The sequence below is a fragment of the Diabrotica virgifera genome, chromosome 6, assembly GCF_917563875.1.
Source record: "Diabrotica virgifera virgifera chromosome 6, PGI_DIABVI_V3a".
Lineage (NCBI taxonomy): Eukaryota > Metazoa > Arthropoda > Insecta > Coleoptera > Chrysomelidae > Diabrotica > Diabrotica virgifera.
In genome coordinates this window covers 231,209,869-231,281,957 of record NC_065448.1, presented here as the reverse complement: position 1 = coordinate 231,281,957, position 72,089 = coordinate 231,209,869, and positions in this window count along the sequence as shown.

The window sequence follows — 72,089 nt, the reverse complement described above, 5'->3', positions numbered from 1 at the left end:
TGTAATTAATTTTTCTGTCCTCCTATACATATTTAGTTTTCTCTATATTGACGTATAGGTCCCATTTTTTGTATACTCGAAACAACCGGTTTGTCATAATATTAGATCAGCTTTATCCTGGGCAATCACCACCTGATCGTCAGCAAAATTCAGTGTGTATAGTGTAGGGCAGTCAATGAGGGTATCTGGCCCCTAATTCCATCCTACGACATCAATTTACTTGACATTTTCACAGTAAGTATGGAATAGCTCAAGAAAAAAGTCGACCCTATGTCGATGTGCGCTTTTATCTTGGGGGTGGTTCCCACCCCTTCTCGGAGGTGAAAAATGTTTTGGTTAAATAGCCACGGAAAAGGCTAGAGAACCTAATTTTAAGCAAAAACTGTTCTATGATTATTTTTTGAAAACTCAATACTTTTTGAGTTATTCTTGGTTGAAAATTGGACATTTTCATTGAAAAATGATACTTTTTCGGACGGATTTTTCCGAATACAAAAAAACAAAGGTTGGTTATAAAAAACAAAGAGATTCGTTCCTTCATAAACCTTTTAGTAAAATGCAAAGAGGGATATGGTAGGTAAGAAGAGTTTGTTTTTTTGCTGCATGCTCAAATCGGTGTATTCAACTTGAAATAACTGTCGAGATTGTCGATTTTAGGTGTATAATGATACTAATTACTTTTGTAGTGCTTGAAAATACCTTCAAAGTGAGCAATACTAATTGTCGATTACATGCAAACTAAGCGAGATATTCTGCAAAAAAGTTAATGACTAATGCATTTTAAGAAGAAATGAGAAGTATATTTAACCCCTCATCCATCAGAATTTAAATACATCGTATTCCTTCTACAATACTTTTTGTCGTAGTGTTGTTTCTATGTTCAAAAAGTTGGGCTGAATTAAAATGAATGGTTTTTGAAAAAAATAAGATTAAGTTATAGAGCGCATTTTTAAATTTTCTTAAAAATCTTCCTTTTCCTCCATGTAACTCGAAAGAGATAAGAGATACGAAAAAAAGGTACCACACAAAATGTAGGACTTTCCAAATAAAAATTTTCTTTTTATTTTTCATTACTGTATCTCATATCATTTTCAAGTTACATGGAGAAAAAGGAAGATTTTTAAGAAAATTTAAAAATGCGCTCTATAATTTAATCTTTTTTTTTCAAAAACCATTAATTTTAAACCCTTCAAACTTTTTGAACGCATAAATAACACTATAATAAAAGGTATTGTAGAAGGAAAACCATGTATTTACATTTTGGTGGATGAGGGTTAAAATTATTTCTCATTTTTTTTTTAAATACATTAGTTATCAATTTTATTTGCAGCATATCTCGCTTAGTTTTAATGTAATGGACCATTATTTTAAAGGTCTTTTCAAGAGCTACAAAAGGTATTAGTAGCATTATACACCTAAAATCGACAGTTTCCCTTTTATTTCAAGTTGAATACACCAATTTGAGAATGTATCAAAAACAAACTATTTTCACATACCATATCCCGTTTTGTATTATAACTAGAAGATTTATGAAGGCAAATGTCTCTTTGTTTTTTTATAACCTACAAAGATGTTTAATAAAGCTTTTTTAGTTAGATGCATAGTTTTTAAGGTATTCGCAAAAAATCTTTCGAAAAGGTATTATGTTTCAATGAAAATGGCCAATTTTCACCACGAATATCTCAAAAAGTATTTAGTTTAAAAAAAAATTATAGAACAGTTTTTGCTTAAAATTAGGTTCTCTATCGAATTCCGTGGTAATTTTAACCAAAAAATTTTCCACTCCTAAGAAGGGGTGGGAACCACCCCCAAGATAAAATAACACATCGGCATAGGGTAGACTTTGAATTAGAAGATAAGTAGAGGCTAGGCCCAAAATTTCATTAAAATTCATGCAGTAGGATAGAATTCGGAGATAATATCCTATTCTTGCTCCCATTGACTGGCGTACGTTTAGTTGTATCCCCATGCCAGAACATGATTTCTGCCACTTATTCAAGACCTCATTTATAGAAAAAGAAAATAACTATGCAATTATATGCTACTCAAATATATTTATTTTTATTAAGAAAATTAAACTAACATGCTCTACACAACACTTAATTTGTATAAATAGTGAAGCCGACTTCATTTATCTTGTGAAACAATCTCGTACTTACAATAGTAAGTTTGTCTGTTATACAATTAGCGAACTTCGAGAAGAAATTGACTCCCTAATAAATCCACTGCGGATAGAGTAAGTATTAAATTACGGCCCCGTTGCAGGGTAAAACGTTTTTAAGTGGTCGCCAGTTCATTCCTCTGGCGTAGCAAACAAACACCCGACCCACTAATCATCTAACAAAGTCATTTCAAACAATATCCAGTTCCCGACAACCAAAACGCTAAACGTCCGACGAGAACGTCCAATGGCAAACTATAATCCTAATCATTTTGTGGAAGGTTCGCTCTACCGGGGGTCACCAAATGTTAATCCATAAGTTGTTATATTTACTGTAACATTCTTAATTTGTATTTTAACCCATCAAGGACGGAGTTTTAAATTTTTTTTTAAATTAGAATAATTTTAAACAAATTATTAAGTAAATTATTAGCAATGCTTAAAACAACAAGAAATAATTATGTTTGTTATCTATTTTTCTCAAAATAGTATGTTGCCATATGGCAATGCTAGTCTCCTGTAGGATCAAAAAATAAGCACATGCTAGAAAACATGAATTGTTTTGAGTTAGTTAAAAAAGTGAATATTAAATTAAAATCGTGTGTGAAAATTAACGTTGCTATTTATACATACTCCAACTTTCCATTTAGTACACATTTTGCACATGACGGATTTGCAGTTTTCAGCTGCACATCTCTTTTTTTTTATCAGGGGTGTTTGTTAAGAAATGTCCTATATTGTCAAAACGCACGTCACCGGAAACTCTGCTAATGGATCTACTGGAAATACTTAAACTCTGGCGACCCCCTTGGTTTGCCAGATTCTGTATCCATGACAAATGTTTTCATTATATCTCGCTTGAGCTAAAGCTGAGTCATAGTACCCCTTTTTTCTTTTTAAATTCCAACTGTTTTGCGCTGAACAGTCAATTAGCCAAGTAAAAAAGCACCATCACTGTTTTTTTTTGCGGATTCCTATACGATATCTGGATATGTTTTTGTTCATAAGATCAGTGCCTCCCATTGCAGACTTATATTTCGCAATAAATTGAGGTCTGCCTATGTGTACGTTTTTTATCTACCTGGGAATAGCGTTTTAGTTCATTCACAGGTGAAACCCCATATGAGGTTGATGCGACGGTCACTATGGTGTTATCAGCCCACCTTTATGTTACACCTTCCACAACCCAAGTAGGTTGTGGAAAAGTTTTGCTTGTTGCTTCACTAATCAAATGACTTTTGTCAAATCAACTTTTTAATAATCTTCATCCCCAACACTTTTAAAATCTATTTCCTCAAATGGACCATCTTTGCTCCCCAGTCGCTCTTCTTCTGTGTTGTTCTTGTTAGAAAGAACAACCTCGGCCTGTGTGCGAAGTTCATCTTTTGACAAATTATCGACCACCGTCCATTACCATCTTCCTTGCCTGAGTCTTCAGCTGCCAGATCACCCTCTGTAGGCTCAATGTAGATTTCGACCACTTCTATGTCATCATCGTACGTAATTTGTAATGCCTCTTCAAGTGTTAAGCCGTTTCTAAAAAAAAAACAGTATATTATAAAAGTCGGTAATAGCGCGTCCTAGCGTTGCCGTATGGCAACACTCATATTTGGGATATAATATAACAAATAAAAACTAAAAGAATTGGTCTCACAATATTGAGTATTTTAAACACGTTATTTTGATTTTATATTTTATTAATATCAAACACGTATACGAATTTTTAGTATTATTATTTTACTTACGCAAATCTGACGTCCATCTTGAAGTAACAATTTCACAAACGCTCCCACAAACAACTGATTTGACAAATAAATTTTCGTTTTAGTGACACCCTAAATTAGACAAACAATCTAATAACGTTAACATAATAACTAGTAGCACCATCTCTGTTTTTCGGTCTCAACTTTTCATGTCAGAATTAATATTTTAAACAGTGTTTTGCGTTGCCATATGGCAACGCCAGTCTTTGATGGGTACTAATTCTTATTTCTTTAAATTATTTCGAATGTTTTAGAATTAATTTCTATTCTCTGTGTAAAAGGTATATTTATTTTAAAAATCCCAATAAAGGGCTACAATTACAAAACATGACGTTTTCGCTCTAAAGAGAGCATGATCAGTGTTCTTTGCCTAAAATAAATATAACCAGGATTAATGACGACAAAGGTAAAAATTTTTAAAGTTGTCCAAGATAAAAAACATGATTATACTTACAAGCTCTACATGCTAAACCACCAAAAATATTTTGGTCGACTTTAAAATTTTTTGCCTTTGTCTTCACTAATCATGGTTATACTTATTTTGGGCAAAGAACACTGATGATGCTCTCTTTAGAGCTAAAATGTTCTGTTTTGTAATTATAGGCCTTTATTCGGGTTTTTAAAATAAATATACCTTTTACACAGGAGATTTTTCTTCAATTTTTGTAATTAATGGTATACAGCCAGCTACACGAAATCTTTCCTTGTGGATTTTAATTTCTATCTGTCTATCGCAGCAGTAGACACTGAAAGTTTGTCGCTTGATTAAACTCCCCATTATGTCGATAGATGATTTTTTCTGACTTGATATTTTTTTTTGAGTCAGATAGTTTGTTTTTATGATAGGTATCAGTGCTTACTTGAGTATCCAATTCTTCTCGAGCTTCATCAGTTAGATGTGTAATTTGATTTTGTTCGGAGCTAGTGGCTGGTATTTGTGGAAGAAAATTTTTCTCCGTTTGGGGGTTTTGAGTATTTTATGGATGAGAGGGATTTAAGGTACAGTCCGAAGAAATGTGACCAGTTTGGTGATATTTGTAACAAGTTAGTATATCTAGTTAGTTTATATAAAAGAAAAGTTTGGTATGAAGTATAATCAAAATCAATTAGGACCGGGTCAAGTACAGTAAAATTGTCTGTAGGTGCAAAGTATACTTGTCTTCGAAAACTAAGTACATGGATCTATTGTAGGTCTTGTATTTCAGCTCTAAGGAAAAAAATCGGTGATATTGAATTAAAACCAAGATTGTTTAAAGACTGTTCGATTATGTCATGGGGTATAGATGGACATGTACATATATTATTATGCTCTGTATTTTCTCTCTCTTATGAGATTGATCAGCATCTCATTAATTCGATTAATTAATTAATTATTTTAATTCTACTCATAAAAACAAAACCAAATTTAATAAAACTTTCCAATAAAAAATATTCTCAGGACTAATCTATTTTAATGTATTACCTTTAGTTTGTGGCTTCTAGTATTTCTCGTTGCTTACTTCATCAAAGACAAAACAGGGAAAATAAACATACCCAAAATAATATAAATTGTATAACTATTATTTATTTATATACTATACCATAAATACAAGATTCAAAAAGTATGCTAAACTATATTCTGTTGTAAAAAATTTTTATCTAAAAAAAACTTTAATTCTACTATCTTCTTTTTTTTAACCAAAATTCTTTCAAATGATTCGGTAGACTGTTCTTATTTAAAAAAAAAAACAAAATTCAATTTTCACTTTTTAAATAGATTACTTATATCTTCTATGAATTTATTAATGAATAAATTATACTGTAAAACTGTTAAGTTTACAAAAAACAAATGTGGTATGTAATATTATAAAACAACTCTCTTTTCACAAATAATCTGACTAACCTTTTCTATCTTCTTTACTTCTTCTCATGGATTGTGTTGTCCTCGGTTCTCCCACAACGTGTTTCTCTGATGCTGCGAATGTCCTTCTCCTTCAAACTGTTTCACAAACAAAAACAGCACTCGCTCGAATTCTCTCCTCAATTAAATCTATGACTCGATACAAACAATATCAATCTTTATAATTCCAAGATTTCTTCTCTCAGCTCGATATCTCGTGCAAGTTGATATAAACCGGCTACTCGTTCCAGACAGAAACTGGAATCTATTCGGACCCAAGGAGAAACAACCACTCTATTCTCCCTCCATCGGTCTCCTCGCCAATCACAAGCATTCTCTATACATCATATCCATACTTTTTTCTTAAGAACAAATACTATTGTATACAAATTTTTATGTCTTTTCAATTTCCAGGAGATATTATAATTAAATTTTATTTACATTCTAAAAAACCCTATATTCTAAACTAAACAAAATTGTTTACAATCGTTTCGATTTACGAAACCATTTTAAAAACATGGTCTATTGTCCATTCTAAAGCGGCTCATTAACTTTCTAAAACTACCGTTTTCTAGTTCATTGTTTTGAAATGTATTAATCCGTTCGTAGACACTTTACCACTAAACTTTTACACTTCCACGAAACACTGCTTAAATCTAAATTATTTTATTTACCAATTTTTGGCTATATACAGCGTGATGAAAATTTACGATCTCGTGGTCTTTGACAAAAAATTAATTCTCTAATGCCCGGTTGCACCAACAGATCTTAAGCTTAAGTCGAGAATATCATAAGAATTAATATAATATAATTATAATATATTACAATAAGAATACCATAATATAATAATAGATATAATTGTTAATAAGGTAAGAATCTAAAATTATGGTGCAACGTAAGTGATACTCAAGGAGGCCCTATCTTCAAGTAGAGTTAGCTAAGCTGGAGCTTAAGATCTGTTGGTGCAACCAGGCATAAATATTTCCCATAAAAATTATTTAACAATATATAATATCGGTTCACAACGTTCTTCGACGTCTTCCAATTTTCAATCTCCATCTCGTTCTTTCATTCCATAGATCGTCTTCACGTTCTCTGCCTGTGATTTCTTTAATAGATCATCTCTAATAGATGGATATACGTTGAATAAAACTAATCTATTAGCGGGTGTAATTAGTTTACGTGCTTTGATAGTATGCAATCCAATTTTAAGGTCCCCATGTTGGTTTAAAAATTCATCTACGGTTTGTAGTCTTGAAAGGTAGATACATAATATTCTTCCGTTTGACATTCTTGACAAAAATAGTACATTTTTTTGTTGGTTGCACTATAGATGCTACTGAAATGGTATATTTTCTAGTGTTTTTATTGTATCTACTGCCGAAAAAATTATTGCTTGGTCTTCAGTTGGAAAATTTGGTAATGGTTGTTTCTTAGTGATGGCAGAATAAGTAATATTTTACTGATCGGGATTAATTGATAGACTCCTGTAGTCAGAAGTACCACCTGTCATTTTGTCAAATTTAGTCTGCTCTCTTTTTTTAAATTTAAATTGAACGTTCATTTCAATTTTATTTTAGGTAGGTTCGACTCTGTTTATTTAAAAGTACATCGTCAATCAAGTAATTAGAAAATTAGCTGGATAATGCCAAGACCTAAAACCAGTTTTTTAAATAATTGGTCAATACAAAATATATTCTTCGTATATAAAAACAATGTTTGTAATCAAAGTATTGATTATTTGGAAAGTTTATTTACGAAAGTTAACAGACCAATATAATTTAAGGCTATATTTATATTGCAGGTAATTCTTTACATTTACACTTTTTCTACTCAAAAACTATAAAAGTTTTAGGCAGAAGGGAAAGTAAAGGGTCGTAGAGGTGTAGAAAGGAAACATTTTTTGGTTAAAAAACATTCGTTTATAAATTCAGATATCAAATTCAGGACAATTATTCCGTACTGCAGAAGATCGAGAATCCTTAGCAATGGTGATCGATATCGTCGGATAATAATTCTAATATGGCACGTGAAGAAAAAGATCCATTCGAGCACATAAGAACTGAAACTGACTAGGTAGTTGATTCTAGAGACCCTTTACATTTATTTCACGTTTAATATAAGCTGAATGGCCTCTAAAACAAATTAAAGTTAACAAAAAAATAATTCCGATTAAAATTCGCAGCATACCCCACTTTAAAGGCACTTTCCGATACCGAAAAACCCTCTTTTTGGCTCTTCCCCTGTAATCTTTATTCCAATGTACTATTAGAGCCCGTTACGCTGCCAGCATTTCTCCCATTCCAGCGGTTTTGCAATAGAGACTAACACAACAGTTAAGGATCCTGCAAAGGGATAGATGGCGCAATATTTGTTCACAAAGTTTAGTCAGGATATCCGGCTGTAGATGCTCTGTGTATCAAATTTAATGCAATCTTTATGTAGAGTCTCTGCTTGACTAGAATTAGCTGGAACGAGAAGAGGAGTAATTAATGTTTTATAATCGATGCCGTGTGAACGCGAGGCGTTCATTATCTGTAATTTATAGACTGGAGAAAATATTACTCCACAGTACACCGTCCTTTTCTGAAAATAATTACAAAAGTCTTAAAAATGGTTTTAACAGTTTTGTTTGAGCGAGTCTACCACTTTCTGAAAGTTTTCAGAGTGCCGGTTGGACGCCTTTCCGCACGCACAATACCTAAACATGTAGCTTTAGCGCGGTTATGTTTTTTTATACTCTAGTTAAATCGGAGAGTGCAGGAAGAGTCTATACCGGTTTGGGAGGTCTTTTCCCCCTCATCAGTAGTCCCATATCCTCTTCTCTCCAATTCAACGAGGTACCCTGCTTTGGACCTTTCCAGATTACAAAGAAAGAAATGCCACGGATATCGTAGAGATATCTACCAAGAAACAAACTAAGTTCTTAATCCAGTAGCACAGAAAACGACAATAAGTAGCGTTCTCATACCACTAGATTGACAACAGGTGGAATTTCTCTGGTTACTACCTCCAGATGGGACGTGAATTATTTAAAATTCCCTCATCTTAATGTTCGTCTCGGCACCCGTATGGCTTATAATTTTTGAAAGTCACGGGGGTAGTAACCAGAGAACTTCCACCTGTTGTCAACAGGTGGAAGTTCTCTGGTTACTACCTCCGTGACTTGATGATGAGGGAATTTTAAATAATTTAGGTCCCATCTGGGGGTAGTAATCAGAAAACTTCCACCTGTTGTTAATCTAGTGGTATGAGAACGATATTTATTGTCGTTTTCTGTACTACTTGATTGAGAACTTCTTGGGAAAGACCCAAACAGGGTACCTGGCTGCATTGGAGAGACGAGGATATGGGACTACTGATGAGGGGAAAAAGTCGTCTGAAGTTTCCAGGGTTTTCGGCACTAAATTGATGCAAAAAGATTACAGGGGGGTTTTTGGGATCTCTGAACAAGAATACGTTATGAGAGCCGATCCCCGGTGCAGCTGGTACCCAAAAACATGGTTTAAAACATGGCTGGTTACAGAACATAACATGCCTTAGCAGAGAACAGAGCAGTGGGTAGCAGATGGTCCGGGTCGGTTCAGGTGACCGGTTCTGATGGCGTAGGTATTCGTATTCAGCTACCGTGAAAACCGCCTAGTAATCTTTTTTCATGAATTCAAGGCCCTTCGAAACTTCAAAAGATGACATGCGATGGGAGTGACCGTGGGCATAAGGTGCTCTAGAGTCATTTCTGATGACTCATTTTTGCTCAGTATCCCCAAAACCCCTCGTGTAATCTCTTTGCATCAATTTAATGCCGACATCTCTCGAAACTCCAGAAGATGACGTGACACTGGGCACCAGGTGCGTCAGGTGTCATTTCTGAGGGCGTATTCGTTTTCAAAAACCACAAAAACCGCCCAAGTAATCTTTTTGCACCAATTTCATGCCTAAAACCCTCGAAACTCCAGCAGATGACGTGCCTTAGCAGTAACACTGGGCACCAGGTGTTCCGGGGGTTGGTTCTGATAGCGTATTCGTATTCAACTCCTCAAAAAACCTCCAAGTAATTTGTTTGCATCAATTCGTGTCGATAACCCTCGAACCTCTAGATGACGTGTCTTATAGGTAATGTTGGGCACCAGGTGTTCCGGAGGTCAATTCTGCCACCAAAAAAACCCAAGAAGTAACAAAATCTAGCCTTTAAGTTCTTATTTTGATATATTTATGCCCTTTGGTATGCATTTTATGTACTATATTTATGCACAATGCAATTGAAGGGTTAGAGGGAAAAACGATAAATGTAAATTTTTGGTCATTTTGAGGTTTTTGTGCAATCTGTTAGCTTAGATAGAGTACTATCAACCTGTGAATGAACAGAAGAAAATAAAGATGATAATCGTCTTAAAATCACGTCACAAGATTGGACGCAAGTGGTAAAAACAATGAATATGTAACTTTGTTTCTCATTTTCCGAAAATAATTGCACAGACATTCATCGTTTTTCCCCCTGACCCTTCAATTATGAATTTTCACCCATTTTTCTAAAGCAGACTTTTTCCTGACATTCATCATCCTGAAGACAATGCAAACAGTTGAAAGTCTCTAAGTGCTGTATTTAAAAATCGATTTATTCTGGCGTTTTTAGTGCTAAATGCCCTGGCCCTGGATTCCGTGCACTGTAGATATCTACAGTCGCCTTCTATCGATGTCAATTGTCATGAAAATATTTGAATTTTTAGCTTTAATTGAATTATTTTCTAGTTTTGGTAGGTTATACTCTAATTGATGCTGAAGTGACACTTAGTAAAACCAGTGGCGGCCCGTGAGGTAGTGCCATAGAGCCATGGCACTGCCTTGCTAACTATGCAGAAACATATTTTTTATCTTCAAAACTTTTTAACTCATGTTAATTTTTTTGTGTGTATTTCTTTTGATCTTCATAAATTATATAAAATATTGCAACTATGGGCGTAATACAATCCCTGCCGACAGCGGAAAGCATTCGACAGGAGAATCTCCTTCGTGCCGAAGCCAGTACCGGCACGACTCAAGAGAGAAAGATTTTACGAGCATTCTATGTAAGTGACAGAGAAAGAGCTATATTGGACTATTAGTTACCTTAAAATTAGAATCTCTGTGCCAGGCACGAGGGTATGAAGCCAGGGCCCGGATTACGTACACTCGATACGCATCGTATCCGCCATGTTTTCCCATAGCGCCTTACGGGAAAACATGGCGGATACGATGCGTATCGAGTGTACGTAATCCCTATGCAGGTCTATTTATTTTGAGTTTCTTTACGTGCTGGTTTGCCGCTTTTATTATGTATAATTTTAAAAAGTTTTTGTATTTATAATTAAACTTTTAGTGCATCATGATCGTGGGTATTTTGATAATATTTTGATTATTTCTTAAGTTAAAATTTATTAATTGACAATGAAGATTGGTATCTTAAAAAAATTTTTGGTGGTTTTTCGCTAGAAAAAAAAACTACAAATGTTATAAGGTGTTGTGGAGCTTTCGAGTTAGCTTTAAGAGGTCACGACGAAAAAGAAAATTCAGAAAATAGAGGCATATTTAAGGAGCTGGTCAATTTTAGCACCGAATTAGACAACGACTTAAAGGTTCATATTATTCAAAGTACCAGTTCTTTCAAAGGTCTACCTTCTCCGGACATTTAGTTGCTTCTAATTTATTTATGTCGGAGAAGTTTTCTGCTTATAAGCATTAGTTCTCCGAATCATTTCTTAATGAAACATGGAGACAATTTTAATTTTTAAGCAAAACTCGGTTTAAAACTGAATTAGAAGTAGGTACTGTATTAGCGAGACGAATTAAGTACTACCTCTAGGGCTGTTTCGCTATCGGTTTTATTGTAGAGGGAAGGTTTAAAAAGCACATTTGAAGAAACTATTAAACTTTTAAGTATTTTAGTTACCATTCCTATATCAACATCTGAATTAGAACGCTGTTTTTCGATGTTAAAACATAGTGCTTTATGTATGCTATCTGCAGAAAAGCATTTTGTAAATTGTATTGATAATTTTAATTATAAAGTCATTGAAAACTTTCCAACCAAAAAATAGAAGCATAAATTTCATATATCGTAAACTTTAAAAGTGACATTACAAAAATGTGTGCATGTGTGTGAATAATGAAATAGTATTATTTTTATAAATTGGTAAATAGATACTCAATCGTAATAACAATTTTCAAGCACTATCAGCAGTAAATGCTGGTGGTAAGTTAAGAGGTTTTTATTATTAATTAATTTACGGAACTGTTTTGATCAATGTTGGACAATAATTGCTTGGCACCTCAGATCAATAAACTTAAGATACATAAGATTTATCTTATCATAAGATAAAAGTATCCGAGCATATTTTTTTTTTTTAGTTTTTGTTGTCAGTATACCTTTTTTGACAATATCGTGAATCCGTCACTAAAAATTTTGGCGGCTGCCCGAGTTCTGGCACTACCTTCTTAAAGTGGTACGAGCCGCCACTGAGTAAAACAAGAAAATATTTGAATTAAAACTAAAAATTCAAATATTTTCATGACAATTGCCATCGACAGAAAGCGACTGTAGATATCTACAGTGCACGGAATCTAGGCCCTGGTCTAATGCAACACTCAGAAAAGATGACTATAATTTTTAAGTCTACCTATACAGCGGATGCGCGACGTCCGCATATGGATCATCTTTGCTAGGCCGCATATTATTATACGCGTCTTTGTGTATAAAATTTAATGCAATCTTTATGTAGAGTTTCTGCTTCACTAGAATTAGCTGGAACGAGAAGAGGAGTAATTAATGTTTTATAATCGATGCTGTGTGTACGGCAGAGACGCGTTCATTATCCATAATTTATGGACTGAGAAAATATAGTTTGGGTGCTCGCCTTAAGAGGGCGCTTTCTCCGTGTCATCGGTCGGATAACAAATTAGCGAAATTGCCGAAGATTTAGGTGTAGTATTATACGTCGCAGTCTTGTTATTACCTGCCTCTTTTATAATATATACCTTCCATTAAGTAGTGAATGTCGTAGAAGAACCTATAAAGTTTATGTTCGGCGTGACTCCGCGGATTTCACGGTAATCACTTCATTTCGTAAGTTTTCTGAAAATATAGCAAACGGTAATTTTTGGTTTACGATGTTGGATGTGAATGGAAGATTTTATGCCCCTGAAACATATAGAAATATAATTTTCGTTGGAGGTTTTATTATCAAAACAAAATCTTTTTCTAAAATAGTTGAAAAATATTTTACAATACGGTTTAACACAACAGTGATTAAACAAAAAATGTTATTACAAAACTTCTTGAATTTCTCCTGGACCAAACAATAGATACTCTTCCGAGTTTTATTAAAAACCTTGTATCCATATACAAATATTTATTCAAATTTTATAATGTATTTCTTCTTCTTCTTCTTTTTCGTATTCGTCTTCTTCTTCTTCTTCTTCTTCTTCTTCTTCTTCTTCTTCTTCTTCTTCTTCTTCTTCTTCTTCTTCTTCTTCTTCTTCTTCTTCTTCTTCTTCTTCTTGTTCTTCTTCTTCTTCTTTATTTTGTATTTTTTAGATAAATTATGTAACTTAGGTGCAAAAAATAGACACATTGCTTACATTTGATTTGTTTTGGGTTATATAATTTTAGAGACATTAAAGTACGTATGCAAATTTAGATGTACGCTCGTATACGGGAAACAAATTAATATATTTAACATTGCCTTTACATACAGTCTGTTCCAACAAAAATTATACCCCCTCAGAAACTCAGAAACCAAGAACTTCTTCAAAATTAAAAAAAAAACGCGTCAATTTTTAATATAAGGGGGTCGAATTTTCCTGCAACATTCATGCCCTCAAATTTAACCCCCTACTGCCCCGCATCGACCCCAACTTTTTTTTAATAGCAAGTGTGGTCGAGTGGCACATGATTTGAAAGGTATTTTTTTAAACGACGCTCCATTTTTTTTTAATTTACGTAATAATTTTGAAGATAATTTTGGACTTAATAAATTGATTATAAATTAGTTAAATCCAAAATTATCTTTATGGTTATTCCGCAAATTAAAAAAATATAGGGTCCTGTAGAGAAAACAAATATATCGCTCACTGAGTTCTATAGTGGCGCATTTTCAGAAAATGGTGTTTTGTGATAACCACTACTTAAAAATCACGAAATTTCACTTTATAGTTGAAAGAAACGATAAAGGTAGCTTGCATAGAATCCCCTAGATAGAGTTGTACCACGTGCATATTTCCCTCCATTTCGCTCGAGCGGCAGTACTATACCGTCACATATTTAATAAGACGTTGACTTTAGGTGTGTTTGTGTTGCTTCTACGTAGAATACCGGCACATTTTCATAAAACTAATGTTATGCCAATTTTTAATTTTTATTACCTTCAATAAAAATATCTTATTTTTTAGTCTATACCGGCACATGAAAAGTTGTGCTAGTATGGAATGAATTTTTTGGCAAAAACATACTCTTTGTGTCACCAAAATATAAGGTTGTGTCGGTATAGAATTTACTTTAATTGAAATATTTTACTTTATGCCATGAAAGAACAAAGTATTGTCAGTATAGGTTTACTTTTTCTTATATTTATTTCACTCAGAATGTAACAAGAAGAAGAATGTAAGAAGTGGATACAAAACAGAATTAAAGGCCTCTGAAACTCTTATCAAATGTAGAATGTACAACAGGAAGATAGACGTTCCAGCCAGACCAGTTAAAGATCCGTGTGACATCACAAAATGTAGGCAAACATGTACCGGATATGCACAGAAGAAGAGAGACGAGCGTTTTTAAGTTATACTGGGATTTGGGAGACATTTCCAATCAGCTAAACATTATAATTGCATTGATGGGGCAGGTAAATGTAGCAAAGGGTGGTGGAAGAACCAATAACAATCCTTTTTATTTTGTTAAACAAGGTACAAAAGTAAGGGTGTGCAAAGTGTTTTTTATTTCGACTTTATGTATTAGATTGCGCTGTCCCGGCCAGACAGCAATCTTACACTTTTGGCCAAGAAACGCATAAGCGCCCAATACTCCACAAGGAGGGATGGAACGAGAGAGAGAGAGATGTATTAGATACTTTAGGTCCTTAGGGAGAAGTCTTTGTTAAGTGATGTTTCAATACTGGAAATCGAAAAGGATAATCATAGCATTTTCCTGTATAAAACTTCCTTTAATGAATTTTTTTTTTTAAAATGGTCAACTTATTCAAAGAAATACGAACCATAAATCCCAACAAAATATTCTCTTTTAAAGACATTGAAATTAATAGGGTCTATCAAAATAAAATTCCAATTTCCAAAAAAAAGTATGAAGATCTAATGTATCTTATTCGATATAATGCAATAATTAATAAAAGTCTAAGTGAATTTTACATCAAATTACATTCCACGTTTTTATTCTTGTCTCCATAAACAAAGCTTTTCTATAACTGATAATCATTTTAAAATTGTTTTTTAGTTATTAGTAAGAAAAATATTGTTGGGTTCATATAGTATATCTTCATTTCGAATAAAAATATGATTAACAAATTAAAAAATGAAAACGTTTATTTATGAACTTTTTATGCCACTACTTAAGACCGACCATCTTTGTCAAAACACTATAAAACTTGAATTCAATACTGGCATATGTATATCAAAGTTCTCGAAATTCATACAATGGAAAAAAAAGTAATATGTAACCATTCATTGACAAGTATTTGGTTTCTTCTGTCGACCTCTTATCCATAAATTTTAATTTTGAATGGTATTTTATGATATCATGAAACTTCATGGTCAATTATCTCAGAACTTCATTTTTGCGGTTGTGCCACTATAGAAATCAGTGAGCGATATTTCAAATGATGTGCCACTCGACTACACTTGCTATTTAAAAAAAAACTGCGTGGGCTGATGCGGGGCAGAGAAAGGGGGACGAATTTTGCATGAAAATTCGTCCCGCCCTCAATACAAATTGACATGTTCTTTTTTAATTCTTAAAACTCTTGGTTGCTGAGTTACTGGGTGTGGGCCAAATTTTCGTTGAAACACTGTATATTTCTTCAAACAAATTGGTATTTCAGTGTTTTTTCCAAAATTGTCTGTGAGAAGCAAAAAGATATTTTATTTAGTGTTGTTTCTATTTTAACAACCATACTAATGCAGTGATCATAGTTTTTTAAAAGGTGATATAATATTTTTAGTTAATTATCTTTCCTAAATGTCTCTTATTCCTACGAATGCTGCAAGAGCGGTGGCTTTAGTTCAAGATGGTCGTAGCCAATGATATTATGCAGATGAAATGTTAGGTGTTAGTCGATCTGCGGTTCAAAGAGGAGTTCGGCCTTTTAATGAATCCGGTCACTTCACGATAAAATCAGGATCAGGTCGTATAAGAGCAACATCTGGTCTCATCATGTTTGAGAAATTCGCATCTAACTTTAGTTGAACAGGAAATCGTCTGAGTGAAGCAAAAAATGTAACTGTAAGCAGATGAACAGTTCATCAACGACTTGTAGGGGATAATTTATTATCTAGAAGGTCAGCCCTATCTCCACTACTATCCACAGAACATCGCAGAGGTCGTCTTGCCTTTGTAAGAGAACATGCAATCTGGAATGATGCAGATTGGAGCCATATATTGTTCTCGGATGAGTTCAGATTTTATCTGAGGTGATCAGTCGGCCGAGAAAGGATTTGGAGAAGACAAGGAGAGCGATATTTTCAATTCAATATTGCGGAAAGGATAAGTTATTGGGGGGCTCCGTTATGGTTTGGCTCGTATAAAATCGAAAGCTCATACTGATTTAGTTATTGTGGATAGGGGTTCTATGACAGCTGCACGATACAAAACAAGTAAACAAGTATTTTAGTATATTGCTATATTTTGCTCCTTTCATTTGACCTAATTTTATGTTTATGGACGACAACGCGCGCCCAAAAATGCTGGAATCGTCAACCAATATATACAAGTAGATTAGGTGGGAATTTTTCGTATGAACTGGCCAGCTTGCAGTCCCGATCACAATTCCATAGAACATCTATGGGATGTGATGGGAAGACGTCTTCGAGCACAAGTACCAAACAGCTTTGCTGAACTTGGAGCGGCTCTTCCGAAAATATGGGACCAACTGGATCAATTTGATATCCAGAGGTTAATTACCTAATATTAATTTATTATCAATGTTTTTTTAAATTTCAGAAACTTAAATAAAAATAATCTTCAATTTTTGAGTTTTGGCGTATGTCTCTATAAATAAATAATTTTTGGATAATCTGTAAAAATGATTTTAATTGAACATATACTTTTACATATATAAAACTGATTTAAAAGTTAAATCCTAAAGCGTTTTCTTTATTCTTGCTCTATTTCTGACTTCGCCGAATCTTAGTTCAATTGTTTCGTGTTTTCTGGTTATAAATTGCTAGTTTCACTATGTCGTTTTGATCGATCCTTAAAGTATGGCCAATCCAGTTCCATTTCTTCCTTGGCTGTAATAGTTTCTTTTGTTCTTTACCATTGTTTTCCATTTATCTTTATCTAAAGGTTTTTAGTTTTTCATATTTTGATTGGATAATATAAGAAAACATTATGTTATTGCTATAAATATTTTTTAACAATTTACAAAGGGTTTTAAACTTAACTCATACTATTTAAACCTAACAGTTCAAGCCAAATATTCCGTTACAATATAAAATTCAAATTATGTGTAACGTTATAGTTTTCTGATCCCCTTAGGACTTTAGGAAATAAATGGATATTTCACCAAAGCAGGAGAAGTTAACTGTAACATTCCATCTAAAACATTTAGAAATTCAGCAAGTAGTAAAAAACACAATTCGAGCTAGCAATAACCATAGAAAAGCGCGAGAAGACGCATTTATTTCTTTTTTGCTGAGCAGAATGCTGAAAGTTAAAGTTTTGTCTGGGTCCCCTAAAAGAAGGATCGCTCGTCGTTGTAGCGTACAGTTGAAAAAGTGGAGCTCAAAAGCGACATTGGTGTTTTTACATTTTGCTTATAAATCTGCATTTATACTGCGTCACACTTGCTTGACATTGAAATAGGCCAGTCTTTGGTTTAATTCGAGTCAACCAGAAACGTTGGTCGTTTCTATTGTTCCTCTTTTTGCTTTACGATATATAAATAACTTTTAGAAAATATTTATACAACTTTACTAGAGTATAAGTAATAAAGAAATAGTCTAGTAAACTAAAATTACACTACATGTAAATCAAAATGTAAATTCGTACAGGTTGAAACAAATTTTATATCAAAATTTAAGTGGGTGCAAAAGATATTTTCAAGAAAGTGTCCAGATCATACAAGGGGATCATTGTTTAAATAATTAAAAAGCGGTCATTTTTGCAAAAAAAATTATTTTTTAACTGCTGAGGTCATTAAATTACTAATGAAGGTCTGTAGGATTGTTTTCTGCAAAGTTGAAGGGTAAATCTTTCACATAAGACTTACTAAATTAAATTTGACCCCCTATTTATTTAAATAATTATACATAAACTTTAAAAACAAATTTGCAAAAAATTATTTTTTTGCATTTTAAATAAGCACTATAACATATCTTGGAGAAGTTGCGCTATGTTATCAGTATTATTCAAAAAGAATTGGTCCAAAAATGTTTATTATTTTTTGAGATATTGAATTTGTTTATTAAATGTTACTCTATTTTCAATTGCAAAAACACGGTTGTTGGAAAAGAAATATTCACCTGTATTAAATCTTATTATTTTTATTTTTATGTATATTTTCGATAAATGAATTGATACATTCAAATTTCAATTAAACTTCCTCCTACAATGACATTTGAAAATTATTCAAATTTGTTTATATTTTTTTTTAATAACGCCGCGGGGATTAAATATTTTGAATTGGAAATGCCGGTTCGATAATTGGGTTCCTAGGGATTTTTCACCAATTAACAAATTTTTTTGTCTTTTTTTCCTCTTCTTATTTTTTCTTGGAATTTTATTACTACGGGCCCTTTTAGGGTTAAGTTTCATTAAGAATGTCGAATCTTTAAGTTGTAGATTCTAGACCTAAAAATATTAAGATTGGTCTAAAATCACTTAAATAAAATGTGGCTACTTACTGAGCTGCAGGGTGTTTTATTTAAAAATCATTTTAATTAAAAAATTATTTTTACCAAGTACTTTCAAACTATTTGACGTATCCTTATCATACTTGGCAGAAAGTGTGGGTACTATACAATATACTAAATTGTGATAAATACAAGTTTCTAGCTACTACCATAGGCGTACGACAGGGGATAGTTAATGCTTGACCCTTTCCAAATTCTACGTCACTGAGGGAAATACTATTTTAGCGAAATTTTTCGATTCTTCAACACTTTCTTTGTAAATAATATACTCTTTATTGGTAACGATTAAGTCATTAGTTTTCGAGATATTGGACGTTAAAAATGAAACGGCATAGTTATTTTGATTCATTCATTCATTCATATTAAACTTCCAATATATCCCAAACTGATGACTTTATCGATACCAATAAAGTTATTTACATACAAAGTATTGGAGAATCGAAAAATTTCGCTAAAATAGTAATTCACTCAGTGTCGTAGAATTTGGGAAGAATCAATCATTCACTATCCCCTGTCGTATGCCTCTGGCACTAGCTAGAAACGTTTATTAATCACAATTTAGTAGGGTGTATAATAATCACACTTTCTGCCAAGTATGATAAGGATACGTCAAATAGTTTAAAAGTACTTGGGAAAAATAATTTTTAAATTTTTAAATAAAACACCCTGTTACTCAGTAAGTAGCCACATTTTATTTAAGAGATTTTAGTTCAATCTTAATATTTTTAGGTATAGAAACTACAGCTCAGAGATTTGACATTCTTAATAAAATTTAACCCTAAAAGGGCCCGTAGTAATATAACTCCAAGAAAAAAAAGAAGAAGAAAAAAGACAAAAAATTTTGTTGATTAGTAAAAAATTCCCAGAAACCCAATTATCGAAACGGCATTTCAAAATACTTAATCCCCGGGATGTTATTAAAAAAAATAAATTATAAACAAATTTGAATAATTTTCAAATGCCATTTTAGGGGGGAGTTCAATTGAAATTTGAATTTATCAATACATTTACCAAAAATATACATAAAAATAAAAATAATGAGATCTTAACCAGGTGAATATTTCTTTGGCGACAACCGCGTTTTTGCAATTGAAAATATAGTAACGTTTAATAAACAAATTCAATATCTCAAAAAATATTGGTAATATAGTGCAACTTAGTCTGTAAAATAAGATATTTTATAGTGTTTATTTAAAACGCTAAAAATAATTTTTTGGAAATTTGTTTTTAAAGTTTTTTATACATTTATTTAAATAAGTAGGGGGTCAAATTTAATTTTGTAAGACTTATGTGAAAGATTTAGCCTTCAACTTTGCAGAAAAAAATCCCATAGACCTTTATTAATAAGTGAATTACCTCAGCAGTTAAAAAAGTATTTTTTTTGGAAAAATGACCCCTTTATAATTATTTAAACAAAAATCCCCTTGTATGATTTGGATACTTTCTTGAAAATATCTTTTGTACCCACCTAAATTTTAATATAAAATTTGTTTTAACTTGTACGAATTTACATTTTCACTTTTTTTTTATTTTATTAGGCTAAAATAGAAAATTTAGATACGAACTCAAATGTAATAATAACAAGCTGAAAATGCGAGCATTATCATAACAAAAACTTTGTTTATTTGATTATTTTAATTCATAATATGGAAAATTGCTATTATAAAAAGTTGTTTAGAATTAAAAATTATGTTTTGATGTGCAACTATATCATTCATATTTAAATATTTTGAACCATAAAGGTACGTTACTGTCGATCGAAATTCATATTTTTTATATATACCTCCTATAAAATTAATAAAATTTGATATATGAACATATATATGTTGCATTATAAATCTTAGACCATGATGATCTTTTTATGAAGAATAACTTTTCTTCGTCAAATTAAAAATAAAAGAGTTATAAATGAAAATGTTGTTGGTATCCATAATTTGAGAAAAATTTTCAAATATTTTTTTCCATTAGAAAGATGCACATGTCAGACCATAATTTTTTATTACAAACAACATTTCACATAGTCGGTTCACTAAACTCAGACACAACTGGCTAGTGATTTTAGTCAGTAATTTTGCCAATTTGCCAAAAAAAAAATAATTACTAAATAGTTAATAGTTACTAAATAATTATTAATTTTGCCAATTTTGGCAAAATTGACAAAAAACTAAAAAATTACTTACTAAAATCACTAGCCAGTTGTGTCTTATTTTAGCGAACCGACTATAATAACAATTTTCATTTCATAACAAATGGAACAGTTCATTTATCCTTAGGTACTCCAAAAGGGAGGCCGTATACACGTATAAACCTTTTGAAAGTTTTTAATAAATTATTGCTTTCAAAATATCCTCAAATTGTATTTTTGAACATATTAGGTATTTATTTTATATCATAATTAGATTCACTATAAAATGTCGTTGATATTTTATTAATACTTCATTTAAAATTTAGTTTGACATTCACGAAGTTTCAAACTCAAATGTAAATAACCTATGATTTGCTTGACAAATTCAGATTAAAAAACTAGCCTACTTACTAGCAACGATTTCAGCTAACGGTTAGTGTGGCGGCAGAAAATAAAATGATTGTGACGTCACATTTTAGATTACACGTTAGAAGACGGTTAGAGATATCGAAATGTCGTTTTCATATTTGGATTCAGAAGACAAAACTACATAATAAACCATACATAAATCTGCTCTATGTATTGCAGGAGCGGCACGCAATAACACACAGATTTTGCGAATTTATAAACGAAAAGTTTTCGTTGAAAATGAATAAGAAGAAGCTCCAACAGAAAAACAAAAATTGTACAAATGCTAGGACCAAGTATCCAGAGTACAAGGTCTTGTGCAGCATGGATCCAATTTTTCGTCATCTTTTGCAGATCATCTCACCACCTTATAGGTGGTACTTATTTATTTCGTTTTCTGTTCTTGGTCTCCACTCGGTTAACCTGCGTGTCCCTATGTTTGTGACGTAGCCAGCCCAACTCCATCTTAATTTACAAGTAGTCCAGGGCGCATCTGTTTTGAGATGGACGTTGAGACGTGACTCATATTTTTTTGTAAAAATTGCTTGAAATTAACTCATATAATAATAATTGAGTTATCCTCAAAAAGTTCCGAAACATTATTTAAATAATCAAAATGTCAAAAAATTAAGGAAAAATTCGATTTTTTCTTCGTTATTTGTTTATAACTTTTAAAGTGTTCACTTCCGAGAAAAGTTGTACTAACATAAAAGTTGCATAATTAAATTTCCTACAATACAGAAGTGGCTAAAAATTTAAAAAATTGCCACCCTTGTTGCAAGCTAGCAATAATTGCGAAAAAAATATAAGAAAACAAGAAGTATTCGTATTTTACGTTTTTTATCCATTTATGCTACACTTAAGACCTTCATGTTTTACCCAGAAAAACTCTATAATACAGTAAGAATAAAACAACACAGTAAATTTCATTAAAATCGGTTCAACAGATATTGCAAATAAATTTTGCAATCCAGCTTTCGCAAAAATAATTAATTTTTTCAAAATGTTGCAGGATTGAAAATAAAGCGGATATCAAGTTGAAATTTTTTTTACGTATAGGTATAGAAGAATACTGTACCTTCCATCTGCAATTTACAAAATTATAATCGATTTACTACCACTGCGTTAGAGCCGTTTTACATAACCGAGATTTACTTCGAAACTGACGCTGATAACTACCATGAAAAATTATCTAATAAAAATATTAGATCTAAAACACAAGATTCACTCTGAAATTTACCATGATAATTTTCAATATAATAAAAATTTAGAACCTGTTCTATATTCTAGAAAGTTTTCAGAGTAAACTGCGCGGGTTTCTGCGCAGAACGTTAAATAACGCGGTGGTGTTTACGATAACATAGCCTTTCTAATTACAACACCTGCTGATTTGTTTATTCAGTGAAGTATCTTTGCTTTGTTCGAATTAATTATTTTTGCACAAGAATTTACTTCTGTCTAAATATTACTAAAAAAATAAAGAAATGAAAGTTGTAACTTATAACCTTAAAATGTCATTTCAAATTTCTTCTTTTCTTATGTTACCTCTAACTTAGTTTTCTTTCATTATTGGACTTTTATTTATAACAAAATTATATTTAATGTCAGTCATATTACACACTACGCATGCATTTCACAACAATTATGTTAAGATTTAACTCGTAGGTGTAAAACAAGGAACAATAGAAAAATTGTATAAATTTACAACATAAATTTTCGTTATTATTCTTGAAATAATTTTTGAAGTATGTAAATCTCGGTCATGTAAAACGGCTCTTAGGATTTTTTTTTAATAAACATTAATTTTTGGTGCTACGTGCAGGACAGCGGTGTTCGATTCACACAAGTTGAATTCCACCAAAATGATTTTAATATTTCAATTCCACAAAAATAAAACTAATTTCATTATTGTTTGTGAAATATTGTTTAAACAATTGCATATGTTGTAAAATAATAAACTTTTATTCTCTAAGTTAAAAAAAAAATGAACAAAGAAAGAACAAAGAAAAAAGTGTTATTCCGAAGGACAGAGTATGGGTTTTTATTTTTCAGTAAACAAATTTATTTTTTTATATTCGAAATAAACTAAAAATTAAAATTTATCAATCATTATCAACGGTCATTGGTATGCCCAATCAGAGCAAACGTATCCGCTGTCCTGCGCGTAGCACCAAAAATAATGTTTATTTAAAAAATTCCTGACGCCGTGGTAGTGAATCGATATTAATTTTGTAAATTGCATATCAAAGGCACAGTACTGTTCTATATTAAAAAAAAAACTCAACTTGCTGTTTGCTTTATTTTCAGTCTTATGGATTAAAAATATTTATGGAGAAAATAATGGCGTGCATAAATATATCAGATGAACAAAAATGATTTAGAAGTGGAAGATCATGTAACGATGCAGTTTTTGTGATAAGGCAAATAGCAATCATTAGAATATAACAAACCAGCCTTTTCCTGTTTCATAGACCTAGAGAAAGCGTTTGATAGGATCCATTTAAAAGATGTGATACACTCACTATATGACAAAAATTTAAGACTGGATATCTTAAAAATGATAGAAAACATATATGTAAGAAATAAAATAGAAATGAAAGTCAATGGAATAATAACAGAACACATAGAAACAAACACAGGAGTCAGGCAAGGGGATTCACTAAGCCCTCCACTGTTTAACATAATGTTGGATGCAATAATAAAACAAGTGATGAAAAAAAGAGGGTACAAAATGGGCAATAGAGAGATAAAAATACTCTATTACGCTGATGACACCGTGTTAGTAGCAGAGTGCGAAGACGACCTACAAAGATTATTGCACGCGTTTAACAGTAACGCAAAAGAAATGAATATGAAAATATCAGCCCAAAAAACAAAAAGCTTAGTAGTTGCCAAAGAACCAATAAGATGCAAATTGGAATTACACAATTAAATTATACAACAAGTAATGAATTTCAAATATCTGGGAATTAATTTATCAGCCGACAACAATATCGAAGAAGAGATAAAAGACCAAATAATTAAAGCCGGTAGAACGGTCCGATGCCTTCACGACACAATTTGGAAAAACCAACACCTAAGACTAGAAACAAAGGCCCGAATGTATAAGTCAGTTATTAGGCCAGTTATGACTTACACGGCCGAAACAAGACCAGATACAAGCAAAACGCGAAGACATCTGGTAACCAACGAAATAAAGATCTTAAGAAGGATTTATGGAAAAGGACTACAGGATGGGGTAAGAAGTGAGGAAATCAGACGCATATGTGGGGTAGACAATATAAATACCTGGGTAAAGAACAGAATAGGAGAGTGGAATGAGCACATAAGCAGGATGTCTGAATCAAGGATAGTAAGAATAGCCAGGAACAAGTCAACGTTAGGCAGGAGAAGTATAGGACGCTTAAGGAAAAGATAGAACGACAACTTAGGGGCAGAATGAATGGCACCGTTGAAGAAAAACAGTCAGTACTGCCTATATAAAAGAAGAAGAAGAAGATTTCCTACCTCTAAAAAAACACACACATATATAGAAACATAAAGAGAGAGAGAGAGAGAGAGAGAGGGAGAGGGAGAGAGAGAGAAAGGAAAAAATGATGACAGAATTCAACTTTATACCTACATATTTGAAATAAATCTCATCTAATTTAAATCAAAATACTCCATCGCAGACTCGAAAAATATTTTAAACTTTAAAAAGTGCATTTATTTTTATAGTGGACATTGTCGTGCTTTATTTGCAATCCTGGGAGTAACTCTTAACATTTTTGATAAACAAGGACGACTCGAAATAAAATAAATTGTACAACGAACATTGTATCAAGTAAAAAACGAGACAACCGAGTGGGTTTATTGTTTGCTATGAAATTTTAAATCTTCAAATGAAATATAACTACATTATTTTGTCTCCTCGCTGACAACTTTCCTAACTAATTACATCAGGACGCTGGAAGATAAAAGTTTCTATTGAATCATTTTTCTGCGTTGTCTTTTTACTTTGAATAAATAATGCACGGAGTTGACGTTTTTTGATTCCGCGTGGTGCACTAAATTCGTCGGCTGTGTACATTTGCCCTATATTTTTAATTTAATAACATCACTTCTACAATTTTTTATTTGAAACTAGAAATAGACTAATTAAAATCTGTCAACTAATCAACTTTTATCACAACACGAACCTTATCTTGAACAGTAGTACAATGACTAACTTAAAATGTTAACTTTCTCAATAAAAACCGAACAAGAAGTTGGTGGAGCTATTATTACATTAGAGGTACCTTAACACGTTGACGGACAGAATGTCTACAGACGTCCAATTTCCATTGATGTAATGTGACACAACGTCTATAGAAGTTTCTTTTTCCCTATTCCACTTTGAAAAATACATATAGTGTCACAACACTTGCTTATAACTTTGACGCACTCTCCGTCAACGTGTTAAAATTTGACCCACTTATTCTATAATTTACTTGTCAGAACTGCTTCCATTTTTCAAAGCCCTATAATTATCAATAGCAAAAATATCTCCTACAGTGTCACAGGTTTTCTAAGACGGAGACGGAAAGAAAATCTATCTTATTCTGACGGAAACATCATATTGGACAGAGAGATTAATAAGAGATAAAGACAAACAACAAGCATGATGATATTTAATAAAAGGGCCTAGCCGGGTAAGATGATGAAAAGTGCCCCCAACTCGATTCGTATACGTGACCTATATTATTACAATATTTTTTCTACAAACGTAATTACAGGACAATATCTACAAAAACTTTTACTTGAACTTGACTAACATTCCATTTTTATATTTTTTTGACATTACATCAAAATTGCCTATACGGTCAATACGAACTGCAGTGCCTTAATAGTATATTACTTTATGAGGCGGAGAAGCATGACTTTTCTTGACGCGCCCGATATTACGCGCCGAACGAAGTGAGGCGCGTAATAGAGGGCAAGTCAAGAAAAGTCGCTTCTTTGCCGAATAAAGTATACTATTTTTTCTTCAAACGTAGCAATTTTCAACCATAAATAGTACAATTCATAATAAGTATTATGCATCACTGCGGCCTGAAAATTTCACAGAAAAATGATTTTTTATCAAGTACCAAAATGGAAAGTGTTACCGAAGTGTCATGGGAATACATTCGATCAGCGCAGTAGCCCAAAAAGTAGCTAGTTATTTAAATTTAAACGATGCAAGCGCATACACGGGTCACTCTTTACGACGAACTTCAGCAACACTTTTAAAAGAAGAATAGGGAAAGAATACCTAGAACACCTAGAAAAACTAATTGAAGATTAAAGATATAACACCTTTGAGCTATAAAAAGAGGTAAATGATGACAGTAGGAAGTTTATTCTGCACTAACAAATCTACAGGATGATAAAGTCGTAGGCCTTAATAATGTAGAAGCAGAACTACTCAAATTATTGGACGACACATAGCTTTTTTTCACATAGAAAAGAATGGTTTTTTCCGAAATAACTTAAAAATTATTTAAAATATAAAAAACCTCAAACAGCAAAAAAAGTCGGATTTGGTTTTCTGAATATTTTCATTTTTTTGTTTTTCTGTAAGACAAAAATTGGTTAAAATAAGGCTGTTTAAAATGTGCATACGCTCATGATTAGTGACTTTCTTTCAACTAGAGCCCTTTTAAAAATAAGTACTTCAAACCTAAGAAATTTACAGATCATATAAACAATCCATACGCGAGTAAAGTAACTTGTAAAGTGGTAATGATTACGTTCATTTAAGACGCAAATTAGGGGGTGATTTTCCCGATATTAAGCTTTTTTATTTTTAAGAAAATTAAGCTTTTTTTAAACAATTTAAAAAAGTTGTATAGTAATCCTCAAAAATGTCTCATTTTTTGATTATTTTACGTTAAAATATTCGATTTGGAATTTGACGAACATGAACCTATTTTTCATTAGCTATAACTCTGCTTCTACTAGGTTTAGAGACCTAATATATACACATATAGCATTTTTTTTTTCACTTTTTAACCTTCGGATGACCAAGCGGGAGAAATTGTGACCCCAACGTAGGTTTTTCTTTAATAAATTCAAAAGTATTTTTAATTTTTAACTCATTATTTTTTATTTGACTTTAATATCATTCTAAATATCCTCATATTTTGAAATAAAAAAAATTCGCTATATTTTACGAATAAAAAATATATTCTGAAGTTGATGTTTAGTAAAATAGCATCTATTATGTGTAATTACAAGTAGTTTTACGCTAATGACGTCGACTTTGCAAAGTAACAAGACACTTACGCAACATACACACTACACATATGACACTAATACTCATGTTGTGACTGGCTGAATATGACATAAAGTCCGTGCCAAAAAAATTAAAAATTAAAAATTAAAAAAAAACTTTATTTTTTTGTTAATTGTCATTTTTGACATTTTTGACCTGGGGTCTTTTTCCCCCCCTTGGTCATCCGTGTAACAAAAAAAGGTTGGTCATCGGAAGGTTAACAGGCTATATTTTTGTTAGGAATAAGTTTTTCGACAAAATACTTAATTTTTGAGTTATTTGAGAAGAACCGTTTAAAAACGTGGTTGTTTTGTTGAAAAATGAACATATTCACTCGCAGATAACTCGAAAATTATTGATTTAATAAAAAAACTCTATAGAACAAAAGTTGCTTACTATTAGTTGGTTTATCCATTTCCGAACTTATTTTGGACGTATATTTATTCACCCTCAAAAAGGGGTGAAATCCATCCCCAGGGCAAAAGCAAACATCGGCACAATATCATTATTTTTCTTTGACTTGTTAGCTATGTGTATGCCAAATTTCGCGTCAATCCAAGGGATTTTTTAGAATTTAGAGGTTTTGCAATATTTTACCGTTAAAGAACGTCGTTACCGTTAAAGAACTCGATTGTTTTCTAGATATAGTCCGTTCGCTAAACGCAGACACAATTGTTACAACAAATAGTTAGTAATTTTGCCAATTTTGGCAAAATTGGCCAAAAACAAAAAAATTACTCACTAAAATCACTAGCCAGTTGTGTCTGAGTTTAGCGAACAGACTATATCTTGTGTTTTTTTCTAAAATATTTTCCCCCAAGAATTCTAGGAAAGAAAACGTAAACAATGAGAGAACGACACTATTTAATAAGGAATAGCATTTTTTTGCAAAAAAAAAAACAAATAACTATTTACGGCATTCGAAAGTCATCTAGAACATTTACGACCCTTAAAAGTCCGCTTGTTTTCTTCCCATCTATGAAGGACACCGAAAAACTTCTAACGTATTATACTAAACAACGGAATTAAATTTCTTCAAAAGTGGAGCAAGAATTTAACTTCAATTAGTAAATGCAATGAAAGTTGTATTGATGGCTCAGCTCTGGCTCTAAAACTCTTTTAGAAATCTATTTAATTGCATTTTAAGTGAGATACAGACGTTTACTTGAAAGGGATATATTTTTCGACAGTAGCGTATCTCTAAATGTGTAATAGATTGTTCTGAAACGACTTTAAGGCATTTATATATTTAAACTTTCGCTAAGATATTTGAATATGGGTCGATATTGTGTCTACGAATTATTTATCTTATAACTTTCGACTGTTGACACTAGAAATCAACTACATGGAGAATCTTGAGGAAGAAAGATTAAGAAATAATAAAGAAAAACTGTGGAAGAAAATTGATTGACTTAAATTATATGATTGTAATCAAGCTACATTATTGATTGTTTGACATTTAGATTTCCACTCCGGTAATCGTTTTCAAAAAATATTATCCTAAAAAACAGTGAGGTGTTTCTATTATCAAAAAAAAGTTGTTAAGCTGTTATGTTAACACTTCATTATTATTAATTAGCCCTGATTTGTGCATTGTTGAACATAGGCCTCTTAGAGATATTTACATCTTCTTCTGTTCTGCGCCTCTGCTATCCATTTGGTCACAATAATTCTTTTGAGGCCTTTTGAATTTTAAAATTTCAAGTTTTTAGCTATATATTTTATTTTATATTAATTTTTAATTTTTAATTTTTAATTTTTAATTTTTAATTTTTAATTTTTAATTTTTAATTTTTAATTTTTAATTTTTAATTTTTAATTTTTAATTTTTAATTTTTAATTTTTAATTTTTAATTTTTAATTTTTAATTTTTAATTTTTAATTTTTAATTTTTAATTTTTAATTTTTAATTTTTAATTTTTAATTTTTAATTTTTAATTTTTAATTTTTAATTTTTAATTTTTAATTTTTAATTTTTAATTTTTAATTTTTAATTTTTAATTTTTAATTGTTAATTTTTAATTTTTAATTTTTAATTTTTAATTTTTAATTTTTAATTTTTAATTTTTAATTTTTAATTTTTAATTTTTAATTTTTAATTTTTAATTTTTAATTTTAAATTTTAAATTTTAAATTTTTAATTTTTAATTTTTAATTTTTAATTTTTAATTTTTAATTTTTAATTTTTAATTTTTAATTTTTAGTTTTTAATTTTTAATTTTTAATTTTTAAATTTTAATTTTTAATTTTTAATTTTTAATTTTTAATTTTAATCTTTAATTTTTAATTTTTAATTTTTAATTTTTAATTTTTAATTTTTAATTTTTAATTTTTAATTTTTAATTTTTAATTTTTAATTTTTAATTTTTAATTTGAGATTGGTCACCATTTGTGTTTTTCCATAGTTTGTCTTTGAACCAAATCTCTGTGTTACTGGCTGTAGTTTTTGTAGCATATCTTTCTTCCTATTCTTCATGTGCCCTGTCTGATTGTCCGTTGCGGACGTTGTCTATCATCATAGCAATTTTAATTTTGTTTGCGGCGTTTATGAATAACTCGATCGATGTTAGTCCAAACCATTGGCGTAGGTTTTGAAGCCATAAGTGTCTTCTTCTTGCGAGTCCCCGTTTGCTTTCTATTTTACCCTGTATTGTTAGTTGGAGTATATGATAATTATCATATCTCATAATATGACCGAGGTATTCAAGTTTTCGTTTCTTAATTGTGAAATAGTCTATTTGTTTTTTCATTGGGCGCAATACCTCTACGTTGGTGGTGTGAGTCGACCAGGATATTTTAAGGATACACTCACATTTTGAATGCCTTCAGCTTCCTCATTAATCTTTCCATTAGTGTCCATGCCTCTGCGCCATACATAACTTTAGCTTCTCGTAAGTTGACTGTCATGAGAATAATGTCATCGGCATATAAGACATGATTGCATATCTTTCCATGGATGCTACCCTTTGATTTCCACTCTAGTCGTTTAAATGTTCACACTGACGGGTGAATTTTTTTTCTCAGATCATATAGATAAATAGCCAAGCTTTAAGTTAAAAAATTATGAAAGGGGTGTTTTTATCCTATTGTGTGTTTTATATGTAATTATAAATAATTGTCAATGAAATATCTTTGGCTTTCTATTAATTAGCCACTATTGATATATTCTTGTTGTTGACTTCTTCTTTTAGTATTGGCAACCAAAGACTACTACATTTTCCTGACGAGATTGCTACATATTTTCTTCATTAACTAGGATGAGAGCCACTTCTTTACTTTTTCTCTGTTTGGCATCTGTTTTTTCATTATTATTGATGCACCTTTCCATTGTACTTTGAACTCATTATCACAGGCATTGCCAAGTAGAAAATACCCTATAAGGAGAACAACTTATATGTGGGAGAAACTGCAAGACTACAAAATATCAGAATAAAAGAGAATGAGATGCACATCAAAAACAGAGGCCATATTGGTGTAACAGCCGTGCCCCTGCACATGTGCACATTTAAGTTACAACCCATATATTTTTCATTAACCCTTCAGATTTACCCTTCAGAATGATGGCTTCGGTCTCCTCTGCAACTAGTTCCAATCCATGATCTGTCCATGATCATATGCTGCCCGTATCGCACAGCGAGATCATCAGCAAACACGAAGGGGGTCATACCCTCTTCGTCATTGTAGCTTATTAACCCTATAGTCCAGGGCGGATCTGTTTTGAGATGGACGTTGAGAGGTGACTCAAATTTTTTTGCAGAAATTGCTTGAAAATAAATCAAATAATAATATTTGAGTTATCCTCCCTCTCAAAAAGGTCCGGAACATTGTTTAAATAATCAAAATGTCAAAAATTGAAGGAAAAATTCGATTTTTTTCTTTGTTTTTTGATTATAACTTTAAAGTATTCATTTCCGAGAAAAGTTGTACTGACATAAAAGTTGCGTAATTCAATTTACTACAATATAGAATTGGTTAAAAATTTAAAAAATAGTAACCCTAGTTGCAAAATAGCAATAATTGCGAAAAAACCATACAAAAACAAGTATTCGCATTTTACGTTTTTCAACCATTTGTGCTACACTTAGGAGCTTCATATTTCTCCCTGAAAAACTTTATGATACAGTAAAATCATACTGTAAATTTCATTAAGATCGGTTCTATAGATTTTGCAAAATAAATTTTGCAATACAGCTTTCGCAAAAAAAATTCATTTTTTCAAAATGTTACAGGACTGAAAGTAAAGCAGATAGCAAGTTGAATTTTTTTTTGCTTATAGAAATGTACTCTACCTTTCATTTGCAATTTTCAAAATTAAAATCGATTAATTACCACGGCGTCAGAAAATTTTTGAAATAAACAATAATTTTTGGTGCTACGCGCAGGACAGCTGTGTTCGATTCATACAGGTTGATTTCCACCAAAATTTCTTCTAACCTTTATCTAATATATTACTTTGTTACTCTATATTTTGTTGTATTTTAATATTTTAATTCCACAAAAATCAAACTAATTTTATTATTGTTTGTGAAATATTGTTTAAACAATTGAATATGTTTAAAAATAATAAACTTTTATTATTTAAGTTAAAATATATGAACAAAGAAAGTTTTTGATAATAAAAGTGTTATTTCAAAGGATAGAGTATGTGTTTTTATTTTGCAATAAACAAATTTATTTATTTATATCAAAATGCCATAAAAATTAAAATGTATCAATCATTATAAAAGGTCATTGAAATGCCCAATCAGAGCAACCTATCCGCTGTCCTGCGCGTAGCACCAATAATTAATGCTTATTTAAAAAAATTCCTGACGCCGTGGTGTTAAGCGATTTTAATTTTGCAAAATTGCAAATGAATGGTACAGTACACTTCTATGTGCAAAAAAATTTTCAACTTGCTATCTGCTTTATTTTCAGTCCTGTAACATTTTGAAAAAATGAATTTTTTTACGAAAGCTGGATTGCAAAATTTATTTTGCAAAATCTATTGAACCGATCTTAATGAAATTTACAGTATTGTTTTACTGTATCATAAAAATTTTCAAGGTGAAATATGAAGGTCCTAAGTGTAGCATAAATGGTTGAAAAACGTAAAATGCGAATACTTGTTTTTGTATGTTTTTTTTCAAAATTATTGCTATTTTGCAACAATTGTGAGTATTTCTTAAATTTTTAACTAATTCTATATTATAGGAAATTTAATTACGCAATTTTTATGTCAGTACAACTTTTCTCGGAAATGAATACTTTTAAAGTTATAATCAAAAAACCAAGAAAAAAATCGAATTTTTCCTTAATTTTTTGACATTTTGTTTATTTAAACAATGTTCCGGACCTTTTTGAGAGGGAGGATAACTCAATTACTATTATTTGATTTATTTTTAAGCAATTTCTGCAAAAAAATTTGAGTCACCTCTCAACGTCCAAATGTACTAATATTTTTACAGATCCGCCCTGGTCTACTATCGCATGACAGGTTCCACAGCGTTGGGCCCAAGACCGTTCTCCATAAGACTCCAGTCGTTACGTCAACTCATCAGTTCATAATAAACCAGAACACTCCTTTCTGCCAATACCTGCATCATCTCTTTCTAATTTGGAGTGTTAAATGCATCTACGATATCGAAAAGCCGCAAAGACGCCCAGCGTCGATCGTCATCATTGTTGTGCAATGAATCGAGTACACTCAGAATTGCGTCAGTTGTGTTTTCTTCCTTGCAGAATCCGAACTGCTTTTGGAATAGCCCCCTCTGATCTCTCAATCCCGTCGTCGATCCGCTCTCACCGAACTTCCCAATGTACGGGAGGAGGCATATGGTGAACGGATCCCGAAATAATCAATAATAGTCTGGGCTGATTATCGGAGAATAGGCCATTTTTGGGAAAAGTTATTTACCAGCAATTTTATTGCTGGAATCGAATTATAAGATCCTATATATTAATAATATAGGTATGCAAAGTCCTCAGATAGTGTGCTACTTTTTTTATAAACAAAATGGCGCCCGAAAATTGTGTTTTTTTCAATTATTGCTTTATAACTCCAAAGATTTTAACTTTACACCAAAAACACTCAAATAAAAATTCACCGCAATTAAATTCTGCATAGAGACGTGTTTTTTCCGATTTACTTCGATGAAACCTTTCCCCGGAAAAAGCGGGTTTTTTCAACAAAATATTTAATTTTCAACTAAACTTTTAGATAAGTAATTGTTAATCAATAATTAAATAACTTTGTAATGTAAAAGCCCTTTTCGTATAGATTGTATTTCCAGAAGCTGATGGAAATTGAACAAAAAGTTTAGCACCAATTAAATTGTAAATTAAAAATTTACGGTCGCCATAATAACGACAATAATTACGATGCATAAGAGTAACTATGATGTTTTCATAAAAAGACACTATACCTATCTAATGCCCTTTACGGAATTGAAATTGGACTATTTAAGCGGCCTCAGGAATATTTTAAAATTATAAAGAATTTTTTGGCTTATAAACAAATAGAATATCTCAGTAAATAATAAACTAAATTAAATTATAAAAACGGTATTCGAAAAGCAGCGGCAGGACGCTTCTTTTAAAAGAAGAAACGTTTAATTACGATGAGCAGGTTCTGAGATACAACCGGTCAAAGTTGACCGGAATTTACATCAAAGATATAAACAATAGGATCATAATTTTCAATCCATCACCTTTTCATTTTTGTCGTCTTTCTCCACACCAATTTTTATATCCTTAAAATACTCATAACATATATTATTATAATAAAAACTATCGATAATACGTGTGAAAATTGTCAAAAATAGCAAAATTCCAATCAAAAATTAGGTTGGAGAAAATGTAACCCTCAAAGTTCAAAATCGGTATACATTAAAAAAATGCATTTTCTCGGCTTCTCATGGAGCAATTTCCTTCATTCTTTTTTTGTTCCCAATTAATTCGAGTAGAGCCATCGAACTAACGCATTATTAAATGTCAAACTTGCTTTTGTTTTGTTATAATAAATTAATTTATTTATTATAACACAAAATTTTAATTTGTTTAAATAAAAATTGTTTAAATAATTATAAAGCTTTCAAATGAGAATATTTACGTTTTTAACTTTAAAAGGTACAATTGTAGTAAGTTTATCTAAAAAAAAGCCTACAACTGGAAAAAATATGTAGTTTTCTGGTCTTATAAATAAATTAATCTATTATAGCAAAACAAAAGCAAGTTTGACATTTAATAATGCGTTAGTTCGATGGCTCTACTCGAGTTATTAGGGAACAAAAAAAAGAATGAAGGAAATTGCTCCATGGGAAGCCGAGAAAATGCATTTTTTTTAACGTATACCGATTTTGAACTTTGAGGGTTACATTTTCTCCAACCTAATTTTTGATTGGAATTTTGCTATTTTCGGCAATTTTCACACGTACTATCGATAGTTTTGATTATAATAATATATGTTATGAGTATTTTAAAGATATGAAAATTGGTGTGGAGAAAGAGGATAAAAATAAAAAGGTGATGGTTTGAAAATTATAATCCGATTAATTATATCTTAGCCGTAAATTCCGGTCAACTTTGACCGATTGTATCTCAGGAACCACTCATCATAATTAAACGTTTTTTCTTTTAAAATAAGCATCCTGCCGCTCTGTTTCGAATACCGTTTTCACTATTTAATTTAGTTTAATATTTCCTGAGATATTCTATTTGTTTATAAGCCAAAAAATTGTTTATAGTTTTAAAATATTCCTGAGACCGCTTAAATAGTCCAATTTCAATTCTGTAAAGTACTTTAGATGGGTATAGTGTCGTTTTATTAAAAAAATTGTAGTTATTCTTATGCATCATAATTATTGTCGTTATTATAGTGGCCGTAAATTTTTAATTTTTAATTGTTGCTAAACTGTTTATTCAATTTCCATGGGCGTCTGGAATTATAATTTATACAAAAAGGGCTTTTACATTACCAAGTTATTTAAATATTGATTAACAATTACTTATCTAAAATTTTAGTTGAAAATTAAAGATTTTGTTGGAAAAACCCGCTTTTTCCGGGGAAAGTTTTCGTCGAACTGAATCGGAAAAAACACGTCTCTGTGAAGAATTTAATTGCGGTCAATTTTTATTTGGGTGTTTTTGGGGTAAAGTTAAAATTTTTGGAGTTATAGAGCAAAAATTGAAAAAAACACGATTTTCGGGCGCCGTTTTGTTTATAAAAAAAGTAGCACACTATATGAGGACTTTGCATACCTATATTATTAATACATACAATAATAAGATTCGATTCCAGCAATAAAATTGCTGGTAAATAACTTTTCCTTGTATTTTGCTAATTAGCCCAGAGTATAACTATTCAACTAAATACACGAGAGATCAGGCTGTAAATTTTTTTTAGACTACCAGGTCTTTTGAAAAACACATGGTACCTATTCACTAGCACAGTACAGGCTGATACGGGATTGCAGAATGCTGGAAAGGGTATCATGCATAAGCTAAAGATGCACAATAGCTGTTTGTATGCACCTAATATGATTGGTTTATAACAGACGGCCTCCAGAGTAAAACTTCTATTCATTCTAAGGTGATATATTAAATCAAAGGTGACACTAGCAGATTTATTTTCAAATACAGTCGAACCTGCTTATTGTAATACCTGTTGAAGGAATATCCCGCTTTAAGGAATAGAAATTTGAGGTCTCGAAACGTTTCTACTTGCCACCAATGAACGGATATTTGAATATCCCCATTATAGGAATACTTTTGCTTGACACGAAGGCTATTCTAATAAGCGGCTTCGATTGTACTGCATTTAAAACTTTCTCATAAGCAACAGAAAAAAATTAATCTTTGTTAATTTTTATTCTGTTGCTTCCATCTTTTAGTACAAGATCTATATTGTATATACATCAGAATACCCGAAGAAACTTTGTAAACTTATCTACACTAATCGTCGCATTTGTTTCCCTCCAAATTGCGTGCTATCCCTACGTTAATGCTTCCGGAAGTGGAGCGTTCCCATTTAAGGTATTGATGAAGTCTTAGTTTATGACGTCTTTAATGGACTTTTAATTCCATCAAATTTAGAGGCACTGGAGCATTTAGTTTGGTTTTTAGAGACAGGCGTTTTACGAGCTATTGTCACGCTCTCCGCGCCGTTTTAGATTGGATTGATAAGTGCAATTATTTTTGTGTACTCGTTTGAATACCTCGGAAGAGTTTATTTTGTTGAAAGTTTTCTGATTTATTAAATTTTTATAGAATATTCAGATCTAGTAGTCAGAAGTCGGTCACAGTCGGAAAAGGAGTTAGACCGGGTCGCATAGTGTCACCAAAATTATTTAACACATATTATGAAAACATCTTTAGAGAAGCCTTGGATAAGTCATAATATTCTATTTCCGTAAATCGCCAACTTATACAGAATATTAGATATGCGGACTAAACAGAATTGCTGGAGGATTAGTGCATAGGGGCTGCCAAGGATGATGGATATTGTTGTAGAGACATGTAACAAATACGAGTACTGCTTAAAACTAAATTGTAAAAAGACAAAAATAGTGAGAACTGCGGAAAACTTTAGTACTTATATTATACAACTAATATAACTATTAATTCTACAAAGGCTAAGAACAGACAAATAAATTATTAACAACGAAACAACAGAAAATTTTCTTACTTGGCTTCATTGTACTTAATAGTAAATATCAACTTCTACAAAGCAAGATTTAGGGCAAGAGCAAGAGGGAAATTGAGTATAGACGTATATCTTGGCTGATCAATTTTAGGAAATGGGCGGGTCTAACACCAACTCATCTATTTTGATCTGCTGTGAATTGAATGGGACGAGCCAATGTGGTCGCCAAAATCACTTAAAAGATATAACCATTAGAAAAAGAGGTAGTAAGAACAAGTTGAGTACTCTCTGGAAAAGAGACACTAAGCCATTATTCATTATATATATGATACTGTTACCATTTAGTCTAAATGTCTTTTGATCCATTTATGTGGCTAGTTTCATCTACTAATGCTTAGACGTAAGTAATCACATGCTTAGTTTTATAACCATCAAAATTTCAAACTTTTGCTTTAATCCTAAAGTGGTACTGCTTATTTCTGGGTTCTCACTGTTGATGGCCTGATAGGACCGCAAAATTTTTAATAAAAAAATATTTTATACACGCAATTGAATAATTTAAAAAGATAATATTAAAAAAAATCGAAGATTTTACTTCAAATGTATGTTTTTATATACATCATATTAAAATTAGAATGGATTATTCAAACACCCTGTAGTTTATTTAGCGTAATTTTTACTTGCATAATTGTGACATTCTATTTTTAGGAATGTTCAAAATAAATTGTTATTGATAGTATACACAATCTTGTGCAAACTTAAGTATTATGAAGTAGATATTCTATATTATTTAGTAATATACAAATGTTTTAGCTGCTGGTTCAACAGTCAACTTGGTTGTAAACAAGAAGTAAGAGCTAGAATAGAGATAGCTGACAGGGCTATATCAAAATAAAAAGCTTATTTTGTAACAGTAGCATTAATCCAGGGTAAAATTGAAGAAAAACGGGGCCCCAGTAGGCGCCAGATTTTATGGCTTACAATATACTTTTTTTATACAGCTGGAATAAATGTTACCCCTCCCCCACTTATTTATTTTTAGCACATAAGCAAAACGCTCGGACAGGTCGATTTTTAAAATAATCATTGTATATTATAGCATCGATCTTTAGAACTTTACGCGATCCCTCTTCAGGTGACAGTCATAGCTATGATTTTTTTTTAAATAGGAAAGTACATCATGTGACACCTCATTTAAAACCTTTTAAAATACCGATTACAAAAATCTATAGTACTTGCGCAAAAATTCTATCCAATGTGATTTAAATGCATTTATGTTTTTTAATCCTGAGAAAACTAATAGGAATTTTTGAAAAATTTAAAATTACGCTATTACCGACGGCAGCAAGTCCATAAAAACTTCTATAATGTTTATTTTAATAAGTTACAGGGGTGAAAACGAAGGGAAAATTTAGTATCATTTTTAATTTGAAATATTATATCGTTCAAAAAACTTTTTGTTTATTCTAATGGACTTTCGACCCTCGGTAATAATGTAATCTTTGATTCTCTGTTTAAACTTCTCAAAAATACTCATTAGTTTTCTCAGGATTCGAAAAAAAATTAATGCATTTAAAAAGCATTCGACCGAAAATTTTGCCCAAGTATTATACATTTTTGTAATCAGTATTTCAAAAGCTTTTAACTGAGGTGTAACATGATGTACTTTCCCATTTAAAAAAATCAAAGTTATGACTGCCACCTGAAGAGGGATTGCGTAAAGTTCGAAACATTGGTGATATAATATACTATAAATATTTTAAAAATCGACCGGTCCGAGCGTTTTGCTTATGTGCTAAAAAAGTAATTGTGAGGGGTAACACTTATTCCAACTCACTCTATATACTAAAATTTTTTTCCTGATATTTACAAAAATCTAAAAAATCACTCCCATTGCATCAGTAGCTTCATAGTGGCATTCCGCTGTAATTACAACATACAGTGGGTGATCATATTATTAGAGCCACCTCAGAAAATTTTACTTTTGTTTAATAATGGTATGTAAGTTTTTTCTTTATACGGTCCACGTTGCCTTTGAATCTCTAGAAATGGATGCTATGTTTCTGTTGGAGTGATTAGTATTGAATATTAAAGTTTTTATTTCTGCTATTTTCCTTGGTGAGATGTCTTTCGATTTTCCATGATGTTCTGGTACCACTAGTGTAACGAAGGCGCAATTTTTACTAAAGTCACAAAATACCGGGTGTCCACTTATATTTTCCCCCATTTTAACTGCCTATAACTTCTAAACAGTTCAAGATAGAAATATGCGGTTTTCGCTGAAATGTTTTATTTTAGTAAAAGTTTTGTCTGAATGGATTGAATTTTTTATATCGCTTTCAAATACAAAATAAAAAACGGCGGATTTTTGAAAAAAACTTTGTTGACTTTTTTTTAATGGAACACCCAGTATATTTTTTTGTAAATTGAAAGAAAGGCCATTCACCTATATAGCGATATAAAGTTTTTCAAAATCGGTTGTCAAATCACTGAATAATTAATTTTTAAATTTTTAAAATGAGGGGTGCAACGTGGATATCACATACCTAAATAACATAACTGAGCAAAATGATACTATGTTATGTGATTTCCACATTGCATCTCTCATTTTAAAAATTAATTGCTCAGTTATTTGGCAACCGATTTTAAAAATTCTTATATCGCTGGATAGGTAAATGACCGTTTTTTCAAGATACAAAAAAATATACTGAGTGTTTTAATAAAAAAAGTCAACAACGTCTTTTTTTCAAAAATCCGCCATTTTTTATTTAAAAGCGATATAAAAAATGGTCATTTACCTAAAAACTTGAAAAAACGGTCATTTATCTATCCAGCGATATAATTTTTAGAGATATAATTTTATCCAGAGGTAACTTTTTAAAATCGGTTGTCAAATGATTGAGCAATTAATTTTTAAAATGAGAGATGCCATGTGGAAATCACATAACTTGCTTAGTTATGTTATTTAGGTATGTGGTATCCACGTTGCACCTCTCATTTTAAAAATGAATTACTCAGTGATTTGACAACCGATTTTGAAAATTTTTATATCGCTAGATAGGTGAATGACCTTTCTTTCAATTTACAAAAGAATATATTGGGTGTTCCATTAAAAAAAGTCAACAAAGTTCTTTTCAAAAATCCGCCATTTTTTATTTCGTATTTGAAAGCGATATAAAAAATTCCATCCATTCAGACAAAACTTTTACTAAAATAAAACATTTCAGTAAAAACCGCATATTCCTATCTTGAGCCGTTTAGAAGTTATAGGCAGTTAAAATGGGGAAAATATAAGTGGACACCCGGTATAGTATAGTACTGTCAGAATATCTCTAGAGAGCAATGGAAACTCAAAAAGTTTATTATAACTTTAAACACCAAGAATACAAATTATAGTCTGTTCGCTAAACTCAGACGCAACTTTCTAGATATTTTAGTCGGTAATTTTGCCAATTTTAGTAAAATTGGCAAAAAATAATTAATAAATAGTTAATAATCACTAAATAGTTAGTAATTTTGCAAATTTTTGCAAAATTGGCAAAAAACAAAAAAATTATCGACTAAAATATCCTGCCAGTTGCGTCTGAGTTTAGCGAACCGACTATAATAGGCAAACGAGTTGCAAGCTAGGCTGGGCAGCACTGACGAACAATGGCATCTGAGTCACGCATTGCCATACATGCGTGTTGCCACTATTGTCAGACTATTTGTTGCACTTTCATAAAGTGTAACAAGACAGCCAAATGGAAACAAATGCATTAATATATGATACAGCACAATTATATACCCTTCCTCTAAAACATTGAATTTTACTAGGTGGCTCTAATAATATGATCACCCACTGTAGTATTTAACAAGTAAAAACCACATCTCATGCAAGTAGTTTCATTAGCCACCGTTGTATATAATTATCGGAAATGTATTCACTAATTATGAAAATACACCCCTTTCATATCGAATAGTATCGAGCCTGTATATACAAATGTAACCAACGATTATCCAGTCGGTTGTGCCTTCCATTTAAAGTCATTTGCGGAGATAATGATCCAAATGTACTGTTGATGTAATTTAGATGCATAAGTAATAAGTTCTGTTTTGAATTTGTTTCGTAACAATCTACTCCAAACATTCGCTAATTACTAAGGGTATGGTAATTACAATCAAAACAATGGATGATAATTCGTTGTTTTGTTTAACATTTGTGTGGCAGACGAATCATTATTAATCTTGTAATGTTGTTCTGAAGCTATTTCCTTGTGGCATTTGTATAATCAACTATTTTCAATGGGAAATAATGGGAAATAATTGTACCAAAAAATGATTTTATTCACGTTTCGACGCCCAAGTTGGGTGTCGTTGCCAAAATAGAAAATATTACTTAATAGTATTATTTTGTATTTCGACAACGACACCCGACTTGGACTTGGGCGTCGAAACGTTAATAAAATCATTTTTTTGGTAAAATTGTGGCTTATTTCCCATTGAAAATAGTTAATTAATCTTGTAATGTTGGTTGGCGTGAATAGAGCATGCAGAAGCTACAATTTAAAAATATGTATATGGAATATTCGTTATAATCTTATTACAGTAAAACCTGTGTTACCGGCAACCTGCCAAAATCGGCCACCTGTACTAATGGCCAGTTTAAAAATTCCTTAAACTCCAAACCAATTATATATTTTTATGATCTGCTTCCTATTAATTTTATATTAATTATTATTTATTTGATTAACTATTTTATTGTCGCAAATCATACAAAAAAAATGAATAAAAAATCTCAGGGTGCCTTTTTATAATATCAAGAAAATGTCTCAATTATCTTACGTAATATTTATCTTCTCTCGTGGGTTCATTATCTCTTAGTTGATCCTAATCGGGATAAAATAGGGAAAAGAAATAAAGCAAAAATATAAAATAAACATACAGAATTGCCTTTTATTTATCAAAGTCAATACTCTAAAAATCTATCAAATCTAAAACCTGTGGACACAGATGTCCGAATAAAATTTTTACCACTTAAATTTATTATAGTTAAAAAAAAACAAATTATCGGTTTGTTCCCGATGACTTTGGTACAACAAAATAAACAAAACCAAATTATGTATTCGCAAGATTAGCTATACTTCCTATTTACTTTTTGAAATATTGGAATTTTAATTCATATGCGTTTTACTCAAAATTTTAGTTTCCGAACATAAAAATATCTTTCACATAAGTTGACTGACCTTTTTCTTCACTCACTCTGATGTCTTCTCGTGACCCAAAAACAGCTCTCCCTCGTTGACTATGTTAAAGGCTACTCATCAAAGCCCTCTCCGTTCTCCAGCTTCAAAACTATCAGCATACCAGCACCAATTCTCTAACGAGCCAAAGCCTCTTTTGACCAGTACTCGATTCACACAAACTCCAAAAATTCTCCGCTCTCCTTCTCACAATAATACAGAACCGAAGAGGTATTTCGTCTCAATTTGATCTGTCTCTCGTTCCACTTTTCAGCACTATTCTCCACTATCAAACAACCACTGGTACTTGCTAACTACTTATCCACGAAAACGTCGAACTGCTCCTCAGCGATGCCAAAAACATAATGCCTTCTTTTTCAAATTCACTTAACATACAAACCACTTTTCCCCTTCCAAATTGCCAATAATCAGAAACATTCCTCTTTTCCATTCGACAAACAAACAGTCATTTTCAAAATTATTCCGACCATCCTAATTACTTTCGGGGAAACTCTATAACATTTACTCGGGTTGAAACAAAGATATTAAAATTCCAAACTTTCTTTTAAACCATTTTTCTAGAAAATGATAATTACCTCTACTTGTAGATTCTATAGTTCCCGTAATAAACAATCTTTTTCTATTTTAAAACTAAATACATCATCCTTTTCACTTTAATTATTCACAAAAGTCTTTAATGGTTCATCGGAAAGCTCATTAAAAGAGAAAACTACTTACATCCAAACTAAATTCTAATAAATATTTACAGGGTGTATTAAATTTATGTGCCCTCGTTATTTAAAAAAAATTTAATTTAATTTTCATTTTGCCTTTGATTGATAAATTGAAAACACAATAATATAGACTACAAAAACTGGCAATACCGGTCACCTTTCTATACCGGCCAATAGTTCTTTCATTTTTAGTGACCGTTACTGACAGGTTTTACTGTATAAAAATAATACATACTATCACGCCATCAAAATAATCGTGGAAGGTTTTAAAACCAAAATAAGGAAGCGTAACACTGGCAATGCACGGGTGATTCCATTTCAAATCACTTAATTTTGGAGCAAAAAAAATTTTGGATCTCCGATTTGTCTGAAAATTGGTATATAGCTTCTGCGGGACGTAAAAATAAGTTATTTAAAGTCAAAAAATCTTCTTCTTTTTTTTTTCTCAAAATGTTATTTTATGCGATTTTACAGTGATTTGGTGTTTATTGAAACAAATTTGCATTTTCTATCGTAAAGTAGGTATCAATGGAAAACATAATATTTTAATAGAGGGGACTCAAAAATGTCATTATATGGCATTATAACTAGTTACTTTGATTCAAAACAAGTTTTTGAACAAATTTTATAGTGTAGAAAACGTTAAAATACCGTTTTTTACATTTTTACCCATTCCCAAAATAGTCTAGGCGCCAGAGGGGTCACCGTGTCATATTCAATTCTGATGGACAAACTCAACGGTTTCTGGATTTTTGGCTGCTGATTACGAATTTCGAGGGAGGATTTCGATCCGAATGGTCAAAAAATTGTTATAAACAATTTAATTGTTTATAAATTGTTTATAAGGCTCTGGCTCATAAACTAAAAGAAATAAAGAAAAATGTTTCACATAAAATTTGTTCCTTAATAAAAAACGAAGAAAAAACCGTTTACTAAACTTAAATCTAACAATTAAAACTAAAGATATTGTAAAATTAGTGCACAATGCAAATTGCAAATTGCAAAATAAGTATTTTTCGAAGCTTTATCGATCGTAACTCAGCTTCTACGCATACGAATAAGTCTTAGAAGGTGTCGTTTTAAAGCTTAATTAACAGGCTTCCCAACAAAGTTTATTAAATTACTTGATCTTCATTTGTTTTAAAGTTATACCCGTTTGAAGTTACAATTTTCTTAAAAATATTGTACATTCATTTGTTTATAAGGGTTTCAAGCAAATTTGAGCTATAAACATTTATACTTTAATGAACAATAATGATAGAAAAACTCAAAAGGAACAATTTGAGGTTACGAAAATGTTCATAAGTTTATTTTTGGCAAAGATGTCGATATTTTAATGGCTCGCGCTATGAGGCGCAAGATCGGCTCACCGCGTAAAGGTTCACGCGCTAACTTCTCGATGCAAATTATAATTTCTATGTATACATACGTTATTCATATTACGATATGAAGATCCTAATAAAATTTTATCATATAATTCTTATAATTAAATCATCATACTTTACCTCGTATCACCTTTCATTCTATTTACATTGTCTTCTATTTTTTGCACTAAATGAGAAAAAAACGTTAAAAACTAATATTTCAGAAGTATAACTAAAAAGTAAGTTGATATTATTTATTAATACTATTTTTACAAACATTTTTTTTCATGCATCTGCAAATCTGCATAGAGATATACAGGGAATATCAGCTTTTTTACATGTGCATAAGTTCTTAGCGAAATTTTAACAGTTACATGGTGGTGCAAGTCTGTTCTTGTAGGTAGTAAAACTAAAACTTTTTGAGACTTCAGAGTCTAATTATCTATATGATATCCATATAAAGTGGATCTAGTTCTTTTGCAGCATCATCGAGGCCCGTCAATTGCGTGTATGCCGCCACATCATAAATGCTCGTTTTATATGCAATGATGATGCTGCAAAAGAACTCGATCCATTTTTATATGTATATCACATATTGGCTCATTTTCATACGTAGAAGCCGAGTTACGATCGATAAAGCGTCGAAGAATACATACTTACTTAACTGTGAGCCAATCTTGCGCTTCATAGGGCGCCATTAAAATATCGACATCTTAGCCAAAAATAAACTTACGAACATTTTCGTAAGCTCAAATTGTTGCTTTTGAGTTGTTTTATCATTATTGTTAATTAAAGTATAAATGTTTATAGCTCAAATTTGCTTGAAAGCTTTATAAACAAATTAATGTACAATTTTTTTAAGAAAATTATAAATTCAAACGGGTATAACTTCAAAACAAATGAAGATCAAATAATTTAACGAACTTTGTTTGGAAGCCTCTTAATTAAGCTTTAAAAGGACACCTTATAAGGCTCATTTGCATGCGCAGAAGCCGATTTACGATCGGTAAAGCTTTGAAAGATACTTATTTTGCAATTTGCAATTTGCATTGTGCACTAATTTTACAATATCTTGAGTTTTAATTGTCGGATTTAAGTTTAGTAGACGGTTGTTTCCTCGTTTTTTATTAGGGAACAAATTTTGTTTGAAACATTTTTCTTTATCTCTTGTAGTTTATGAGCCAGAACCTTATAAACAATTTATAAACAATTAAATTGTTTATAACAATTTTTTGACCACTCGGATCAAAATCCCCCCTCGAAATTCGTAATCAGCAGCCCAAAATCCATAAGAAACCGTTGAGTTTGTCCATCAGAATTGAAAATGACACGGTGACCTCTATTTGGCGCCTAGACTACAACACATCATAATCAATTTGTCTGAAAATTTGCCCACAGATTGCCAAAACATAGGACTTTAAGTAGTGAGTAAGATTTGAATTATATTACAATACTAAAAAAGTTACATGCAATATTATAGTCAAAAATATAGGCGTCTACGGTAAGTACAATTAACTCGAAAATGTCGACCTCACGACAAAAACTGTTAAAAATAAATTGTAATAATTATTGTAAATACGATTTATTTGGAACAATTTCAGTTCCTAACCTTTTTGTCGAAAAGCTAAAAATGGCGGATATATTGAGCAACACAGGTTCTCCTTTAAAATCAAGATGGCGGCTAACGTAACGGAGGAATTCATTCGTGATTTTAAATTTAGACTACTATTGATTCCCCTAAAGATTAAAAGAAATAAAATTTTGGGCAGATCGGCATGCAAGGTCAAATGCTATCCCGATTGGTCTACTATACTTTTAAGTCTGATATTATTGCATGTAACTTTTTTGGTGTTGTAATATATTTCAAATCCTTCTAACCACTTAAAGTACTATATTTTGGCTATCTGTGGGCAAATTTTCAGCCAAATCGTTGATGATGTGTTTTGGCAATGGAGGAAAATGAAAAAACCGTATTTTAACGTTTTCTACAGTATAAAATTTGAACAAAAACTTTTTTTGAAGTTGCCACTTGTTATAATACTTCTTGTTATAATGCCATATAATGAGATTTTTGAGTCCCTTCTAATAAAATATTATGTTTTTCATTGATACTTTACGATAGAAAATGCAAATTTGTTTAAATAAACACGAAATACTGTAAAATCGCATAAAATAACATTTTGAGAAAAAAATAAGAAGAGGATTTTTTGATTTTAATATCTTATTTCTACGTCCCGCAGAAGCTATATACCAATTTTCAGACCAATCGGAAATACAAAATTTTTTGCCTGAGTGATTTGACATGGAATGTACCGTAGCAAATAAATGAATAATAAATATTATGGTCCAGGGATTATGAGCAAAAGAAGAGAACGGCTAATAACATTCACATAACTAATAACGTTGATACAAAATAGGAGCAAAACCTATATGATCACATTTTTTAGTAAACTCGTTAATAGAAGTCCCCTGGGCTAATTACCAAAATAGAAGAAAAACGACGAAAATTTTACGAAGTTTATGAAAATTAGTAAAAACAACCATAATACTAACGAAATCTTGATAGTAGAGGGCCAGCAGATCGAAAGAGTAAAAAAGTACACTTACCTAGGAACACTTATAACAGAAAATAATGACTACACTGCAGAAATAAAAGTCAGAATCGAAAAAGCACGTTCTAATTTTACAAAAATGAAAAAGGTCGTATGTAGAAAAGATTTAACATTAGCTCTTAAAGTACGCCTAACAAAATGTTACGTCTACAGTGTTCTATACTATGGAGTGGAATCATGGACGTTAAATGTAGAGACAATGAGACGACTTAACGCCTTTGAAATGTGGACCTATAGAAAAATTATGAGGGTTTCGTGGGTAGATAGAGTTACAAACAATGAAGTACTGAGAAGAATAGGTAAAGAAAAGGAAGTTGAACTTACAAATAAAGAAAAGAAGCTACAGTATCTCGGACATGTGATGCAGGGCGAGAAGTATGGCATCCTACGACTCATATTGCAGGGAAAGATAGATGGCAGAAGAAGCATCGGAAGAAGACGAATTTCATGGTTGAAGAACCTGAGAGAGTGGTTTGGATGCAGCTCGAAACAACTATTTAGAGCTACTGCCTCAAAAATTAAAATAGCTATGATGATTGCCAACCTCCGTAGCGGAGATGGCACCTGAAGAAGAAGAAGAAGAAGAAAAAGTTATTTACCAGCAATTTTATTGCTGGAATCGAATTTTATGATATTATATATTACGAATATAGGCATACAGAGTACGCAGATAGTGTGCTACTTTTTTTATAACCCAAAATGGCGCCCGAAAATCGTGTTTTTTTCAATTTTTGCGCTCTAACTTCAAAGATTTTAACTTTACACCAAAAACACTCAAATACAAATTCACCGTAGTGAAATTCTGAATACCTACGTGTTTTTCCCTATTTATTTCGACGAAGATTTTCCACGGAAAATGCGGGTATTTCTAAAAAAATCTTTAATTTTCAACTAAAATATTAGATATTTAATTGTTTATCAATAATTAAATAGTTTGGTAATATAAATGCCCTTTTCTTATAGATTATAATTCCGGAAGCCGATGGATATTTAAAGAACAGTTCAACAACAATTGAATTGTTAATTAACAATTTACGGTCGCTATAATAACCACAATAATTATGAAACATAAGAATAGCTTTGATTTTTGTATAAAAATCTACTGTATGTAATACCTATCTAACGTACTTTACAGAATTGAAATTGGACTATTTAAACGGCCTCAGGAGTATTTTAGAATTATAAACAATTTTTTGGGTTATAATCAAATAAAATTTCTCGGGAAATATTAAATTAAATTAAATCATAAAAAAGGTATTGGAAAAAAAGTGGCAAGTTGCTTCTTTAAAAGAAAAAACATTTAATTGTGATGAGTGGTTCCTGAGACACAACCAGTCAAAGTTGACCGGCATATACGGTAAAGATATAAACAATAGGATCAGCATTTTCGAACCATCACCTTTTTGTTCCGGTCCTCTTTCTCTATACCAATTTTCATATCTTTAAAATACTAATAACATATATTATTATGATAAAAACTATCGATATTACGAGTGAAAATTGACAAAAATATCAAAATTTCCATCAAAAATTAGGTTGGAGAAAATGTAAGTTCAAAATCGGTATACATTATAAAAATGCATTTTCAGGCATCCCCAGAGGACAATTTTCTTTATTCTTTTTTTTTGTTCCCAAGTAACTCAAGTAGAGCCATCTAACTAGCACATTATTAAATGTCAAACTTTCTTTTGTTTTGTTTTAATATATTAATTTATTTATAAGAAAAGAAAACTACATATTTTTCCAGTTGTAGACTTTTTTTAGATAAACTTATACTACAAGTGTACCTTTTAACGTTAAAAATACAAATATTCTCATTTGAAAGCTGTATAATTATTTAAACAATCTTTGTTTAAACAAATTATACATTTTTGTTATAATAAATAAATAAATTTATTATAACAAAACAAAAGCAACTTTGGCATTTAATAATCCGTTAGTTAGATGGCTCTACTCGAGTTAGTTGGGAACAAAAAAAGATAGAAGAAAATTCCTCCATGGGAAGCCGAGAAATACATTTTTTTAACGTATACCGATTTTGAACTTTGAGATTACATTTTCTCCAACCTATTTTTTGATTGGAATTTTGCTATTTTTGGCAATTTTCACTCGTAATATCGATAGTTTTTATTATAATATTATGTTATTTTAAAGATATGAAAATTGGTGCGGAGAAAGAGGACGAAAAAAAAAAAAGGTGATGGTTCGAAATTTATATATTTATAAACTCTTGTTTATATCTTTTCCGTAAATGCCGGTCAACTTTAACCGGTTGTATCTCATTAACCACTCATGACAATTAAAAGTTTTTTCTTTTAAAAGAAGCATCAGCCGCTTTTCTTCATATACCGTTTTCATGATTTATTTAATTTAATATTTCCCGAGATATTCTATTTGTTTATAAGCCAAAAAATTGTTTATAATTTTAAAATATTCCTGAGGCCGTTTAAATAGTCCAATTACAATTCTGTAAAGTACGTTAGATAGGTACAGTGCATTTTTATACAAAAATCATAGCTATTCTTATATATCATAATTATTGTGGTTATTATAGCGACCATAAATTTCTAGTTAACAATTCAATTGTTGCTAAACTGTTCTTTCAATTTCCATCGGTTTCTAGAATTATAATCTAAGCCAAAAGGGATTTTATATTACCAAGCAATTTAATTGTTGATAAGCAATTACTTATCTAAAATTTTAGTTGAAAATTAAAGATTTTGTTGGAAAATCTGTATTTCCAAGGGAAAATTTTCGTCGAAGTAAATCGTTAAAAATACGTAGCTATTCAGAATTTAACTGCGGTGAATTTTTATTTGGGTGTTTTTGGTGTAAAGTTAAAATCTTTGATGTTATAGTAAAAACAAACAAAAAAGTAGCACACTATCTGCGGAGTTTGCATGCCTATATTATTAATATACACAATCATAACATTCGATTCAAGCAATAATATTGCTGGTAAATAAATTTTCCCAAAAATGGCCTATTCTCCGATAATCTGTCCAGACTAAAAGTGGATAAACCCAGAAGTATGTATGTAAATAAAAGGCAGATATCGAGCACTGAGTTTATTAAATCTTACCCAAGTTTACTTTCGCTCCTAGAGCATCATCAGGAGCATTTCGTCAAATCAGAAAGGTATTCTAGCATTATCACAAGGAAAAAATTCCTGTTACTGGCTGTATACCATAAATCACAAAAATAAAACCTTATCTTGTAAAAGGTATATTTAAAATCCGTAAAAAGGGCTATATCACAACAAAACGTTTTCGGAATCAATATTTCATCATCAGTGTTATCACCCAAAATAAGTATAACTCTATAAGAAAAGCAAACGTGTCATTAACAATAACAATCAAGATTAAAGGCCAAGAAAGGACCTTGCTTAGGCAAGATAATATGCCTGTAAATCTAATTATTCTTGTTATGTCACAAGATTTACACATACACAATTGAAAAAAATCAATAATTAGTAAACGGTAGAAGTATAAAATAGTTGAAAAATAATTAAAAAATTTAAAAAATATAATTAGAATGTCAAAAAAACAGAAATAACTAAAAAATACAAGTGAAATGAGTCACCGTTTCATACGGATACTTATCGACATAGCGAATCCATTACTGTCTTTCAGACGGGGTTAAGAAAGTATCCTATTAATCAAACGCTCTCTGTGAACAATGGGATACAAAATTGCTTTATTGTATTGGCCCACTTGCCGCATAGAACACTCGCCCATTTTTTGTCCCGTTTCTATTTCAGACCTTTAGAAATTTTCCAAGGAATCGATTGAACGTTATTCAACGGTCGCGATCAGTTCTCTATGGCCTCTATTTTATTGGAAAGGTAGGTACGAGGTTTTTGGGATAGACCACGGACATGTTACATATTACAAGGTAATATATCGATGCCTCAGAAGCCAATCACTGTAAGTCAGTAAATCTTTAAAATGAGATAATAATAAGATGTTTGTGAAAATAGGTGCAGAAAAATAGGGAGTCATGAGAAATAAATAAAGCGTCTTTATTTATGATAATATAAGTACTATATTTATAAATATAAATAAGAAAACTAAAAAACTTTCATTATTTTTGAAAAGTAACCACTTTTCACCAAAAATATTGACATACATGAAATGTCCACCGAAAATAAAAAACAATTAAATATTCTTATGACTTAACTTGAACAGCTACACGAAATAGATCAACTGAGTACATATTGTTTAATCGATGTATTCTTCAGCATCTGATAATATGTAATTCTGAATCGTTTTCCCTTGCTGAGGCAGCTCTCGTTTGGTTTATTGTCGGCAACCTTCTGTAGAATGAGTGATAATGTGGTGGAATAAATTCCAAGAGGTCAAACATGTGTTTATTTTTAATTTGCTTCACTGGCCTATGCTCAGAATACAAAAGATATTGAACTATATAATAACTAATTAAATAATAACAAAATCCTAGTTACTTGTCTTTACCGTTCACCATCTTGTGATGTGGAAGAATTCCTTCAATACTTAAAACAATATTTAGAACAACAAAAACAAGAACGGGTAACGAATCATATACTACTCGGGGACATTAATATTAATATCTTAACTTAATGTATGAATACCAATTTGAATCTATGGTCAACAAATATACAAGAATACAAGGAAAATCTAAAAGTTGCATTGATCATATTTTTTTAAAAGCACAGGGAATTCATGGACAATCTAAGTCAGCAGTAGTGGAAACTTACGTTACTGATCATAAAGCGACTGTTATTTGTTTACCACTTAACCTAAAAAATAGTTATAAAAAACTAGTCAGAGAACAACACGTAATCAATCACAAAGAACTAAAAAAAGACTTAGAAAGTTATGATTGGTGCGAATATAATGCCTCTAAAAATGTTAATATTAAATGCAATCTATTATGTGAAATTCTAAATAAACTTATAGAAAAAAACAGTTATATAAAAAAACACAAAAGACGGGAAATGAAGCGTCAAAGTTGGATAACTGCAGGACTGGTTAAATCCATAAACACAAAAAATCTTTTGTATCGTAAACATGTCAAAGATCTTGACAACGTTAACAAAAAAAATGAGTATTTAAATTATAGAAAACACCTGAATATATTAATAAAAAATGCCAAGAAAAATTACTTTAGAAATAAAATTGAAAAAAACAAGAATGTTTCCAAAAACTTGTGGAATATTGTTAAAACTTTGACAGGTAAAGAAACTGAAAAAAATATTACAAAAATAATTACACAAGAAGGAACTACTGTAATAGATGGTGGAGCTATCTCTAATTCTTTTGCTCGTTATTTTACAGAAATTGGAGAATCTTATGCTAAAAAAATAATACCACCGACATCTTATCTCCCTAAATATAATAACGTGATGCATTCTATGTATTTGAGACCGGTCTTGGAAAGCGAAATTGAGGGAATTATTAAAACACTTAAAACGAACAAATCACCCATTATTGACAATATTAGAACAGAAACAATAAGAACTATAGATAAACAAATCACCAAATCGTTGATGGATCTAACAAATTTAATATTTAAAACTGGTGAATGCCCAGACAAATTTAAAGAAACGGTAGTAATTCCTATACACAAGAAAGGAGATAAACTAAGTTTGTCAAATTACAGACCAATTTCATTAATTACTACTTTAACAAAAATCTTTGAAAAATGTCTTAAAATCAGATTAACATCTTTTCTTGACAAACACAACATATTATCGTCTTCTCAGTTTGGATTCCGTGAAGGTTTTTCAACAAACGACGCAATTATAGAACTCACCAATGAAATATATAATCGAATTGACAATAGCCAACCTACTGCTTGTGTGTTTCTAGATCTCGCAAAAGCTTTCGATACTGTAAGCCATCCAAAACTACTAGAGGCACTAGAAAATAGTGGAATACGCGGCACTGCTTATAATCTACTGAAATCTTACTTGGATAATAGACAACAAATTGTTAGGATAAATAATATCAATAGTAAAAAACTTCACGTAAGATGCGGGGTGCCTCAATGTACAGTATTACGGCCACTATTACTCAATATCCATGTCAACGATTTATATAACCTTAATACTGAGGGAAAGATAATCAGTTTTGCCGATGACACTGCAATTTTATATAGCGCAGACAGTTAAGAATATTTAAGCGATAAAATTAATGTAGATATGCACAAACTAATAAAATGGTTTAATTATAAAGGTTTAACAATTAATTATGAAAAAACCTTTTTTGTTCCGTTTTGCAGTTACAAAGTATCACTACCTTCTTATAGTGCTATAACAATTAAAAACACGAAAGGAAATATAATTATAAAATCAAGTAACAATATAAAATATCTTGGAGTAAAAATCGACTCTCATTTAAGATGGGATGCCCACATAGATCAAATAACAAAGTGTTTGAGAGCCTTGGTTCCAAAGTTCAAATTTCTCAAATCTAAAATAGATGTAAAATATTTAAAAATATTATATTATGCACTAGTTGAATCTAAAATTAGATATGGAATACTTGGGTGGGGCGGTGTACAAAAAACTTATTTAAAGAAAGTCGACATCTTACAAAAAAAAATATTGAAAATAATAATTAACAAAAAAATGACATACCCGTCTCATTTATTATTCTGTGATACTAACGTAATGGATACGAGGCAACTTTATATGTATTCCCTGGTATTATACACATAAACATATCCTTCATACATTACCTCATCACTATGAGACTCGCACTAAAACCAACCAACACGTACAATTGGGAAATATTAAAAAATCAATAGGACAGAGATCTGCCATGTATCTTGCTCCAAAAGTATTTAATCACTTGACGAACATATACAAGATATATTTTAATACTCTTAATTCATTAAGTATGGTAAAATCTATATTCAATAAGTATGTATTGAACCTTGATCGTAATATTGTATATAAGTTATTTGATTGACTTAACAAGTGAATGAAATTAAAAAAAAAAAAAAAATGATAAAAAAAAAGAATGTTTGCAATACAGTGGTTTGTTAAATTTACCCAGTTCCTTTATTTATTATATAAAAAAATAAAAGAAAATAAATAAATACATGTAAGATAATAGAATTTTTGTACCTTGGCATTTAGTATACACATACTATATTCAATAACTAAACATTGTCACACACTATCCCCGTGTTCGACCAATAGGTTTTAACGGGTAGTGAGTAAATGTTTCTTTATTTTCCAGGATTAACATGTAAAGTTAAAATGTAGAATGTAATAATGTAAAACGTAGAATATAAAGTTAAAATGTATGTATTTAATTCTTGTATTTAATCCTTGTACTGTGAAATAAACATCCAGAAACAAATAAACATTATCCAGATTTAGCCATACGGCTCAAACTCCCTCTAAGGGGAAAATTGACTCATCCCAGATACCTACGGTATCAAAAGGATTGAGCTCTGGTGGGACTCTTTCCGTGTTATCGAGCCCTAGGTGACTTGGTATGCAGGTGTATCTCCCAAAAATTTTCGTGCACATCTGGCCGTTGCGAGTAGTACAGCTTTCTGCATGGTCTTGTAAAGATGTTCATTTAGACCCAGCCTTTTTATGCTTTCGAGGAGGTTCTTCGGAATGACTCCAGTAGTAGATATAACAATAGGTATCGTCTGGGTACTTTGCATTCTCCATTGCCTTCGTATTTGAATTTCTAGATCTCTGTACTTGGCGATCTTTTCAGTGAATTTACTACGTAGATTATTGTTGTTAGGTATCGCCACATCAATTAGTGTTGTTTGTCTTGTTAATTTATTAACTAGTACGAGATCTGGTCTATTATGTGCCACTGTTTGGTCTGTGAGCACAGTGCGGTCCCAGTATAGCTTGTAGTTGCCATCCTCAAGCATACTCGCAGGGACGTATTGATAATACGGGAGATGGTCCGTTTGGAGAAGTCCCAGCTTGATAGCTATCTCTTGATGAAGGATTTTTCCCACTGCGTCATGCCGTTCCTTGTATTCAGTTGCAGCAAATGCCTGGCAGCCCCCTGTAAAATGTTGGATGGTTTCTTGGGCTTGACATCCATATCGGCATCTGTCGTTTTGAACCTGAGGGTCTTTGATGATATATTTCAGGTAGTTTCTGGTTGGTATAACCTGATCCTGAATGGCCAGTAATGATCCCTCCGTTTCAGGGAACATCTTTCCTGATGTCAACCAGTAGTTCGACGCTATATTGTCGACATAATCTTGGCTGACCTCATTGGGATGTCGCCCGTGCAAAGGTTTACCCATCCAGGCGCGCACTTTTTCGTCCTTAGTAAGGTGGTTTATGCGCAGTTCTGCTTCCCTCAGTTTGATCGGTGTTGTGTCATCTACTGCGCAGATAGCGCGATGTAGAGTAGATGTCTCAGCCTGCATCTGAAAATAAGTTCTTAAATTAGCAATTTGTTTATCTAATTGCTCACCTATATCCATAAGTCCTCTTCCTCCTAAATACCGGGGTAATGTCGTTCGTTCTACTGCACTTTTAGGGTGGTGTTTTTGTGCCTTTGTGAGGTGTGTTCGTACTTTTCGCTGAAGATTTTCTATATCCGTTTTTGTCCACTTAACAATACCAAATGAATAGCTAAGCGCGGAACAAGCGTAGGTGTTTAGTGCCTTAAACAAATTTTTACTGTTAAGCTGTGAACGAAGCAGCTGTTTTACCCTTCTTATAAACTCAGTAGTTATCTCAGTTTTCATTTGCTTATGGTCAATTTTCCGCGCCTGCTTTACTCCAAGATATTTGTACATATCGTTGTCGCCCATGGCCTCGATGTTCTGGCCATTTTGCATATCGAATCCACCGGGCTGTACCTTTCCTCTGACTATATTCAAAACACGGCACTTGTCTAGACCGAACTGCATACTAATATCATTAGAAAATGTTTCTACAGTTTTTAGCATCTCTTCTAGGTGTTCTCGAGTGGAAGCCATTAATTTCAAATCATCCATATACAACAGATGATTGAGCTTCGCTACCACAGTATTATTGCTTTTAATGCTAAAACCTGAGTCAGTGGAGTTTAATAGCTGGGAAAGGGGGTTCAAAGCTAAACAGAACCACAATGGACTCAACGAGTCTCCTTGAAATAGGCCCCGGTTGATTGCGATAATTTCGGTTTCGATATTGTTTTCACCAGGTATTTGGAGGTGAATTTTAGTCTTCCAATCTCTCATTATATGTCTTAAAAAGGTCACTATGTTATCATCTACTTTGTATATTTTCAATATATCTATTAGCCATTCATGCGGTACTGAATCAAAGGCCTTTTTATAGTCAATAAAAGCAGTAAAAAGGTTCCTTTTTTTAGTGAATGCCTGGTTAGAAATAACTGAGTCGATGATAAGCTGTTCTTTGCAACCCATGGAACCCTTAGCGCATCCTTTCTGTTGAGGCTCTATGATATTGTTTAGAGCACAGTGTTGGTAGATACGCCGGGTTACACAGGATGTGACCAATTTATACACAGTTGGAAGACAAGTAATTGGGCGGTACTTGGATGGATCTTGGGTGTTATTTTGATCCTTGGGTATTAAATAAGTAGTTCCCTGAGTTAGAAATGATGGTAATTCCTGCGGATTAGAAATAACATGATTAATTAATGTTGATAAGCACTCATGAATACTCCAAAACTTTTTAAGCCAGAAGTTCTGAACTCCGTCTGGTCCAGGAGATTTCCAGTTATGAAGCTCTTTGATGACATTTGAGACTTCTTCAGTCGTGAATGGTTCGTAGTTAGCAGTGACGTAGTGGTGACAGTTGTGCGTCGTATCTTCTATCCAGCCAGCATTGTTGTTAAAAGCAGCTGGTGTGGAAAGTTGATGTCCCCAAAACTCATGAATTTCTTCTTGGCTTGGGTAAGACTTGTCGACACTTTCTACGGTGGAATTGAGTTTTCGGTAGAACGCCTTCTCAGAGTTCTCAAAAAGTGCATTGTCACATTTTCGGCTGTTACTAACTTTATACCTTCTTAATTGTCCTGAATAGACGGAGAGTTTTTGTTTTAATGTATCCAGACATTGTTGGGCTGTGTTATTTTCTGGATCGTATCTCGAGTGTCTTGCAGTGCTCCGCATTATTTCTTCAGCTCTTTTAATGACTTTTCTACTTTTAACACCTCTTATATATTCTGTGACTTGACCAATATCCCTACGCAGTAATTCAATTTTTCCGAGAAGTCTTTTTTCCCAGGGTGCAATTCTGTTACCAGTCCTTCCGTTATTAGTACCCCGTCGTGTTCTGATCTTAACGCCCATTACATTGGCAATTGCTGTAGCTGCACAGTAGATTAGCATATGCAGATATTCCAATGTGTGGGCTTCTACGACATAATTGGGTAGGACTTCAGTATTCACAATTTGTAACAGGGCACCTAGTTATTACAAGAGTTTATTCGTGGTAGCGGTGGTCTGCTAAGTGGATTTGTTCCATTAAACTCTTGTACGGCACGACCCATTTCGTTCTCTAGACTATCGCGCAACTCGTTGTTTTCCTGCTGTGTATTTTCAGGTTGAGTTTCTGGTATGGGAATCTCAGGAATCTGCTCATCAAGGATTTCATTAGGGACTTGATCTAAAACTAGCTCTTGGTTATTAATCTCCCGTTCGACTTCGCTTTTGATCGTATTGCGTCTAGTCTCTGGGATAAGGTTGTTTCTTACGATTACCCGGTATTGATCTGATACTCTTTGCTCCGATACTTGAATATCTGGGTACTCCCTGCAAAATTCGGCATACAGCTGTTGTCTGTAGCCGATCGTTTCTTGACCGAGGTTTGTCACCTTATAATAGAAGCGCAAAATGCTTTCGTTAATGGACACAGTCCATTTCATGCGCTGCCTCGGTCGTCCCGCTTGAATGAGCGCCGGATGATGTTCCGGCGCAGCACCTTCAGCGAGTGGAGCTCTTGCTGTTGTTTGGCTCGCTTGTGGTTGTTGTTCTTGTTGTTGGGCTGTAGCTGTTTGTGTGACAGGGGCCCGCCTCCTCAACACCCTGCCACCGACGTCCCGCATGCTGTCACGTCCAGCGTCGGCTCCAGACGTGCCCTGGCGATCCCCAGGCAGCGGCCCTAAACATAAACTATTAGTCTCCATTCTCATGGGTGTGCATTTTATACCTACTGCCAGGTGTCAGTTTTTGTTCCACGGCAAGTATTCCTGCTACTCTCTGGGTATTGGCGCTACGAATACCCAGAAAGCATCCCCCATTCGCAGGGGGCCGCGCCTGATAGAAGAACTGACATAAAACTCCCACAGGTAAACATTAACATTATTATTATCAGATTTAGCCATACGGCTCACACTCCCTCTAAGGGGAAAATTGACTCATCCCAGATACCTACGGTATCAAAAGGATTGAGCTCTGGTGGGACTCTTTCCGTGTTATCGAGCCCTAGGTGACTTGGAATGCAGGTGTATCTCCCAAAAATTTTCGTACACTTCTGGCCGTCGCAAGTAGTACAGCTTTCTGCATGGTCTTATAAAGATGTTCATTGAGACCCAGCTTTTTTATGCTTTCGAGGAGGGTCTTCGGAATGACTCCAGTAGTAGATATAACAATAGGTATCGTCTGGGTACTTTGCATTCTCCATTGTCTCCGTATTTGAATTTCCAGATCTCTATACTTGGCGATCTTTTCAGTAAATTTACTACGTAGATTATTGTTGTTAGGTATCGCCACATCAATTAGTGTTGTTTGTCTTGTTAATTTATTAACTAGTACGAGATCTGGTCTATTATGTGCCACTGTTTGGTCTGTGAGCACACTGCGGTCCCAGTATAGCTTGTAGTTGCCATCCTCAAGCATACTCTCAGGAACGTATTGATAATATGGGAGATGGTCCGTTTGGAGAAGTCCCAACTTGTTAGCTATCTCTTGATGAAGGATTTTTCCCACTGCGTCATGCCGTTCCTTATATTCAGTTGCAGCAAATGCTTGGCAGCCCCCTATAATATGTTGGATGGTTTCTTGGGCTTGACATCCATATCGGCATCTGTCGTTTTGAACCTGAGGGTCTTTGACGATATATTTCAGGTAATTTCTGGTTGGTATAACCTGATCCTGAATGGCCAGTAATGAACCCTCCGTTTCAGGGAACATCTTTCCTGATGTCAACCAATAGTTCGACGCTGTATTGTCGACATAGTCTTGGCTGACCTCATTGGGATGTCGCCCGTGCAGAGGTTTACCCATCCAGGCGCGCAGTTTTTCGTCCTTAGTAAGGTGGTTTAAGCGCATTTCTGGTTCCCTCAGTTTGATCGGTGTTGTGTCATCTGCTGCGCAAATGGCGCGGTATAGAGTAGATGTCTCAGCCTGCATCTGAAAATAAGTTCTTAAATTAGCAATTTGTTTATCTAATTGCTCACCTATATCCATAAGCCCTCTTCCTCCTAAATACCGGGGTAATGTCGTTCGTTCTACTGCACTTTTAGGGTGGTGTTTTTGTGCCTTTGTGAGGTGTGTTCGTACTTTTCGCTGAAGATTTTCTATATCCGTTTTTGTCCACTTAACAATACCAAATGAATAGCTAAGCGCGGAACAAGCGTAGGTGTTTAGTGCCTTAAACAAATTTTTACTGTTAAGCTGTGAACGAAGCAGCTGTTTTACCCTTCTTATAAACTCAGTAGTTATCTCAGTTTTCATTTGCTTATGGTCAATTTTCCGCGCCTGCTTTACTCCAAGATATTTGTACATATCGTTGTCGCCCATGGCCTCGATGTTCTGGCCATTTTGCATATCGAATCCACCGGGCTGTACCTTTCCTCTGACTATATTCAAAACACGGCACTTGTCTAGACCGAACTGCATACTAATATCATTAGAGAATGTTTCTACAGTTTTTAGCATCTCTTCTAGGTGTTCTCGAGTGGAAGCCATTAATTTCAAATCATCCATATACAACAGATGATTGAGCTTCGCTACCACAGTATTATTGCTTTTAATGCTAAAACCTGAGTCAGTGGAGTTTAATAGCTGGGAAAGGGGGTTCAAAGCTAAACAGAACCACAATGGACTCAACGAGTCTCCTTGAAATAGTCCCCGGTTGATTGCGATATTTTCGGTTTCGATATTGTTTTCACCAGGTATTTGGAGGTGAATTTTAGTCTTCCAATCTCTCATTATATGCCTTAAAAAGGTCACTATGTTATCATCGACTTTGTATATTTTCAATATATCTATTAGCCATTCATGTGGTACTGAATCAAAAGCCTTTTTATAGTCAATAAAAGCAGTAAAAAGGTTCCTTTTTTTAGTGAATGCCTGGTTAGAAATGACTGAGTCGATGATAAGCTGTTCTTTGCAACCCATGGAACCCTTAGCGCATCCTTTCTGTTGAGGCTCTATGATATTGTTTAGAGCACAATGTTGGTAGATACGCCGGGTTACACAGGATGTGACCAATTTATACAAAGTTGGAAGACAAGTAATTGGGCGGTACTTGGATGGATCTTGTGTGTTATTTTGATCCTTGGGTATTAAATAAGTAGTTCCCTGAGTTAGAAATGATGGTAATTCCTGCGGATTAGAAATAACATGATTAATTAATGTTGATAAGCACTCATGAATACTCCAAAACTTTTTAAGCCAGAAGTTCTGGACTCCGTCTGGTCCAGGAGATTTCCAGTTATGAAGCTCTTTGATGACATTTGAGACTTCTTCAGTCGTGAATGGTTCGTAGTTAGCAGTGACGTAGTGGTGACAGTTGTGCGTCGTATCTTCTATCCAGCCAGCATTGCTGTTAAAAACAGCTGGTGTGGAAAGTTGATTTCCCCAAAACTCATGAATTTCTTCTTGGCTTGGGTAAGACTTGTCGACACTTTCTACGGTGGAATTGAGTTTTCGGTACAACGCCTTCTCAGAGTTCTCAAAAAGTGCATTGTCACATTTTCGGTTTTTACTAACTTTATACCTTCTTAATCGTCCTGAATAGACGGAGAGTTTTTGTTTTAATGTATCCAGACACTGTTGGGCTGTGTTATTTTCTGGATCGTATCTCGAGTGTCTTGCAGTGCTCCGCATTATTTCTTCAGCTCTCTTAATGACCTTTCTACTTGTTACACCTCTTACATATTCTGTAACTTGACCAATATCCCTACGCAGTAATTCAATTACGCAGTAATTATTATTATTATTATTATTATTATTATATTAGACAAAATTTGAGGCCTTCCCTTTGATGCTGGTTTTGAAACATCAAAATCATCGAATTCAACCCATTCCTGCAATGTGTGTTTATAAAATATAGAGTTTGGTTTATTTTTGCTGAACCGTAACCATTTTATTTGTAACCAGTAGACTTTTTGACCATTTATATAAATTTTTCTGTTGGTAATTCGATGCTCCAATTTTTTTGTTGATAAAAACTTTTCTCTCTTCATTTCAGTGACCAGAAACGCACTTTTGTTAATAGAATTTTTTACAATATCCACCCAGTCACTTGGACCATAAATAAATTCTTTCCTTTTTGCTTTTTTTTTTCAATCGTACCACAAGCAGGATCATTTGGAAGATAGCTGTGTCCTGACACAAGAAATTTGTGATCAATATTTTCTTATCAGGGTCTTGCACAAGTTTGTGGAGAGCTTAGGATAATTTTATATTTCGATTCTGCCCTGTACAACAATCGGAATACATGATTAAAATGTGTTTATGTTTAGAAGCATCTTGCTTAAGGTGCTTTACAAGGCATGCTGCTATTTCCTGGGACCCTCTAGAACCCTCAGTTTCAATCCACATGTACATAAAACCCTTATTAAAACTGTGAACACCCAGGTTGTGAACATACGTGTTCAGTTTGTGATAAGGCACTGACCCACTCAATTTTGGAAAAGGAAGTGCCAATTCTAGATCAAACGTAAAAACATAATTTTCTTCACTTGCCTTCAATTTTTATAATGACTTACAATTATTAATAATGACTTACTTAATCTGACTTATATGTTCAGTAAAAAAATTTGATACTAATTTTTTATTTCTTACCGGTCAATTAACCACTAGTGTAGAGTACATTAAATGAGGATGGACAGGTTAGATGTGAAATAAAAGTACAATAATTCCGAGGAATTTACAAATATTTTTTTTTAAATTCGCCGCATCATATTCTCAAAGAGACCAAAGCAGATAAAAGAAATAATAATAATAGTCTCCCGTTTTATACCGCTAACGCGGCTTTGGGATTATAGCAGGGTAGTCTGCTATATATATATATATATATATATATATATATATATATATATATATATATATATATATATATATAGGGCCTACGATATACAAGGAAGGTAACAGAGCCAGTGCTACGCTTCAACCGCCTATTATTACCCCTGGTATTACCCAAGGTACTCATTTTATTCAGGCTGAGTCGATCTGGGGCCCATTGATAGTTTAAAAATGTCTAGCTGTTCTTGCCGGCGCTGGGTCTTGAACCCAGGTCTAGCAGCACGCGAGTCAGATATCCTACTCCTGAGCTACGCCACCCTAGAAATATCTAGAAATACATAAAAGAAATACCTACTTTAAAACTTGTAAAAACAATACATGTAAAATATTGGGAAATATTTAAAAATAATAATTAAATATCAAGGTTTAGTATTTGATCCAGCTTTAACATGTTAAAAAATAATAATTCAACATGTTAAAAAATAATAATTCAACATGTTAAAAAATAATAAACCTCTTGAAATATCTTTCTGGTACGAACTGGTGAGCAAACGATAGAACTCTACTCATACTATATAAAAAACTGATCCGCTCGAAGATCGATTATGGATGTCATGTTTACTCGTCTGCTTTTAAAATTTTTAGACATTACTCAAAATAACGCTCTTAGAGTAATATGCGGTGCATTTTGAACAATTCCTATCATAAGTCTACAGGCCGAACCCGGTGAACTACCATTTCATTTAAGAAGACAATAATTAATACTCTTATATGCAGCGAAGCGATACTCTTTACAATATCACCAAACCATTCGCTCCTCGAATATTCAGTTAGCAAAAATCCACACTCATATCTTCTTCTTCTTCTTCCTTCTTGTAAGTAGGCTTTAAAGCCTGTTTCTTCTTCAATATTAGCCTTCTAAATTATTTAAGTTATCGCACCATCTTTTTCTTGGTCTGCCAATAATTATTCGTCCATTTGGTGACTTATCTCGTGCTATTCGTACTATCCTAACCTCTGCCATTCTACTAATATGTTCGTTTCACTCCTGTTTCCGTTTTGTCACCTATCTATTTATGTCTTCTACATTGCATGATCTTCTTGTGTTTTCGCTTCTCTCCCCATCCAACAGACTTTTCCCTGATATTCGTCGGAGTATTTTCATCTCTGTTATTTCTAGTAGTCATCTCGTTTTAGATATGTCAGGTCTTGTCTCCGCCGTGTATGTTAATATAGGTCTAATTGCTGCTTTATTGATTCTTGCTTTTGTGTCTTGTCTTAGGTGTTTTTTCTTCCAGATTTTGTCATTAAGGGTTCCCGCCGCTTTACTTGCTTTTAAGCTTTGTTGTCGTACTTCCTCTTCAACATCTCCGTAACTGGTTATATCTATTCCCAGATATCTAAATGCTTTACTATTTTCCCATCAATTTCGACTTTACATCGTAGTGGGTATTTAGATATTGTCATACATTTGGTTTTTGCTGATGTTATCATATTATATTTCTTGGCTGTTTTATTGACGATGTGTGTTAATCTGTGGAGATCGTCTTCTGTCTCGGCGATTATTTCGGCGTCGTCTGCATAACATAATATTTGGATTTCTTTGTTCCCCTTTCTGTAACCATGACCTTTACGTACTGCTTCTATTATTTCGTCCATTATTATATTAAAGAGCAGTGGGCTTAATGAGTCACCTTGTCTGACTCCGCTTTGTACTGGTATAAACTGCGTTACTTTTCCATTTATCTTTGCCTGTATTCGATTATTATAATATATGTTTTTGATGGTTTGTATAATATTTATTGGTATGTTCCTTCTATACAGTAAATTTAAGACGTCTTCGACTTGGATGCGATCGAAAGCCTTTGTAAGGTCTATAAAACACCGATATGCCGGTTTATTGTACTCAATAGCCTTTTCTGTGATTTGTCTCAGTACAAATACGGCGTCTACGCAGGATCTTCCGGATCTAAATCCTTGTTGTTCATCTGATTAAATTGTTAGTTTATTGATTTTATTGGTCAGGACTTTTGTGGTTAGCTTAAGTGCGGTATTCAGTAGATTTGTACCTCTATAATTGTTGCGGTGTTCTTTGTCTCCTTTCTTGAACATTGATATAATTATACTGTTTCTCCATGTGTCTGGTATCTTGCAGTGAAATATTAGTTTTTGTATAAGTTTTGTCATCTCTAGGGTTATACTTTCTCCTCCGTATGTTAGAAGCTCGTTGGTTATTCCGTCTGGTCCTGGTAACTTTCTGTTTTTAAGTGAATTTATGGCTATCTCCGCTTCCTGAAAACTGATTTCTATTTCTTGTCTTAATTCAGGTAGGTTATTGTTTTGATTATTATTTTCCTTTCCTTTAAACAGTTCCGTCAAGTATCTTTTCCATTCTTTTGCTGGTATGTTATTGAATTCCTTCAATTCTGTCATTTCGTTTCGTTGGTTTCTTATGAATCTCCATATTTGTTTTCGTGTTCCGTAGAAGTCGCTTTCCATCCTTTTTGTAAACTGCTCCCAGTGTTCATTTTTTGTTCTTCTTACCAATTGCTTTGTTTCATTTCGTATTCTTCTATAGGTGTCTCTGGATCCTGGAGTGTTTGGTGTTTTATACTTCATGTAGGCATCTCGCTTCTCTTTACATGTCTTCTTTTTTATATAACACAAAGATCCACACTCATCTCTAAAAGTAGAAATCATGTCTAAAATCGATTCTTCCTTTCCACTAGTCAAATTAATACAAGAATTGCACAACCTAAACACAGACAAAATGCTTTCTGTAGGTTCCATCTCATATGGGAAGTAGAGGAAACGATCCTCCTGATAAGTATGCGCAAGAAGTCATAGAGAACGCAACTATTGAGATCTATCCAAAAAATCCAGGGACAAATCTCATTTCCATAGCAAAATAGTTGACATTATGAAATAGTAGATGGCACAAAAAACACGCAACAGAAGTGTCAACCATTATCTGATATTTCCACCAATTATTTTCTTCAGGTGATCATCACGCGACTGCGACTAGGATAAAGATTTTGCGCCTACCCCCTTAACCGATCTGATGAATCTTTTGCACATACTTAATATAGTAACTATAAAACTCACATTGTGAAATGTTCTCTAAATATTTTTGTTGTTTATTTTAATAATTTTAAACAATTTAGAAACATGCTTACTTTTGAGTTTAATTTGCAATACATTTTTTGTTTATAAATATTTTGTAATTTAAAAAAACTCATTTTAAAAAATGTTGTTGGGAGAGACACATTGTAACTATAGAGTAACTATAAAACTCACATTGTGAAATGTTCTCTAAATATTTTTGTTGTTTATTTTAATAATTTTAAACAATTTAGAAACATGCTTACTTTTGAGTTTAATTTGCAATACATTTTTTGTTTGTAAATATTTTCTAATTTAAAAAATCTCATTTTAAAAAATGTTGGGAGAGACACATTGTAACTATAGAGTAACTATAAAACTCACATTGTGAAATGTTCTCTAAATATTTTTGTTGTTTATTTTAATAATTTTAAACAATTTAGAAACATGCTTACTTTTGAGATTAATTTGCAATACATTTTTTGTTTATAAATATTTTCTAATTTAAAAAATCTCATTTTAAAAAATGTTGTTGGGAGAGACACATTGTAACTATAGAGTAACTATAAAACTCACATTGTGAAATGTTCTCTAAATATTTTTGTTGTTTATTTTAATAATTTTAAACAATTTAGAAACATGCTTATTTTTGAGATTAATTTGCAATACATTTTTTGTTTATAAATATTTTCTAATTTAAAAAATCTCATTTTAAAAAATGTTGTTGGGAGAGACAAATTGTAACTATAGAGTAACTATAAAACTCACATTGTGAAATGTTCTCTAACTATTTTTGTTGTTTATTTTAATAATTTTAAACAATTTAGAAACATGCTTACTTTTGAGTTTAATTTGCAATACATTTTTTGTTTATAAATATTTTGTAATTTAAAAAATCTCATTTTAAAAAATGTTGTTGGGAGAGACACATTGTAACTATAGAGTAACTATAAAACTCACATTGTGAAATGTTCTCTAAATATTTTTGTTGTTTATTTTAATAATTTTAAACAATTTAGAAACATGCTTACTTTTGAGTTTAATTTGCAATACATTTTTTGTTTATAAATATTTTCTAATTTAAAAAATCTCATTTTAAAAAATGTTGGGAGAGACACATTGTAACTATAGAGTAACTATAAAACTCACATTGTGAAATGTTCTCTAAATATTTTTGTTGTTTATTTTAATAATTTTAAACAATTTAGAAACATGCTTACTTTTGAGATTAATTTGCAATACGTTTTTTGTTTATAAATATTTTGTAATTTAAAAAATCTCATTTTAAAAAATGTTGTTGGGAGAGACACATTGTAACTATAGAGTAACTATAAAACTCACATTGTGAAATGTTCTCTAAATATTTTTGTTGTTTATTTTAATAATTTTAAACAATTTAGAAACATGCTTACTTTTGAGTTTAATTTGCAATACATTTTTTGTTTATAAATATTTTCAAATTTAAAAAATCTCATTTTAAAAAATGTTGTTGGGAGAGACACATTGTAACTATAGAGTAACTATAAAACTCACATTGTGAAATGTTCTCTAAATATTTTTGTTGTTTATTTTAATAATTTTAAACAATTTAGAAACATGCTTACTTTTGAGTTTAATTTGCAATACATTTTTTATTTATAAATATTTTCTAATTTAAAAAATCCCATTTTAAAAAATGTTGTTGGGAGAGACACATTGTAACTATAGAGTAACTATAAAACTCATATTGTGAAATGTTCTCTAAATATTTTTGTTGTTTATTTTAATAATTTTAAACAATTTAGAAACATACTTACTTTTGAGTTTAATTTGCAATACATTTTTTGTTTATAAATATTTTCTAATTTAAAAAATCTCATTTTAAAAAATGTTGTTGGGACAGACACATTGTAACTATAGAGTAACTATAAAACTCACATTGTGAAATGTTCTCTAAATATTTTTGTTGTTTATTTTAATAATTTTAAACAATTTAGAGACATGCTTACTTTTGAGTTTAATTTGCAATACATTTTTTGTTTATAAATATTTTCTAATTTAAAAAATCTCATTTTAAAAAATGTTGTTGGGAGAGACATATTGTAACTATAGAGTAACTCTAAAACTCACATTGTGAAATTTTCTCTAAATATTTTTGTTGTTTATTTAAATAATTTTAAACAATTTAGAAACATGCTTACTTTTGAGTTTAATTTGCAATACATTTTTTGTTTATAAATATTTTCTAATTTAAAAAATCTCATTTTAAAAAATGTTGTTGGGAGAGACACATTGTAACTATAGAGTAACTATAAAACTCACATTATGAAATGTTCTCTAAATATTTTTGTTGTTTATTTTAATAATTTTAAACAATTTAGAGACATGATTACTTTTGAGATTAATTTGCAATACATTTTTTGTTTATAAATATTTTCTAATTTAAAAAATCTCATTTTAAAAAATGTTGTTGGGAGAGACATATTGTAACTATAGAGTAACTCTAAAACTCACATTGTGAAATGTTCTCTAAATATTTTTGTTGTTTATTTTAATCATTTTAAACAATTTAGAAACATGCTTACTTTTGATTTTAATTTGCAATAAATTTTTTGTTTATAAATATTTTCTAATTTAAAAAATCTCATTTTAAAAAATGTTGTTGGGAGAGACACATTGTAACTATAGAGTAACTATAAAACTCACATTGTGAAATGTTCTCTAAATATTTTTGTTGTTTATTTTAATAATTTTAAACAATTTAGAAACATGTTTACTTTTGAGTTTAATTTGCAATACGTTTTTTGTTTATAAATATTTTCTAATTTAAAAAATCTCATTTTAAAAAATGTTGTTGGGAGAGACACACGTGTTCAAAATAGGAAGAATTAAATCACCAGTGGGTAGAAGAAATGACAGCCTTCCATAGAGATATCAATCCGCCAATGAACAAGCAAAACTACTTATAAAGAGCAAGAAGAAGAAGAAGCAGAAGAAGAAATAATTTTTTCTGTTGAACGTTTTTATCTACAATGCTTAATATTTTTATGTTTTTTCACAATATTGAAATGAATGAAAAACATTACCTACCCTTTTTTATTGACTTCTCCCAAATATAAAAAATAGCCGCCAGTTGAAAAATATCAGCCAAGAATTTTTCCATTTTTAAATGCTTTGTGTCTTGGGGTAAAAGAAAACATTTTAAAATAGAAACAGTATAAGCATATTATACTGATTTAATTAAATAAATAAGGGAAAATGAAAATGTAGTATGTCAAAGTGTGTAAATAATTTTATTTCCTTAGCTGAGCGCTTTCGACATAAACGTCATCATCGGAGCTAATGGTCAAATACTAAAAAAGTACCGCTACATAGAGGTGTAGAAAAGTGCATCTTAGGAATGTACATTTGATTTTTAAATTTTGAATGCTAACTTAGTCCTCCGTACAACAGCAAACAGCAAAAAAACAGAAAGAAACGGCCACATACACGTTGCACAAAAACATAAACTTTTTTCATGGTCCGGGTGTCGATATCACCCGTCCATCCTTGGCCTAGTAACAGTCAGCTGTTGTTACTAGGCCAAGGATGGACGGGTGATATCGACACCCGGACCATGAAAAAAGTTTATGTTTTTGTGCAACGTGTATGTGGCCGTTTCTTTCTGTTTTTTTGCTGTTTGCTGTTGTACGGAGGACTAAGTTAGCATTCAAAATTTACAAATCAAATGTACATTCCTAAGATGCACTTTTTTACACCTCTATGTAGCGGTACTTTTTTAGTATTTGACCATTAGCTCCGATGATGACGTTTATGTCGAAAGCGCTCAGCTAAGGAAATAAAATTATTTACACACTTTGACATACTACATTTTCATTTTCCCTTATTCATTCAAGTGTGTACAAACTTATCAGTCTTTCAACTATAATTAAATAAATGCTATAAAGATTTCCAAACGAAACGCAGAATTCAATCAAACATTTCTCGTATAAGTATAACAAACTCTCGCTCAAAAATTCCAACGAACTCCTAGCTGCCTTTTGTCTTTGAAAAAGTTAATTGTTTTCGCAAGCCACTTGTAGCGCTGTCATCTTCCGATAGTGGCGAGGAATATAGCAGCCTGTTATCACGGAGTGGATGATATGAGTAAAAGCGTGGCACCCCTTTTCTGGAGATACTTTTCCCCGCAGCTTTTTGTGTGAATGGCGTTCTGTTGAAACCGCTCAAGCTGTTATGTCGTCGACAATGAGAGTGTAGTCGTTGTTGTCAGTTAGATATGTCTTCAGTTTTTATCCTCTCACTCTCTCCCTCCTGTACGTCACTCTCGTCTCAGTAATTAATATTTGTATCGCCGATGCGAGGTTCTTGCTAGGGCGTAAAATATCCATTGTTTTAATAATGACTTCAGTTCTTTTTATAAGTGGAATTAGACGTTTTTCGGTTTCTTATTTTATTGATATTTTTTTGTAGATTTACCTCGTCTTTCTTTTTCTGTATGTGATATGAACGGAGTCATATGAACGGCCAACGATTTGTGCTATATTATTATCCATAGTATAATTACCCTTATAATATAATTAGTATAAACTGTGTTACATCTACATAAATTCTGAATATCATTGTTATTAACTTGTATATTTCCCTTGTACAAAGCCGTGAACCATATATGTATATGTAAACATGACATTGAATTGGGCGTGTTGTTGTAATAGTATATTGTGTATAAATACAGACTTAGGTGAAAGACGTCATTGCTCGTATTTGTTATTAGACGCGAGTTGGGCGAAATATTGTTGGTATAGGTCGTAGATACTATTGTTGACAGTTATGGTTAGTAACCATTGCGATATCTAAATATAATGTTATTATACCCTGTTTTTAAACTAGGAGGGTAATTCAAATTTACCGCGCCGTTAGGCTTGTTTTTAATTATTCCAACCTCAGGCAAGTTTACTCCACTGTTATGTAATTTTGACAAATCAAATCAAATCAAATTTATTTAGTCCTTTTACGCTGTAAACATACAGATTGGACGTGTCAAAATATATAATACGTGTATAATAATAAGTAATGAGATAAGTTAAAACTAAGAATAATTACAATTGCATGTAAATATAAAATATAGTGTGTTAACATACACAACATACACATAGTGACAACACAGATAACAATACAAAACCACACATAACACAAAAAACAGTGATTATAAATAAATTAAACTACACATAGTTCATAAGGCTGTCTTTAAATTCCTGAATGGAATAAAAACATCCATTTACCAGTAATCTTTCAAAGTTTTTTCTGAAACAGAGTTGTCGAGTTTGAGCTCTTTAATTGTTCTGGTAGCATATTATATAACGAGATACCTGAGTATAAAGGTGATTTTTTTGAAAAATTGTGGTATATTTTATTCAAAATAAAATTGTCTTTATGCCTGGTATTGTATGAATGTAGATCCGAAAATTTCAACAAATTATATCTCTTCTTAAACACATATGAAACTAATTTATAGATATATAGATGTAAATTGATGGGACAGTTAAGATTTTAAAATGTCTAAAAGTATCTCGACATGAAGTTCGGAATGGTAAGTCGAATATTAGTCGAATCAGCCGTTTTTGACGAACGAAAACTCGCTGAACATCGCTCGATTGGCCCCATACATTATATGAAATACCGAAATATGCATAAGAGTAATAAGTGGATAATAATGTATTCCTATCCAACATTTGTTTTAGTGTCAACAGAAGATAAAAGCAATTGTTTAATTTTTTACAAGTAATATTTATTTGTGGTACCCAAGACAAACTGCTCTCTAAAGTTGTTCATAGAAACTTTGCTGACTTGGTTGGTGTTACTAAGACATTATTAAACAAAAAACTACAGTCCGGTGGACATCTCTGAATAGTGTGGAAGTTGACGGAGATTCTTTTATCATAGTTTATCATGAGTTTGTTACTATGACACCATTTTGAAAATTCGTTAAGAACAATGTATATTTTCTCATTTAAACCTTTTTCTGTAAAACCAGAGAGAATTATATACGTATCATCCGCATACATAACGACCTTGCCTTTAGATATATAAGAAGGAAGATAGTTAATAAAAATTAAAAAAATTAGTGGACCTAAGACACTTCCTTGTGGGGTGCCCATATCTATGTCGTACGGACTGGATAGTATATCATCAATTTTCACTATCATTTTCCTGTTTTTAAGAAAAGACATAAACCAATCATTGAGGGGACCTCTAATACGTAAAGAACCCAGTTTTTTGCTAACGAATACGTGATCAACTGTATCGAACGCCTTACTTAAGTCAAACATCAAGGATACAACAAAATGACCCTCATCCATCCTATCAATAATAAATTGAGTACACTCAACCAAGCTAGTCTCAGTAGATGATCCTTGCCTTGACGAAAACCATGTTGATTATTACAGATCAGTTTGAAACTCGATAAGAATTTTTCAACTCTACTACTCACAGCCTTTTCGATTAGTTTAGAAAACAAGCTTAATAAATGTATAGGACAATAATGATCGATA